The 72089-nt window shown below is 41.1% G+C and overlaps 2 protein-coding genes across 2 annotated transcripts; both read right to left on the bottom strand.

Moving 5' to 3' along the window:
* Nucleotides 1-7836: 7836 nt before the first annotated feature.
* rasa2 (RAS p21 protein activator 2) lies at nt 7837-47724 on the bottom strand. The gene is made up of 24 exons (XM_080732310.1): nt 47610-47724; nt 36661-36784; nt 31700-31800; nt 31511-31605; nt 25112-25188; nt 22596-22679; nt 21055-21127; nt 20858-20934; nt 20201-20302; nt 18457-18610; nt 17923-18071; nt 16518-16632; nt 16137-16211; nt 15392-15515; nt 14213-14319; nt 13623-13709; nt 13045-13122; nt 12843-12916; nt 12501-12607; nt 11613-11695; nt 10524-10732; nt 9641-9744; nt 8331-8511; nt 7837-7920 (listed from the first exon to the last, which is right to left on the bottom strand). Exons 1-24 carry the CDS (start codon nt 47665-47667, stop codon nt 7890-7892), a joined length of 2469 nt encoding a protein of 822 aa, XP_080588436.1. The 5' UTR covers nt 47668-47724; the 3' UTR covers nt 7837-7889.
* A 3569-nt stretch (nt 47725-51293) lies between these two features.
* Nucleotides 51294-63111, bottom strand: zbtb38 (zinc finger and BTB domain containing 38). The gene is made up of 3 exons (XM_080731323.1): nt 63095-63111; nt 62236-62515; nt 51294-55728 (listed from the first exon to the last, which is right to left on the bottom strand). Exon 3 carries the CDS (start codon nt 55726-55728, stop codon nt 52054-52056), a length of 3675 nt encoding a protein of 1224 aa, XP_080587449.1. The 5' UTR covers nt 62236-62515; nt 63095-63111; the 3' UTR covers nt 51294-52053.
* Nucleotides 63112-72089: the final 8978 nt, after the last annotated feature.

Below are 72089 nucleotides of genomic sequence, written 5' to 3' on the forward strand. Positions count from 1 at the left end.
GGTCCAAAGGCGAGAGATCTACCGACTGAGTTACCCAGACACATACAGTATTATATTCTTATTGTAATATACAATGTCAGTATAGTGGTTCTCAATGATGTCTTTCCTCAACAGAGAGGATCTTCTTTTCTCTGTATTGCCCTTGCAATGTTAAAGCAGGGGTCAGCAAATACCGAGACTAATTTAATTTGATTGTGGCAATGCTTTATTAAGCACTTGAGTCTCTTAAACAAAGTTAACAAGTCTGGTCTGACCAATGTTCCAAACTGACCACTGGGCAGTTTGGAACATTGCTCAGACAAAACTTGACAACACAGCACAGCACAACAATAGTATATATCATATCATATATCAAATCCAATATTACTGAATATGACATGGAAAGATGGGGGGGGGGGGGGTATATATGTGCAATGCATTTATTGAATATGCAATAAGGCATACTGTAACCATGTATACAGATACATTTGTATTGTGCAGTAACAATTTGTGCTATTATTTTGATCGCTCTGGATAACAAGGGGATGAAGGATATAATTGGTAGTGCATCTGCCTTCATAAGAAAAGCTCATATTCTGTTGCTTTTGGAAAATGAAATAAGTTGTGTAGCATTTGTATATTGTATAATTTGATTGTATTCGTGGGTTTCACTTGTAGTCCTACACCGTCCATGTTGAGGACCAACACAGGTGTTTCAATTGTCTGATTGGCCATAGGGTTTGGGCCAGCACTATCAATTTATTTATATTTTAAAAGGTCAAAGGACAAGGTATTAGTGCAAGATCAAAGTCTAGTCCTAAGTGCTGTGATGTTTTCTTACAAATTTCTCCTGGTACAGTAAATACATGCTGACAGCTGGTTGGAGACAAATCCTGAGCAGCATCTCTGACACTCGAGTCATTGTAGTTTTCTTTTGCACAATACAGAAATCATTGACCCGAACATTTTACCCTTACATTTTCCTGTCAAGGGCCTCCAAATGAATATGCCAGGGACCCCCATTCAAGGTTTTAATAGCAGATCTACAAGGTCACAAGCTTTATGATGTACAGTACAGTACTATATTTTGCTGTGAACCCCCTGGAACCCCCTTCAAGGACGCCTGGCCCTGGAGGTCCAAAGACCCCACTTTGAGAACCACCACTGCCATAAATGAATGATTTTGCTTTTGAAAATAATTTCACCTATAATGGCACAGCCAAAATAGGGACACCAGGGTTAAAGTGGTTAATCCTCTCAACATGTATTGCATTGCACACGTGAAAACAACTACTATAGCTCCAAGTCATGGCATCAGTCTACCCCACATAATTGGCATTTAGAGTTAATTCAGTAAGTGTATTTAATGTTGTTGCTGTCGGGAGGAAACCTTGTAAATCCATTGTTTTAAATGTTTGTTTTTTCATAAAGTAATGCCCTACTACTTCATACATTAGAGTATCACACAAAAGTAGGGAAAATAGCTTGTAGACGGTCTATTTTCATCATTTTAAAAGGTTTTTGAAATATTAAAGGAAGGGTTTTGGACATAAAGGGTTTCTACCTAACAGCAACCAGGTCAAATCCTAATGTTATTTGGATAAGGATCTTTCAGGACAAGAATAAGACCAGGTTTCTGTGTTCCTGTTCTAGTCTGGGTCTGCTACCTGTGGCACGTGAGTTCAGTTAGTGTCATAATTTATATTAGAAATAAATTGCAAATATTAAAGTGATTGGCATTTTATTTTTGTGACATGATGGTCATGTATTCAGGGCTAGTAAACAAGAGGGGAGTAGAAAAGGTATCAACGGTCAACTCAACTGATATTGGCTGGCTTTACAATAATGTATGTATAGGTCATGACTCATGTATGAAGTCTTTTTGTTTGTAATTAATAGTGATAATTAGAAGTAGAACAGGGACTAGTTGTAGGGTATCAACAATAGAATCCCTACATAAGTAATCAACTCATATTAGAATCTAACTATGAGCACACTGTACATGTGTCATTACTCATGAAACGTCTATGGATAACACTAATAGACAAGATCACATGGTGTGTGTGTGTGTGTGTGTGTGTGTGTATATATATATATATATATACACACACACACACACGTTTAACAAAACAAACAATATCTGATACATTTACCCGCACCACCATATCCTACACTGCTGCACCAGGGGGGATGGAAATCCTGTCACCACCAGCACCCTACGGCAGACCACAAGAGAACGGAGAAAGTAAGCCACTCAAAACACATACACATTATTATAGGGCCTACTAGGCTTTTAATAATATTAAAAGCAATAAGGGCCCCATTTACCCTGATTAAAAACAGAGGAGGGGAACCCAATGTACAGATTATTTTTATACTGATGGCACAGTTTGGTTTAGCTATGATCCTAGATTGCCATTTCTATGTATATGATGCATTAACTTGTGTTGTCCTTGCTTATTGTAAATGGCTCCGGATTAAGAGTCTGCTAAATGCTTAAATTAGGCCTAAAATATTGTTTACAAAAATGGCCTGATGTCAAAGGATTCATTTACTGTATATAATCCAATAAGCTTCCCTCTTGAGCGGTAAAGCAATGTCTCCTTATACTAAGTGTAAATATATGTATATCTATTTGGATTCTGGGATGGGTGCACACTGTTTATATTTTTGGAGTGGTGAAAGCACTACCAATTATTTGTTTACTAACATTGAGACTGACTGCACAGGTGACTGTATCATGTAATCAATTCCCAACAGATCCCCAAACCTGTTGTTTTGGGGAGCACTGGTTATTCAACCTCCTCTTGTGTGCTAGTGAGGTGCTCCCATGGGTGCGCCCTTATCGAGACATATACTTCATTGCGCAACGGTGTTCCACGTCAAGAGTAGCTGATATACAAACTCACATCGCGTCACCAATGCAACCCTTCTGAGCTTGGAGGTCTGCGGCTCTGCGCGCGACACCGTCGCAGGACGGAGCATAATTAGGCTTCATGGACTGCAGCTTGGCGAGCAGTAGACGCTCTGGTGATCCAGTGGATCGGGTGGGTGATCATGAGGAGCGCTCCCTCTGTTCTGATGACGGTGAATAGAGGTGGGGTTTGAAGGACAACTGTTTTTAATCGCTATTATTGTTTACAATCAACAGAAACTAAGGATTATATATTTCAAGAGTGAGAATTTACAGTAAAAATCCCAAGCATTCTTCCTCCACACTGGGAGAAAAACGGCATCTGAAAGTTTTATGGAATGCATTTTTAAACGCAAGTGCCATCCATTGCATCCTATGAGCAGTGGGGTTCATTCGGTGCCTACCTGCGTGCGCATGCTGGGTTTTAACAGTGTGACGTGGACCATTAAGGCATCTATTGACAGGTATGTCCGTGGGTGGGTGGGTGGCTGGCTGGCCGTGTCCGTAGCCTGGCAATACCTTGAGTGGCCACACACAACACACTAGTTAAAGGAGGGGCGCTGTTTTGTGCAGGCCAGGCACACTCAACACACACACACACATACACGCACGCACGCACGTACGCACGCTGCTCAGATTCACCACTCCACTTCGAACCGAGGTTTGATTTTTTATTTTAAGATTTTGCAAAGCCAGCCAATAACGAGTTGACTTGCCCTATATTGGGGTTAGCCTATCAGTGTGTATGTGACATGAACGATGCCCTACTCCCAAGTAGGCCTGCATGTCCTGATGAAGATCTGAATAGATCCAAGGGTTAACGACGCAAGAAAGAGCAGAGCTTTTTCAGCATCAGTGTGTAGATTCTATTATTTTGGATTACCTTTGCTCGTCTTGCACCTGGTTTAGCCTCTAGCCTGACAGCACGTCGGTGGGTTCGAGGCCCGTTACCGGCAACCTCTGCAGCATGTCACTGTTGTTCCTTGTTTATGTTTCTAATAATGTCAAACTCTTACCTCATAGTCTGAATGAATCCTTCATCCATGTCAGTTCTACCAAAATGACTATATGCACAGTACAGAGACAATTATAATACTTTCCACCACATACCGGTATTCAGAAAATCCCCAAAAGCTGAAGAGCACTGGCAGAGTTTATTGTAAATTATTCCAATGGACAAATAAAAAAAGTTTTGTTTTAAATGTAGAGAAAATAATTATAAAATATTTAATGTTTAAATAACAAAAACAAATGAGAAACAAACATACCTTGTACTCAAGCTTGTTAGAGACAGAAATAAGTGTTTTAAAACTGACAAAATAATCAAAGTTGGACCTTGGTTTGGGACAGGAAATATATTATTTGGCCACATTTGACAACAATTTGATGTTCCTTAAAACATGATTAATTAATCTGGGGTAAAGAAAAATAAAATACAAAAAAGTATTTCTGAGGGTAGTGCCTTGAAGGAAACGTCTCAGAATATTAAATCTGGCCAGCCACAATTTAAGCTCAAGAACAATTGATTTTTGTACAAATATAGTCTCCCTCATAACATTAACCATCCTATGGACTTGATGACTTAAAAACATTTGCACTTGCAGACTTTTAGACAGGCTGCACGATGCATGGCATGCCGAGAAAAATATCAATTCAAGGAAGCTTTTATCAACAAGAATAACACACTCAGAGATGTACAGTATAAAAGGCCACTGCATATTTCGCCCAATCCACATCTTGATGTTTTGTTTTAAGTCATGTGATATAAAATCTAACAGATAAAAAAATAATGAGGTGTCTGGAAAAAAAAATCCCTTATGATCGAAAAATAGATACAAACTATAACTAATGCCTTAAAGGACTGAAGGAATTGATCCAACATTTACCTTCATACACAAATTAATATATTACCAAAACACATGAACCACTAGGCTAATAGCCCTTAGCAAAACTAGTGATGACCTTTTCATGCAAGCCATAAACAGGATTCAAGCCGATTTTTACTCATCACGTCTCACACCAGAAATAAACGATCAATGCGCTGCACAGCTATTTGTTGTGAGCTTGTATGTAGACCGGCTATTTGTGGTGTGAGACAATGGCGTGCAACCAAGTATAATGTAAATTAATAAAATTGAATACATTTCTCTCAAATGCAGCAACCAGTTTAGAGCAAATTTCTAAAGTGTATAGTGATTTACACTTGCATATACTGCATTTTTTTAAACGAAAAAACCAATTGAGGTATGAATTTAGTTTTTTGATTAGGCAGTCCACTTAGCCAGTTAGTTGCAACCTGCATGTAAATGTAATCACTGCCAGCCAGAGCCAAGTGGGACAGAGACAGGATTCACATCAGTAACACTGCATCAACTATCAAGAGATTGTGCAGTACACATTACCAACATATGTAAGGTAACTCCCTTGGATAATGAGAAAAGCAGCCAGCTTCAAAGTAGCACTGAAGACAAGAACATGGTACCGTTAATAAATTGACACAGTTTAGAAAGTCATTAAATTACAGTGTTAAAAAAAAAAGACATAAAAAGGTATTCCTGAAAAATATACTGTTAAATATGTAGGACATGCTTGTTAGAAATATATGATGGACCAAAGACAAAACTTGACTGACAACAAATATTTCCACACTTAAAAAACCCAAAACATAACATGCTTAACCCTGTACTATCAGCATTACACGTTCCACTCGTTATTCTAAATTCAAGTGTCTAGGTATTGTTCAAATGGGCAGTTTTGATAACAATGATAGGAGTATGACTTGTTTACAGTGTTAAGTCCTATAGAGACAGAACCATGATTAAATCAATGTGATTGTTCATCTGTTGGGTCATACAATTTGACTCCTAGAGTGGATTGCCGTACAAAAACAATGTATGGGGGCGTGGTTGTACTGTATGGCTTCTATGCAGCACTGGCTAGATGTTTGTGGTCGTGTTTATGATAGCGAAGACAAACTTGTGACTGACAGCACAGCGCATTGTAATAGGCTACAAAGTATGCCAGCCACAGAAAGTTAAAAACTTTTAACTTCAGCAAAAGAGCATGTTAAACAGGAGTAACTACTGTAGGAGTTTTACTTTTAACAAGTAGCTTTGGAGTGCTGTTGGACAAAGGTTCAAGGTACAATGGTCTGTGCCAATTCAGGGGCAATGATTGTTGGGAATGGGTTTAGAGACCTGGATATGACACGCCAATATGTGGTAGCCTGACCAACAAAGCTTCCTGTGTCAATTCATTATTAGGGATGGGACGATAAGCGACATTATCGTTTATCGTGATAAAAAACACTCATGATAATCGTATCGTGGAGATTTAATTTATTGTGATATCGTCCTCCGCCATGCACTGAGATCAATTCACCTTTTATTTGACGAGCTGCATATCCGGTACCACTTAAACCCTCTATAATTGGTAAAAGGTACTTACAATATACGTACTTGATGCAGTCCTTTTTTCACTCTCTATCAAACGTTTTTCCGAAAAATAGCAGATCTACAAGCTCACAACGCGTCGCAACTGTTCCGGCCCACGATAATGGATTTTAATTATCGTGATGATATCGTAAATTGCGATTTCTTGTGTCACAATAATCGTGATATGAAATGTTCATCGTCCCATCCCTGTTCATTATTCACATCAACGATAGCTGAGGAATAGACAGTGACGGTATGCAGACCCTTACAATGTCAATAGGATACAATGTGATGGAAACTGTGCCGATACCACAATAATTTTCACATTAACATCCAATTACAGACCACAATTACATGCAAACAGTGTCCACAACTGAGAGAAGAACCGGGTCCAATTAAACGGTCTACAACAATATAAAGGATGTTACCAAAAATGTACACAAGAACCAAATATATAATTTCTTTCCATTTTTAAAACCTCTGTATTCAAAATACATTAATATTCTTTTACCAAGGTAAACCTACAAAATTGTCTTTGGCATAGGAAAAATAGCTATTAAAATCAACAAGCTATGTTATCGTACAGGAAAGAAACAAGAACGTACACAAGATCATGCAACTGATCAATTATGGCCAATGCCGATACCATGTATCTAAATGTTTCTATCTGGATTGATCCAGATATTTAAAGTGCTTCTGCATTATTCCCTTACCACTTGATGTGGAGAAAAAAAAAGTTAAAAACACCCATCAACAAAGTAAGGCAGATTGTTTTTGTCAATTCAACTGTGAGAAAAACTACACTTTTGTTCAGGAATTACAGACAAAATAAAAATAACATTCCCTTTAAAAGAACGAATAATGATTATCAAGGACTACTGTAAGGAAGTGATGTACCTTAAAATAGCAACATCTTAAGATTGTGAAAGCATCATGGTGGCTGATGATAAAGATGAGTGAATAGAAGTATTTTTTAGCAGCCTATTCACGCACTGACATATTCTTCTTCAACTGGAGAAAAACAACAAAAAGGAAGAAGACATGATCGAAACTGTGCAAATCAAAAAGGACATAAAAGAAATGTCCTGCATCTCTAACATGGGATCTGCAGTGTGTCTTTGCAAGGGTTGAGCAGAGAGGGTGACAAGACCGCAAAAAGAAAGAACCACAGGCTCCTTCTCAAGCCCCATTCATACTTCGTCATGCAACACCACAAAGAATATCCGACCTAGGAGCTCACAACGCGGCGCGGATGCGACACGTACGTTTATAGGTTGCCTATTCTCAGCCGTTCTCGGTGCGCGATGGCACATGAATTAGGCTTCGGTGAAGACGGATTATGGGGAGGATCAGGTGATTATTTTGCCTCCCCACATGTAGGTGGTGGGGAAGGACTGAAGGGTATCACGCTTGGTTCTCCTGGTTCTCCTGGATGCACCATGTGAGCGCTCTCTCTGGGGTGACAGCGCAGGCATACCGATGTAGGATGGCGGTGCTGTGCACAGCGTACGGCCCCCCCTGCTGGTGTGGCTGTCTCAGGCCAAACCTGCCTGCACTGCTTATTAGGACGTTTTCCCCACTATTGGATTGTGCCTGCAACACAGGACAACAAAGATGTCTCTATTATCTTGTGTGGAGGAATGATGACGATTGTATTGTGATCCAATAGCATATTGTTGGTGTCGGGCAGAAAACGCTTTTCAAAAACATTACTATACTAGTAAATATTTAAAAAAGAAAAAACGATTCCAATGGATCCAATGTAATTATTATTTAGTCCCAAGCTCTTGTTGTATTTATACCCAGACAGCATGTTGTGATGTTGTAGATGGGCTATTTTTGCCACTTTTGTACAATAAAGTAGTGCGTTAAGAAAAAACAAATAGTTCAAATAAGGTATATAAGGTTTCTGCCCGATAGCAAAGATATACATAAAGTATGAAAAATATAATAAAGAGGGTACGGTAGAGCACTACGTCAGAGCACAATGCATCTCAACTCACAAGCTGCCATACTGTGCAGTGGGGTCACTTCTGATGTCGTGCTGAGCCTGCAGCTCCTCCATGGCGTTGCGGAGCTGCTTCAGGGTGCGGAAAGTCTCCTTTGGGTCCTGGATAGTGAACTTGGAATAGTCCTCCTGCTCCCCCTGGGGGCCTTGGTACACAGCTATGCTGGCACAGGCATCTAAGGGACAGGGAAAACACGGGCATGGAACGCACCATTTACATCATCACATCAGACCATCACACTGGTATCCACGTCATGAGCTAGACTTAACATCACACACACAGACACAGGCAAGAGCATGCATTATTATTATAATCACAACACATTGTGTTGCGACAAAATATATTCAGAGCCTGAAGATCGACTCTTTTCACCGAATGGGGTTCATATGCTTAATAGCCAAGACAGTCTGATTATAATGTAAATGCAACAACAAGGTACTGTACACATACTGTATATGCCTTTATGTGAAGAATATCAGAAAACAGAACCAAATAGCAGAACCTGAATGGGCTTTATTGGCATAGCAGTGGGGGTGGTTTTCTGGTGCCATTCATTTTCCCATAGAGATTTACACTATTTATATCCTAGCCTAGAATCAAGCCATTCAGGATCCTGGTGAAACATAACCATAGAACTTTTGATTCTGTGAAGAATCAAAGGTTTTATGGTCATGAATCATGATTCACCAGGATGCTGTATGTATGGCTTGATTATAGGCTTAAATAATTGATATAAATATTTTTGTAAATCTCTATGGTAAATATTAACACATTCCCCGCCATTTTAACATACCTTCGTACTCTACGGTGCCTCTGGTCTCCATAGACTTCCATGTAATTCATAGTGCACGGATCATGCACACCCATGCCTAGATATTGCACCACGTGTGTCCACATTGCTCACAGCTTTCAAACAAAAAAATCCGAATGGAAATCCGTTCAGGCATTCATGAGATAGAAGCCATTATGTTTTCCTAAAATGTAAACAAAGATGGCTGCCATGTTTGATAGATGGGGTTGCTATGGGGGTTAAACATGCAATTTCGCGATTTCTATCATGCCTACTACATTTTTTGGGGTCAGAATTTTTTTTTGAAAAAAAATCTTTTTTTTTTTTTTTTTTTTTTTCAAAATGGCGGAAATTCTCTGGACTATCGGGCCTGGCAGGGAAAGACATTGAAATAATCTCGGGACTATCGGGCCTGGCATGCAATGAGTTAATGGGCGATATATTTAGTGGCACCAGAAAACCACACCCACAACAATGCCCTATTGTTGTTATGTATTGAGATCCCTTAACTGACCTTCCATCTTCTGGAGCTTGGTATCATTTGAGGTGAGCAGGGAGAAGATTCTCTCTGTTTCCCGGTCACAGTCTATATCCAGCTGCAGGTTGGCCAGTAAGTTACTGCAGTAGAAGACACGAGACAGGGTTAACAAGATGGGAAGAACAGATCTTGATACCGTGCTCATTTGTTTAGAAGGAGAAAATCCCACTGTAACATATTGACTGATTGGTTGTACTACCTGCACTGTTAACACACGTGTTAATAAAGAATTCAGTTAAAGTTACACTAAAAGGATAACACAAAAAGCCCCAGGGGGCTTGTTTCCATTGTGGTCCATTGTACTCAATTCAAATGAGAAGTACATTTGGCCAACTATAAAAACCTGTACATGGTTTTGTATAAAATGTACAGTAGTACATTTAAGCAGAAGATGCAAAACTTTGAATCACTACTACTGAGTGGACTAGATCTAGATTTTGTGTGAATTCCAAATCGTATCCAGGGATTAAAAGTTTCGAAATCTTTGGCCCAGGGGAAAGTCAGAGGGAAGATTGAGACAATTGTAATGAATAAATTCAATGTAACTCTTTTCAAGTATTTTGTGGGAGCTATGTTGGCTTTGAGGTCTCAGTTCGAAATGGTTTTAGTACACCGCAAAAGAACAGTGGCTGCTCAAACTTCAAGTTTACTTTGTTTTAGCAAAAAACTAAATTGTCCAATGAGAGACTACAGAGTGCTCTTTTGGCACCATCCATCGGAGGATTTATGTCCATTAATCTTATGACGGCTTTAACCACATTGTCAATTGGATGTTGATGGAGATTACCGTTTATAATGTTTGCGCTCTATTTGACAACATGGATTTTTGTGCATTTTGTGTCAGGGGCCAAAGACTCACGTTGTGCATTCCTTGCATCCTGGAGCGCTGTCACTCAGGCTCTTGCAGCAGTGCCAAGCTCCAGCAGAGTAGATGGAGGGGTGGAAGGATGTGAGCCGTGCCTCATTACAGCGGCTGACCTGGCTCAGGACATCCATCCACTCGTTGGCTTCCACACAGTTTCCTGCTTGCACATACAGTGGCTTCTCGGTATGGACCACTTGGAACATCTGACCCAATTCAGAAATAGGGAAATCTTAATGACCACACATACAGTATATTTGTTTCACTTGGAAAGATCTATGGCAGGGGTCGGCAACCCAAAATGTTGAAAGAGCCATATTGGACCAAAAAAAAACAAAACAAATCTGTCTGGAGCCGCCAAAAATTATAAAAGCCTTATATCAAAACTTCGTTTTGTATTTATCATTAAAAAAAATGAACAAAACTAGTGAAAACAGCCGATCTACAAGCACACAACGCCTCGCACCGCGAGGCGTTGTGCCCGAAAGTGACGATAAAAAATCATTAAAACAAAAACAAAACATTTTCCCCCATATCTTTTTCCATTTTCAAACATTTTTGAAAAAGCTCCAGGAAGCCACTAGGGCGGCGCTAAAGAGCCGCTTGCGGCTCTAGAGCCGCGGGTTGCTGACCCCCGGTCTATGGCAACGTTACTCAAACACATGTAGCTTCTGTCCTACTCCTCCAGCCCAACAGTCCCTGCTGACAGGTGGCGCCAGGCCCGTAGGAGTACATGCTGTGATATCACCCTCCCCACCAGGCTTCCCTCCTCCAGAAGGAGGAGGGAAGCCTGGTGGTCCAGAAGATTTAATTCTAAAAGACAATTTGGCAATGCCATCGAGTTATTTTGCCCCATATTTTAGGACGATTATTCATTGTCAAGGAATGACATTGGTATGTATACCAACTATCAATGGTTGATTACATCGCTGAATCTAGTTATACATGAACTTTAGGTTGCCCCGGCTTTTTTCCGACTGTTTGCACAATGCATTGCGGTTATGGTACTACCAATCCAGGAGCCACAACCCATTTTATTACTTGTAGGTGAAGAAATGCCCATTATCTGTAAATTACAATACTTACATTTTTGCGGTTAAAGGCACTTTCATCCAGCTTCTCCACTGCACGAATATTCTTCACATTAATAGTGCAGAGGGCCTCTTTTCCTACAGATAACAAAAAATAAGAAATGTTGAGACTCTTATACTGTAGACCAGGGGTTCCCAAACTTTTTTGGCTCAGGGCACCCCTATAAATATTTTTTTCATCCGAGGCACCCCTACATTATAATTTTCAATCCCAGCACTTTATATTTATAGCATATCGTCGTTGTCGGGTGGAAACCTTGTATGTCCAAAACCGTTCATTTTGTATTTATCATCTATAACATGTACTAAACTAGTGAAAACAGCCGATCTACAAGCACACAACGCCTCGCGATGTGTGCTTGTAGATCGGCTGTTTTCACTAGTTTTGTGCAACAGTCTTGTATGATGAAGCAGGGCTTTGCTTTACCAAAAGACGTACACATTTGAAACTTGGAGATACGAGGTTTCATGTGTCCAAATAAATTCCAAATATTATCAAATGATCTCGCGGCACCCCTGGACTGCCGTCACGGCACCCCAGGGTGCCCCGTCACCCACTTTGAAAACCCCTGCTGTAGACCGAGTCCTAGCAGTAGCAATGTTTGTTTGGCAACATGTCTTGATCAGGAATTGTAAACATGCTAAGCATGTGGTAGCAGACATTTACTTAGTATATGAACTAATATCTTAGTATATGAATTAATATCTATCCCTGTGAATCCACAGCAAGGAGAAGAACATTTCCCCACGTGGCAACATCGTTTTTTACATTGTGAATTGCAAACCCTCCTTTATAAATTCAACTTCTGTACTTTGAAGTTTGGCTCAGCAGGGAAGGGGATGTGCTTAAAATTGATAACAAACTGAGAAGAGGTTGTCTCACCTCTATTTTTGTGGTAGGAAAGCTCCCGGTTGGTTAACTTGAGCCACCTCTTCTTGAAGTTCTTCTTGCCAATGCGTTTTCTCCCCTGGGCTCGTTTATGCACCTCCCTATGGACAGACATAGTGTGGGGTGAGGAAAGCAATGTAGAGTAATACGTTGCACACATTCACAGCTGGAAACTGTCTATTGTTGATAAAGTTTACAATACAAGTGGCAATGAGTCTTCAATTAGAGCATATTGACCATATTCACTCAACAGCCGGGGATGCCACCATTTGAATATGGTCAATGGACTTCTCTTCACTTTGCACCCTAGTCTTTCCTCAGATCTTAGCCACTCACCCTTCCTTCAGAACAACAGAGTCCTCCACCCCATGGGACTCTTTGCTGACATTGGAGGTAATCTCGTCAAGAAACTGAAATAAAGAAGAGAGAAAAAGACGAGAGAAAAAAAAAGAAAATTTGACACTAAGAAAATGTAGATGGCAAAAAAAATGAGTACGCACTATCCAACGATTAAAAAGTTAATTGTTAAATAAAATACCTTTTTAACTTGTTCGATACACTTTTCTTCTTGGAATGATTTAAAGAAGTCATACATGTAGGTTTCTTTGAAACTAGACTGCAGAGAGAGAACACAATAAATTAATTCCATGGGGACAAATCTGTGGACAAACTGCATTATTGCGACCGTCAGGTAGCAGTTACTATCAAAACCTACACCGGCTGTCAGTCTGTCATATCACGTCACTTTTCCCCTACTCGTATCTCCGCCACCGTTGCCCCGATCCATGCCAAACTTTGCACACACACTCCTTGGCTGCGAAACCACAACCCCTCATTTCTCACATGGCCCTGTTCTAGCGCCATCATGAGGCCGATTCTTGCAAGACACATTTTTGGACACTGCTCCTACAGATTTTGCCTTAAAATCATGCAAAGTAGTACACAGTATCTCTAAAGTCATGTCATCAACATGGATCTGTCCCATTTCCCATATTCCTTCCTGATTGGCTACCATTGCCTTCTAAAGTTTGTGTATGCGACCTGACGGTCGCTTATCTCCCGATTTAGGGAGTCTTACTGTTTTTTTTTAGCAGCTGCATTCTCTTAAGCTCTTACCAGTTTATTTTTGGACAAACTGCCCCAGCTGCCCAGAGTCTGGATGGTCTTAGAGATGAGGGTGAGTGTGCGTGAAATCTCAGGATCCTAGAAAGAAGTTAAGGGAGCAATGTCAACCAAGAGCAGGTCGATGTTATGTGACTGAAACAAATGTAATGCTCATTTAGAAGTATACATTGGTTTGGTTTGTTATTATGATGTATGCATTCCATATTTTAGTTCAGTGTCAGTTGTTTAAGCTTGATTGATGACTTGTTGCATGCTATATGAATACACTTAATTTACTGCATATTCCTTTTTTTTCATGGTGGATTTGAGACTGGGAGCATTCACACTGAGATTTCTGATGTGAACAATAGATGTTTTCCACTGGATTTCAAAGCACCATGCCTGTTTGCCAGATCAGTAATATTGCTGCATAATGGTTTGACTAGTTAGACGTTTGCTTGTTTGCGTTGCAATGTCAGATTGAGATAAGCCAATAATTTACTTCATTAGAATTAAATAGCACCATAACAAACTGCTGCTCTACAACAGAACCTCTAAAACATTGATGCAGAGAAATATTTCATATGATTTCCTGCACTCACAGGATGATGAGGACGGAGCTGGAAGGAGTGCGGAGAGAGAACAGCCACAGCGAAGAACCGCAGGAATACAAAGCTGCTAACAGCCGAGTACTGCACGTGTGGATCAGCTTAGGAGAGGAGGAGAGTGAAAGATGAACATTGTGTATTGGATTCAAAAACATCATTTAGCGGACCAATTTTCCTCAGCAAAAGACCTCTTTTCATCAAATCAAAAACAGATATATCTCAATATTTTATTTAAAAATAGAACTATGGTAAATGTGTTCTACACAGTAATTTAGTTTTTTGTCCTCTTTCGTCTTTAAAAGGGGAGGACCACCCATGTTTAACATTGAACTTAAAGCACCTGCTGTTGATAATGGGTGGAGCTCCCCCTGGTGGATGTATGGTACTACAACATACAATACATACTGTAGGTTTAGGAGCTCGAATCTTCATTAACAATTTGTATTTATTAATTAATATGTTTATTTGATATGGACAGCGCATTAATAAACACACACATGCAATGTTGAGTAAATACACTGGATTTAGCAAGAATGCTTCCATCCATAGTACAAATGACTAGTAGGAAGTAATCATTCACATTTTAAAAGAAGCATTCGAGTTGATTTGATTATATTTAGAGTTTTACAATGCAGGTCATTCAGAGCATGACATGTTACAGTTAGATGGAATCCCTGCAATATCAGAAAAAAGGACACATGAACCAAGGACAGTCTAGCATTATGACAGCAGTATGTAAACAATGTTATGACACTATATATGTACTTTTAAGTAAATTAATCCAAGTCTGTATGTATTTACATACTTGAGGCAAAAAGTACTGTGCAGAGAGTGATAAATAGAGGTAAATAAATGACTCAAGCCCTTTGCACACAGGACAATTGCGTTTTTTTCTTTTTTTTTCGTTTGCTGCATGAATAAAACGCATTGGATTTGGTGTGCAATGCTGTGCGGAATCGGCGCTGTGGATCCCAAAAGGAGTCATAAAAGGAGTGATGAGTTTTTTACCGCATGCGTCAAGACGCACGTATCGAACTGGGTTCGATAGAGAGAAAAAAACGCACGGCCGCAGCCACTCGTCACACGGCCGTTTTATCTGTGCGGATAAACGCGCCTGTGTGCAAAGACCTTAAGTCAGATAGGAAGGTAAATATTACTGTTTGTAAAACTCACCTGGGAAACGTTTAGATGCCATGTGTCTCAGCGACCTGAAGATGTCACACATAAGAGGAGGACAGGATGCACTGGACTGGGTGATGGAGGAGAAGATCTTTTGGACATAACCCTGGAGGTTTTCCTGAAGTGAAGACCACACACATTTAGTATAACTCCTTTAGTGAAAACATTCTAGTGACCACCTCTTTATTCCCCATGGTACTGTTAAATGCCTTAGGATGAAAACTGTAACAGCTTCACACAAACACGGTGTAGCACCAGACACAGACGTTCAGCCCAACCGTCAAAGTAAGTCAATATGTTTAGTTCTAAACTGTTACAGACAGCCATATTATTATCATTATTTTATATTTTGTTAAAGTGTATATTTATGATGATGGGTTGGAATGTGCTTTTATTGTTTGAGACTTGTATTATATTATTATTATTTATTATAATACATGCACTGTAGTCACATGCTACACAAGTGCTACTATAATAGATACCAATAGTAACTAACACTTATCCAAATGTGTGTGTATTTTGTCTGTAGCTGGTAATATGTCAACTCATGAAGTCAGTATCGGGTAACCAGCGATTATTCAGATGTCCAATTAGTTCTAAAGATCATATTTGGCTTATAAAACACACAAACTGGCAAGTGGATTTTGGAACGGGCCACTGTGGGCTGTGGATGAGCAGACTCCTGCTCAGATTGTGCAAGATATCCAACATCCTACTGATACAATGCAAGATGATTTACCTTGTTGACTTCCACGTTATCTCCTTCCTTCAGTTTGATAGGGTCAATCTCACATGTTCTATTGTATTCACAGATCTACAAAAATATGAAATGGGAAAGAGTGAAAGCACATAATTTATTGGTAGGCCAAATCAGATGGCAGATTTATTTTTACACTTGAAATTAGAATGGATGAAAGGTTAAAAGAGTAAACAAGCCAGTGTTTTATTGGCTTGACATTTTTCTAGGGCAATAACAGGGTAATTTAATCAAAAGGATTACCATAGAAGTTGCACCATATGATGCGACATGCAGTCGTTCAAAATGCATGCCCTTTCTTAATACCTGGGTTGGAATTTTCAGTGCCAATACCTAATTTATTACAAGATTCAGTGCTTATACCTCATCTATTACAGGCTTCAGTGTAACAGTCAGGTAACTCTTCCCCACGATTTTCATCATGTCATCAATGCAGCGGGCTGCCAGTGAGTTGCCGCGAAATATGGTGTTGGCCTCCCTGAACAGACAAGGATATACAGATATGTGTCACAGGAACATACGTAGAGCGGAACATTGAAACAATTTTCCAAATGACTGTCATTTCTTTTATGCGCTTTTTAGTTACTTGGGCTATGGATTCAGTTAGGATTGACAAATTACTTTAGGTAAAAATAATATGACACATATTGCAATCAGGGCTTTAGGAAGGACCTCCCGCCCCTCCAGTGCCAATAAAAGTAGGACTGGGGAGCTGTAATTACATTTTAGGACAAATTGTGGATGCTAGTTAAAAATAAAAATAAAGGCACCGGTGGACTCCTGATGGACAGTCTAAAGGGGGTTCCACACTAGGCGCGGTTGCCGTCGGGGCTGCCGCTAGGATCAGCGGTGGCCGCACCGCGGTGAGACACAAACACACTCGCTCAGTGAGTAAACACCGCACGGTATTTCACAAAGATGAACACAATCCATTTCTCACCGCCCGCGTACGCATGCACAAACGAGCACGCTCGCGGTGGATTTCACGGGGGCCGCGCCCGCTCGCCTCGCCGCCACAAAACTTTGCTGCGTGGCCGAAAAAAGAAAAAAAGCCGCCCGCCTCTCATTGAAAATGAATTGCTAGGAGGCGGTGACCGCCCGTAGTGTGTAACCCCCTTAAAATGAATTGCTAGGAGGCGGTGACCGCCCGTAGTGTGTAACCCCCTTAAGAAGGTGCATAGCTTGTGTGTGATAGAGAGAGCCTGAGTGCTTCAGATTTATATGGTTGTGTGGTCAAAAGAGAGAGTCCGAGAAGGTGCGTAGGTTGCGTGTGGTCGAGACAGACTTGAGGCAAAGACACTGTATGTACAGGCCATTTGTCAGTGAATACATACTACTGTGGTTTGAGCAGTGTGGTTTCAGCCCAAGGTTTCACCTTATCACCTGCAGTTCATAGCCTAAATCCCCCCCCCCCCCCCCCTAGCTACGGAATGTAGAACTGTACACATTATCAGACAATCAGATAGCAAGATTGTGTGATTATACCAACTTATTTTATAATGATCTTCTAATTGCTTTTATGAGGTTTTATTTATGTTAAAGGTTACGCTATGTTTTTAAACTAATGATCATGTAGAAAGACTGCTTGTACTTCGGGATGTTTCAGGAGGACGGTGAAGAAAGGTTAGAGGGCTGATTGAAAGACAAATATACTTGCATGTTTTGTGTATATACAGGTATGTGCATGTGAACGTGCCACTGGAGACTTGGTGTGTATGTGTGCCCATAACACCATGTACACTACATGCACATGCGTGTTTTAACTCACTGCGTGTTCTCCAGCTCCAGGGCGGCAACAGCAGAGACAAAGGGCACAAGACGGTTGTGGTGGAGCAGCAATCTGACCACAGGCAGCACAGCCTCGTACCGCTCCCTACAGATGTCCCCCAAGATGTGTGCTGCTGACGCCGAAATGGGCTTATGACACAGCGAGAGAGTGAGAGTGAGTGAGAGAGGACCAAAAGGAAAGAAAGTTGTTAGATTGTGAACAAATGTGAAATGTAGAGAAGAATGAGTAACTGCCCAAGGGAAATACCAAAACTAATTCTCACCATAATATGAATATTCCAAAACAGCTTCATTATACCATTTTATTTTTCTACAGGTTTCTGGGCCTATAATTGTTATTAATTGCCGTTTTATGTTGCGGTCTTGTTACTCTTACTCACACTGATTGTAATGCTTCTGTTTTAAACATTTTAAAGTACTTTGTGTCATTGTTAAGAAAGGTGTTATTAGTATAATTATTATATTAATAATACTAATATAATGATGGTGTAGCTACCTGTTGCAAGCTTGTTACCTTGACATCTGGAGACTTGAGCAGCAGGTTGCAAAGTGGAGTGTAGCAGGCAGATGGCAGCACTGTGTCCTCCGTATAGGTCACATTGAGACGCAGGGACCCCAGATCATCTGATTTGGACTTGTTCCCATTCCCTTTGGGCTGGAGGAGATACCTATGGTTTACAAGAAGACAAAACAATGAGTCGGTGCACTGTAGTGAGAAATGACATATAGGACCTTAGTCTGAAACCACCAAGGCACACGGATGAAGGTTGTCCTCTGATGTAACTAAATCAAACTGAAGCGCTATCTAAACCAAACTGAAGTGATCTGATATACTTTAACAAATCCAAAGTGAACGATCAATCGTGATACTGTCCCAATATGAAGGATTGTACTTCAAGTATTTGCATTGGTTATATGCAATGCAGTTATTTAAAAAATCTCCAAATTGTTTCCTACACTATATTGTCACCGGCAGTCACCAGACATATCAGTAGATCTCCAATTGTCTGACTAAGCAAGACTTATGATGGCTATTGTTCTAGTGAGAGAATGGGTGGCAATGAACAAAAACAAATGTGGGCCAGAGTAAAAGGAGCATGAACCCAGTGTTTGTTCGTCTTGCAACCAGGACGTTTAGATGTGATCTGTGGAGCACAAAAATTATTAAATGAGAAAATGCAAAGGGAGCGGAATTTCCACAGGGAATGTAGAGTACATTAGTTTACAACATTGTTTGATGGGGAGTTGGAACTCAACTCTGCAGTGCTTCAAGAGCTCCAAAGAGGCTGTTCCATCTGCAATCGTGGTGCACATTGTGTGTCAATAGATAGCAAGAACTGATCTAATGAAGCTGTGTGTCCCGTGCAGTCCATGTTCCTGTGATGCTCTCCAACCTCAACAGACAGGACATGAGGTGCTGTCGCTATGCAAACTGCTGCCCACACAGATACCTCACAGACCTCATTTTGCAATATCTCATATCATCTCAACTGCCTGGATGGACTGACAGATGGAATAGGACGAACGCATATGCACACAGGCGTGCATGCGCACATGCAGTTTACATAACACCAGCAGGACACAGTGATCAAAGCAGTCAGGACACAAAATGAAGCAACAGGCAAGAAAATATTTAGAGTTAACAGTAACACATTCCTACCACTATAAATATACTGGGTAAATAAGATCAAATATGATGGCAGTGAACTTTTGCTGCCAATGAGGGCATGTGAAAACACCCAAAAAACAAAACTCACGGAAAGTTATGCTAATTATAATTATTTCTTTTGCAGGAAAAAATCCGGAACTGCAATGAAAACATGCCTTAACTTTAGCCTATTTTGTGCAGATCTTGGCATGTTTTATGAACAACTGAACACGTGAAGTTGCCATTTCGCCAACTATTATATAGGCCTATGTCCGTTCTCTCACTCTGCTGTAATTTGAGACACTGGTGCAGCCTACTGGCGATCTTTATTTATTTTTTTCTCTCTCTGGCTTTTCGGGCTTTCGGGTCCTAAATTATGATTATTGATAGGGTCGGGCTGGGCTTCGGGCCGGCCCACTAGGGCCCAGTTAGGGCCGGGCCTTAATTTTCAGGCCCGTTGAGAACTCTAATGCTTTGATCATGAGATAAATTATAAATATAAACCAATGCTATAATTCAATATGATAATTTAACAGAAAACACACAAGCCAACACAAAAGGGGAGACAGAGAGTAACAGACTAGAGAGGTTCTTTTAAAATGGTCCTTACCAGGCCTTGTGGATGTGGTCATTTCGCAAGATCTTCACAGATACCCGTGTCTCTCCGAGAAACACGTCCTGAGCCAGATTACCATTGTTCCATAAATCAACTCTGCAGAATGTGTGGAAAAGGTGAATTTAGTACATCAAATTGCAGTAACATTGTTTCAGACCATATCTGCTGGAATGTAATTTTGTAGCTCTGTACAGCATGACCAAACCGTTTATCAATGCACACACATAAAATCAAAAACTAAAACACAAATAAAAAAGTCAAGACTCCTGAGTTAATCGCCCTTACCTGCTTTAGATATAAAAGCAAATACACTGCAAACCTCGTGCAATGAAACCAACTCAAATCAAACCTCAAAACCATGCATGGGAGTTTACCTTTAACCCTGTCTAGCCTTACCCAGTAAGCTATGAGTCCACCTTGAGGGGAGATCTAAGAGACAAGCCTCACAAATCCTTAACCAAAACAAAACAAAACAACGCTCTCTATGAGTTAAGGCAGAACATGTGACATTCACCATTTGAACTTTAAACTCTTTGACAAACTGTCAAGCGTCAACTGTCAAGCCAGCCAGGGAAAGAGATGGTTGAAGAAGGACAAATAATAAAGGTATGGGTGTGAAAATTAGGAGTTTTATATTGGTGGATAACATACTTGATCTCTAGTTTCTCAATGTCCTCCTCTTCAACTTGAAAATGGGACTTTTTTGAGTAGCTGCTGGACCGTGTCACCTTCGGATGGAGAACATGTTGAACATAAGTTTAATTTTAATCGATTCTATCAACCGAGTCCATTTCAGTTAAATATGTACTACTATTCAGACACCACACAAAGAAACAGGTAAAATGTACCTCAAAGAAGAAGGTTTCCTCAAAAAGCGGGTTGCTGGTTTTCTTCTTTACTTTTGTTTTCTTCTGGTCTGACCTGGGAAACGAGATGGAAGACTGATTTATTTACCGTTGAGCAAAAAAACAATTGTGTGTGTACCGTCCCTTTCCCATATCGAATACATAACTGTCAAAGGACATTGGCCTCCTTCATGGAGAAGTTCTGTATGGTGTCTGTTCCAACATTAGATGAGTGGTTAGGGTAATGCTACAGTAATGCTCACGCTTGGGCATTTGGGGATGATAAAAAAAAATCCTCCTTGGGACACAGATGTTTATTTTATTTTATGTTTTACACTTGGAAAATGTCACCTGGGTTGAATTCATATCACTGGTGATGTGCAATGACCCACCATAAAAGAAGCGATCTGACAATAATAGTCGTGAACAATTCCAATGTCTCAGAGTGCGCATCCTAGGACTTGCAGTTCTATACCTTAAAGGAGCTATAGTCAACTTTTTCATTGTAGGGCCGACACTTTGTTTACATCCTAGTCTATAGACTAGAATGTAAACAAAGTGTCGGTCTGACAATGGCCAAAATTATTATTTTATCATTATTTTACGCTTTTTGTGGTCATTTTTGAGTAGAAACACATATGAAGCTTATTTTTTTATAAAATATTTTCAAAACATTATTTTTATTTTAGCATCTGTTTTTCAAGAAAAAGTTGACTATAGCTCCTTTAACATAAACGTATATACCATTGTGTTGTTCGTCAAAATGAACAGATCTACAAGCTATTAACACACCGCGATGCAACGCGTTGTCAGCTTGTAGATCTGTTATTTTTGCATGCAGGTCCCTCCCCCTTTTAGCTGGCTCCTGTAGGCAACACAGCGGCAGTAGCAATCAATGGACTGATTTATTCCCTATAGAATTCTCTGGAACGGTTTTGGATATATCAAAACCGACAGGATGCAAACAAAGTTTATTTGCAAAGTTTGCAACAACAATGTTGGTACATCACTCGACGTTACATTAAACGAAACGGGGTCTCTCTCAACAGTATATGTATGTATTTATGCATGTATGTGTACGTATGACGTATCCATCTACATGTGTACCTGTCTGTAACAGTATCTGTCTGTCAGTGAATTTGGGTGCTCAAATCAAATCTAAAAGCGCTCAAATTTCTCTACATATCCACCTTCATATACTGTAGATGTCTTTTCCTTCTTTACATAACTGACAGAAGGATGCAAGATTTAATTTAAGGACTGGAGATCAAGTTTTCACACTCTTGTTTGGTCAATAACCGAAACAAGTTTTACTTATCCCCATTTATCTCTTCATTTTTATGAAATTGTCCTGCAGTCTCCTTTTAGTATTGTTAACAATTTAGGCCACCTGCCCCTTGCAGGTAGCAAGGGACACTACCAAACTGAAATTCAAAATCAGATCAATTAAATCTTAATTCTGGTTTCATAATCAGAATGGGTCTCTTGACGTCCTGGTCCCATAAACAAGTAGAATCAGTTCACTTTGTTTTCAAGAAGGTTACCTGGCAGGTCCAACGAGTGATACGGTGGCGTAGGGGTCACAGTTCTGCCCACTTATCAAAGGCAAACCCTGACATTCAATTATCCTGTGAGGTGGGGGAGACAGGGAAAGGATGAAATATTTATATAATTAATAGATAAAACACTCACTTTTTCTCACTTATGTTCTTTACTGCCGTCTTAAATGGATTGTAATGGGACCTTCTAATACAAAAATATCCCAACCAAAAGTTGGGTTTGGGAACAACTAGGGAAGAACAGACTCTTGCAACCGTTGCTTTCAGTTTGTGTCTTCCAACCGGCTGTTCCTTCTCCAACAGGGAGCTCGCTCAGTGTTTCAGGTAACAACAAACAACCATTGTAGGCACCTTGAACAGGATATGGCTGATTAAAGTGAAACCACCAGAGAATCATAACAAGCCCATCCTCTCACTTAGTGAGGTCAGAGACAAGGAATAGCGAAATGGCAGGATGTTTGTGTATCATTTGCCTGGGTGTCATGACGATATCATTCTCTGTAGAGCACTCTCTCTCTCTCACACACTCTCCTGTCCTCCTCATACAGTGAACTGGGCATTAAGAAGCACATTTTGTGCATTTCACAAAGTAGAAGCCTTAGAATTAGTCAGCACTGCCATGTGTGGCTATGCCGATGTAAAAGACTGTTGAGTGTATCACTCAATAAAAAATAAATAAAAACAATACTCATCATCAAACTGGTTTAATTAACACTTTCCCAGCCTGGCCAGAATGGCTTGTCTGTGGACTAGCCGGACATTTCTATTATTGTATTATGATCTGAGACATAATATTATGATTATAAGCATCAGCGCGCCCCCCGTCCTTCTAGAATGGCACCGTTCTTTTTTTTCTTTCGGTCCCCCGTCGTAAACTCACCACAATTGTCTTCATCTGCATTGGCATATAGTGGGGATTTTGGCCGAGTCGTCTTCCCCCCCGTGCGCTTCGCGTGCACATCGAGGTAAGCGAATGTAATCCACTCCGTATGAAGTGCCCATGTCAACTTTTATCTGATCAAAAACATCACGGACAGATGCTATGCTAACGCCTCCTCCTACAATGAAAGTGAACGGGATTTTGGCTATAGAGAACGAAAAGCTACCAGAAGCACTTCCGGTTCAAAGTGTTTAGAAAATGATCCTTTTAGATCAGTCGAAGAAGAGACGGAGGACAGCTGCCGATCGTTTTTTCTTTTTTTTGATAATTATCATTTATTCCGGTTTTAATGACCTAATACGGAAAATTCCGGTCGGCTAATTTGAGTACAGAAGAAGTACGGTTTAATCCGGTTTTAATATTAAGTGGCTCCACGTGGCTGAGAAAGAGTTAAGTTAAGGAGTCTCACAAATCAGATCAAAGAAACACTGTCATGTCTGTGCATTAATACTGTACGCACAAATGGAAAAAGCGGAGGACGTGCAGGTGACAGTTGAAGTGAGAGATACAGTGACAGTGAATGCAGCAGTAAACCACAGTGGTGGCTAAGTGAAGAGCACTAGCTTCCTGTTGAGATGCCATCACTTCCTCCTCATTACCCTGCTCTCCAAGTATGAATGGAGATGCAAAATAACTGAATAAAATGTAACTGACATTATCTCAATGACACACACTTCCTAATCTTGCAGTACAATGAATTGTACACCTGCGTTGCAATCCACATGCATGCACATAGCCTAAAAGAAGCAGTACCAGTGGGACAGTATACAGTAGTCTTCAAAAGGTTTGAGAACCCCTGAATGATCTTCTCTCTCCCTTTGTGACTGCTGACAATCTCCTAGTATAGGACAGGCACTATTGTTCACTCTATATCTGTCATAGAGTTTGGCTTTGTTTTTAGTATGCTGCAGGCATTAGGGTCTTGCACTTAAAATGTTGTAGACATAAACAGCAATTTTGTGTTTCCCCATCTATGGGGGTCACACCGTTTACAATACAACCACACCTCTGCCATTTGTCATATCAAAGCCCGTTTCTGTTTGGGTCTCCGGTACTTCCTCTGTATTATGTTTTTATTCGGACCATAAAAAAGAGGGAGAGGGAAAAACCTGTTGTCAAGCACAACCAAATGGTCACGCTCTTGACCAAGCATGCAGACCCAGTGCTATGCAACCCACACACAGGGTAGACAGGATATTGAGAGTGTATGCAACAGAGGTAGTAATCCTGTGTGGCAAAGTAAAACATCCTGGCTAATTCCAGTGGGAGATGGAGAAGGATCTAACCATGATAACGTCTCTGTGTGCAAATCCTGTGAGGCCTACCAGTTGTCTCCTTTTTGACAGTATGAGATCTAAATCGACTTGAAGACGCATCAAGCTGTCACTGCGACCCTCCCAGAGGGGCTCGGATCAAAGGTTGGGAAATAATGTTTATATCATGTCACTGCAATATCAAGGCTTAAAATAAAACTAATATTGCAAGCCTTTTAATACAATAACCCTTATAAGTAATTAGCAAAGGAACCACAAAATATGCAACCACAAAACTACATACTCACCGGACTACTAGCTGTTGACACACTGAGCCACTCTCTGTGATGACTTCATTCAGCTTCATCTCCAGATGTACCTTACCCTGTCAGACACGGGGAGAACGACAGCTCAGGTGAGTTCAATTCACCCCATAGGTAGTCAGAATGTAGACTATTTAATGGTCAAAGGGGCATTTAAATTAGTCACATATCCATCCTAGATCCACACACAGTCCTGTAAATATGCATTTCAAAATTGTGTAAATTGTCTAATTGTCTTATGTCTAATCATAACGGCACAGATTACCACAGATCTTACAGGAAGATAATTTCCAGTAGGGATACACTCTTTTTATGTCAATGCAATGCAGCTGTAATGTTAACCATTCACATTTGTAATTTTCCATAGTCAACTTGCACAGTAAGTGGTTGAGGAATTGGGGTGCTAAGAATGATATCCTACGTTGTATCTAGGATAAGAAGTAGACAACAAACTTGGCATCCATCCATCCATCCATCCATGGTCCGGCCACAATAATCCATTGCAGAACTACAATTTGATAATATGTAGATAGACCAGCTTGCTTTCACAAGCTAGGAAAAGAAATGCTAGCCACCTTCACCAGTACAGTTGCCCTGTGCATTAGGCTTTATTCAGTTTCACACCCGTTTACACATAATGTAGCAACAGAAAGGTCAAGGACCTCCAACGTAAACAAGACCGTAAAGGGCTTATTTGGGGTGTTCCTTTTAGGCAGGGTGTTTAACTGTACTTGTACTGTACTACATTTTGGTCTAATAAAATATTCAAACAATCAAACAAAGCATTTGTGTATATATTCTATCATAACTATTCTACAACTACAGGTAATGTATCAAAATGTATTTTCTTTTTTTATAATTTGAATCCCAGAGTGTTTTTTTGCCAATTATTTTTTACCCCTTTTTCGCCCCAATTTAGTCGTTATACCAATTCCTCCCCACACACATTTCTGTTGTCACTGCTGTTGTATCCTACTGACTCACCTGCCAACCAATTGTGTTCACACAGACGCCCGACATAGCCGGTTGCACCACAGGGGATTCGAATCCACAACCTTCCGTGGTGGTGGGCAGGTACTTTACCACTGCGCCACCCGAGTGCCCATCAAAACGTAGTTTTACAGAACTATTCAATGGCCTGAAATCATTAGCCCATTGACTATGACTCGCGTTATACCTTTTCCAAAGCATACCACAGGTTTGTTTTTGAGAAAGCGACTGGATTCCATTCATTTCAGTACAAGATGAAAATCTACTTGCAGAGACTTGAAACTTGCACTAAATACAATAAAACGCTAAACACAAAATATCATTGCACATGTTGTGTCAAAGTATTGATGCATTTTAAATGCATTTTAAAGCATGGGTCAATTTCAAAGGTTTTGCCAAAAATAGTCCCTGGAGAAAGGGACTATTTTTTTTTTTCCATGACTGAACCATAATAATGTTTAGCCAACACAGACTCAATTACTCAGGTAAGTGTTGTAATGTTTTTATAACTTTGGAGAATACAAACACAAAAATGGCCAGGGAGTCATTAAGACCCTGAGATTCTTCTTGGCGTGGCTCTACCTCAGAATGCTCTTGGCGGTTCAGGTTAAGGGAGGTAACATTGTGCAATATGAGCCAAAGCAGCTGTCATGTTTGTGAACACCAAGTCTTTATCAGGTCGGATGTGGTGAAGCCTGCCTGCCTCATCTTCGGAAGTGAGACAGAAGAGTGTGGGAGAGAGCGAGAGGGAGAGATACACTAAACAAAAACACCCCCACACACTCTGCCTCAGCAATTCAGCAACATTAAGTTAGGCAGAGACAGAAGGCAGTTGTTCCATATGAAATACAGGCCCTTCGTCAACGATTACCATGGCCGGATCACAGCACACATAGGATTAAATCCTGAGTAAACCAGGGAAGATGTAATTTAAAATTGTATACATTATGTTTTTGCACATCTACAGGGTTATTTCAAATGTGCACATTTTACAGTATTACTGTATTATAACATTCACCTACTAGTATTACAGTATACTGTGTTTTATTTATGTCAGACATTGTAAGCAGAGTCTGGCATTTCTTGTATGAGCAAATATAACATCTTGTATCTAGAATCTATTGTCCTTCTCCACTAGCTCAAAATGATGGAGTAACATCCATAACCAACTTGACTTTTCATTGACTAATCGTGTACCCCACATCACTGCATCCTCTCGCTTCCTCACACATCAGCTCTTACACTACCGTATTTAGTTAAGCTGTGTATTTTTCATTCAAAACATGTATTTTTCATTCATCACAATCACATCGCTGATGTAATTCTTTATATTAAAGTATCTACTTTTGAGTGAATCAGCCTAGCAACAAGCCCAGCATAGTCTGGTGTGGGCCAATGACAGCGAGGCAGCATGTTGGCTACAATAGCTCAGCAGTCAGTGGCAATGTGTTGCAACTTCATTCACCTTGTTGGACCACAAGAGTCCATCCATCTACATACTAAAGACTTGCACATTGGGCGTCACCAAGTCCCCACTGAGCATGTCCTGGGTAGTTGGCCTGTTCGTGTTCCCCACAGGTTATTTGTGGTCCACAGCCCAAAACAAATAGCCACCTTTTCCTCACACGCCTAAAAGACACAACTTCCAGCAGCATGTAACCAAGTGTCATCTATAATTGTTGCGACCGAAGGTTGCAGTATACTATGATAAATGTCGCAGCTTGTCCGTCTGTCCGTCAGTCAGTACACATTTTTACAGTCTACGGTTCTATGGGTTTGTGTATGGTTCTATGGGTTTGTGTATGGTTCTATGGGTTTGTCGCTCTGACTTCATGCTCTGTCACTGACAGAATGGGTTTTGTGCTCTGACATCACGCTCTGGCTTGATGCCCCTTTTATGCCCATATAGTCGACAATGTGATGTCAGAACATGCCCATATATGGCATTCCCAGATCACACTTGCAAATTAATTACGTCCTTTTCCGTTTTATGCCCATATATGGAGATCCCTGTCCAGATGTCATCAATATCAAGGGCATATCTGGGAATGCCCATATTTGGTAATGCCCATATATGGGCATGTTCTGACATCACATTGTTGACTATCATGCAGGGATCTCCATATATGGGTAACTGGTCCGATATACGTATATCACTAGCCAGATGGCCAAGAATTGGATTACTCGTATTTCATACTCTACTCATGTTAAACAAACATGTAACGACACACAAAGATTTCACTAGCCCTGCATCTATAGGGACATCTTGTGAACATGTAGATCAGCCATTTGCTGTATTTTTGGGAAAATAAATAAATTTGTTTAAACCGATTTTATTAACTGTTGCAGTCGCACCCCTACTCTCTTACATGACATTTTCCACCTCACCTCCCCCATTCTCCATAACACACACCTGAAACCTGTATGAACCCACTGTCAAAGACCATGCCCCAAATTGTATTGTGTTTGATGTCATTTTCATCATTGATTAGTCCCCTTTACAACAACGCACAGCTTGTAAGCATTGGCCATTCGTGGAATGAGCAACACAGCCAAACGTGTGGATAGTGCCAAAATGGCCTACAATACTGTTCTGTTGGTATTCACCTTTGTTCCTTGGTGCATTGAATGATTGCACTCTCCCACGGTATTAACTCATTTGCTGCCAAAAACGAGGAACCCGAGAATTTCGCGATGTACCTCCCTGCCATGCCCGAGGAACCCGAGAATTTTGAAAAAAAAAAAAAAAAAAAAATTCAAAAAAAATTTTTTTCAAAAAAATTTTTTTGACCCCAAAAACGATAGTAGGCATGATAGCGATCGCGAAATCGCATGTTTAACCCCCATAGCAACCCCATCTTTCAAGCATGGCAGCCATTTTTGTTTACATTATAGGAAAACATAGTGGCTGTTAACTCATGAATGCCTGAACGGATTTCCATTCTGATTTTTTTGTTTGAAAGCTGTGAGCAATGTGGACACACGTGGTGCATGATCTAGGCATGGGTGTGCATTATCCGTGCACTACTGATTACATGGAAGTCTATGGAGACTCATGGCAGGATTGGAGTACGAAGGTATTGTTAAATGGCAGCAAGTGAGTTAAGGGAAAGAAAAAACAACACATATTGGCCATGTTTACACTTTGTTCATTTCAAACTTTGTCAGGGAAGCCCAAAACAAGAGTGAATGCCAGCAGAACAGTATTGCAGGCCATTTTGGCACATTTCTGGGGGGTGCGATGCTAAGCACACGTTTTAGCTGTGCTGCTCATTCCACGAATGCCCGATGCTTACAAGCTGTACCTCGTAGTACAGGTGTTCAACGATAAAAATGATAGAAAACGATACCAATTGGTATTATTAAAGGGGAGAGATACAGTAATGGACCCAAGTTAAGTGTTCTAACTTTTTGTGTGTAGTTTATATTCAGACGGCTAACAATCCTATAATCCTATAATATCCGTTTCCATTCCAACCCGTAGTGTATTTGTTACAGCTTATATTTCATATAATGATAGGGTTTGAATTCTGCCGAGAAGAAAGTGCTCTCATTTTATGTTTAGTCTATTACAGTGTTCAAATAAGTAACTTGACCAAAATTGACCATTGACTTTTGAATACTGAAATTACATTCAGCCATGGCAGACAAAGAATACATATTAGCACTAGCAGATAAGAATCTCCCCTCACAGTGATTTTGAACATATCCCTTATAAGGCCATGGATGAGGATCGCTGCTGGCGGGTGGGCTGCATGCTGCTCCCATCTTTTTTGGTAGCAATGACGTGCTGACCAAGCTGCTGGCAACGATAAGAGCTTGTGCACTATTTTCTTTTCAAGAAAAGGAAAACAACATTTTCTTGCTTAGAATGCTAATGCCATGAGTACATCATGTAGTAGGCAATGCACAGAGGAAATGTATTGGACAAAAAAGTAACACATTTCCTTATAAATATAGTGGAATAAGCATGAAGGAAGAAACTAATAAAACTTACAAGGAAAGTTTAGATCCTCTAAAAACAAAATAGTACAAGATCTGAGGGGTACACACACACACACACACACACACACACACACACACACACACACACACACACACACACACACACACACACACACACACACACACACACACACACACACACACACACACACACACACACACACACACACACACACACACACACACAGAGTCTGAGAAGAACTGATTAATATTGATGATCAATATAAGGCTTTTACGGCAGCAACTATCGGTTATTTTCTTACTAGTGATTCCATCTGTCTTTTTGATCAATCGAATAATTTAGACACAATTATTTAAGATTTGATATATCAACAAACGGGCTGGGAACGGGCTGATGAATGTTTGGATGACAGTGGCAGCAAAACTCAATGAAGTACTATGGTGCATCTGCAACAAAGTGCTGAACGTATTGTATATAAGCATCATTTTGAAGCAATGGGAGAATTCAGCAGGGATGGCATATTAGACATGAATCACCTTTTGTTAAAAGTATTTTCCCCATATCAAAATGTCACTTGATGTAGACATTAATGGTGACCTAACCACAACATGTGTGTGCAAAAAGTATGATGATGTTGATCGCCAAAGGAAAAGATCGACAAGTTTATGAATCAAATTATGCTCCTGGAAAGAGTTGCACGAGCGTTCTAGTATCAAATCTGATCAAAATGTGAAGCCTATTACATCCTCAAACATTGTGACAGTTCTATGTCAAAGGAACTTAAAGCCACACGTTTATGGTATCAATATAAAATGGAAGGAGTCACCACTAGCTCTCAATTCTTCCTGTATAACACCATTAGGTCAAATCCATACTCACAATTTGCGTCACCCATAACTAATGTCTGTGAATCAGTTAATGTCTTAGCCAGTGAGGAAGAGAAAGGTCAGTGAGGAAGAGAACGCTTCTTTCCATATTTATGGCTGGACTACAACAGCGGGGCCAGCCCTATAAACGGGAAGGTCCCTGACTGACTGAGTCACTGACTGATGAAGTTACACCATTGGTTGGATCACTGAGTGTTTGAGTTTCCCCACAGGTCGTTTTCAAAATGAATCCCCAAGAATAGTTTCCTATTAAGTCATCAGGAACCATTTACATCGGTTCCACTGTCTTCAATTACATGCGCAAGGGCATATGGGTGACCAAATACTCTCTGATTCCGGGGTACGTCGCCCCATGACCATGACCTGGCTGCCATGTTTGAAAGATGGGGTTGTATGGGGGGTCAAACATTTTTTTTTTCTTTTTTGCAAAAATGGCCCAAAATCGGGAAACTCGGGCATGGTGGCGTTAGAGTACGAGAATAACTCGGGAACGGGCAGCAAATGATTTAAGAAGAAAGCTCCTTTCTTTGCATTCAATACCTGAACTTCTGAGTTGGGATCCACTGGTTGTAGGCTAAACCAATGTTCCTTCCCACTGTATTTGCACAGGTCCTCCTTCCGGATGGACACTTTTCCTGAAAAAACAAACAAAAACATGAGCACACCCTAAGCCTCAACAGAACAGAATGTGTGTGAGTGAGTGTGTGTGTGTGTGTGTAACTGACTTACCAACAGGCAAGCGTTGGAAAACGCTCTTGGCATAAATGTTGAATGATAAACACTGAAATGGTCGTGGGATCTCAAAGTAGAAGTCCTCGCCATAGAATGGGCTGCAAGACAAGAAATAAATTACAGTAATGCATTTGGTAGAATTTTGCCATGTCAAAAGGCATACAGACATACACAAAGTCAAATTCCAATATAGCTGCAAGCAGCGATAAAGTGGCCAAGCTAGGAAAAAGTAGGAAAGCAAAAACAGCAAGGGAAAAAAGCAGGAAAAGCAAGAAAAGTGGGAAAAGAAATCAAAGAAAAACTAGAAGCAGTGTTCTTCTGAGAACAGGTCAGGTAGTTTTTTTTTTTTGCCTCCTGGTGGCGCTATAATAGGCCAATGTGAAAAGGGCACCATGTGTGTTCTTGGGACTTTCACAGCAATCGGACTCTGCATATGTGATTTGAGGCATTTTGTTCCAAAAATTTGTTTTGCAAAAGTTGACCCACATGTGGCGCTAGTGGGTTGACCTAGTGGGAATGGCAATGGCAGTGTTCATGATTTGAGACGTTTTTGGCCACTTTATCGCTGCTTGCAGCTATATTTATTATTATTATTTATTTTGTGTGCACTTCATAGGCATGTTAGATAAAGGTCCTTAGCTTGCGTGTAGAACATTTCATGCACATTCCTCAAAAATCCCAGGATAAAACGGGTTTAAGCGTTTTAAAAACTCCTCAAAATGGCGGACAATCTAAGGGCGGAGCTTACTTGAAAAATACACAGATGTCTTCCTATTGAGTCAAGGCACGCATGTAAGCAAGTTGCATGTCTTCAAGCCAAACGAGGCATGACTTATGCCCATTTAAAGTTTACATTTTTAAACACTTTGTAATGCGCCGCCCTTTGGCAAATTGGAATAAGATTGGTTTCAGTAATATTTGAACAAACCCTCTTCATCTTTGCCAAATGTCATGAACATGTGATTTTGCATGTATGTTTTAGAGGCAGAAGAATAATTTGCATAAAACTATAATATTCATTGAATTATTAAAAACTAATATTTCAATTTAATAAAATCTAAAGTTCAAGTAAAATAAGTTTTGTGTATGTGACGTGAAAATCCCAGGAGGAGATAGATTTTAACCGTTTTTCATATTCAAAATGGTGGGAGATCTAAAGGTCAGAGGACAAAGGTCAGAGTGGCAAAGTTGTTCGGCATGAGGAGACGTATATGTGTATACGGGTTTCATGGCTGTATGTCAAATATAGCTATACCTGTTCAAAGTTTACACTTTCAAAGGCTTCCTACAGCGCCACCCGTTGCGAGCTTCATGTTTTTTCGCCTTTTGGCATAGTCCTCTACCATATTGCCGAGTTTCGTAAAAAGCGACTGCACGGTCAAGCCAGGACAGAAAAAGTGGCGGAAGAATAAGAAAAACACCAATATCAATAGTGGCGTACAAGCCCCTTACAGGGCTTGGCCACTAATTAGTCAAACACAAATGTTTTGAAAAATGTTCTGAAAAAAGCAAGCCTTTCATCAGATAGTAATAGAAATAAAGCCATGTAAATAAATGTTTGAAAAGATGAACAATACAGGCTCTCATCAACCAACTACCATTACGTAGGTTCAAATCGGCCCCAGGTCCTTTTAATCCCATTTCTCTTTCATCATTGATTCTCCTACGTAAAGTGCAACTGTCAATTGGACAGAAATAGAAGTTTAAAATGTATTAAATTGGCCAACTCATGGCTTCTTAGCACATCTTAAAATAGGACTTGTTGTTAAATAAGCCTTCATTCTATCATAAAACAGGCCGATAAATATTGCATAGACTTGTAAGCATATCGCTGGTCCGCATATGTCTGGCTGCCCTGTAGGAGCTGGCAATGAGACAGAGGGCCAAAGCATCTGTGCCATTCAGTCATGCCAAGATAACTACCTCACTCGTGACCAAGATAAAACTAAGATTTGGACAGCCGGATCCAACATAACTAATAGTAGGTTAAGCATGGGCTACAGATGGATCCTTTTCCCTATTAGATTTTCAAGAACGCTAAAGTGGATTAACTATTTATACGTATATAGTAGTGATGTGTCGTTCATGAGTGATTCGTTCATAAGAATCGAATCTTTAGCAAGACTCGTTAACGATTCATTCAAATCCTTGAAATGTGGAAGCCTTTGAAAGTGTAAACTTTGAACAGGTATAGCTCGGCATGGCGACTCGCTCGCTGCCGCTCGCTTGGCGGCGTTTCCACCACGCTCCATAACTAGGAAACGCAGAGGCTTATGCAAGGCCAAGGCAGCCGCGTCTGTTACCGGAAGCCTCCGACGGGTCCCGTAGCAAAAATGTTCCCGCACACAAATGAATTAAATATAACATTATTTATTATATGTGAAATGACGTATGAATCCATTTCAGGCCACTTTGAACTGAAGGGAGGCAGCTTTCCTCCTAGCTAGCCAGTGTAGCTGCTAATGTTGTTGTTAGCTAGCTTGTGAACATAAGCTTAGTGGCCGGTTTTCCCAGGGGACCTCGACCCCGTCAAATGTTTTTCCCCACACACAAATTAAATAATCATACTCAACATATAAGATTAATTATTTTATTCTGAATGACGTTTCAATCCCTTTTCGGACATGGAAGCAGGCTAGCAGCATTCCTGCTAGCGTTGCTCCCTCTGGCTGCTTTGTTTGTTGTTGTCACTCAGGTGGTCACGTCAAAGCCAGGTGTGGATCAAAGCCAAAAACGAGCACACCTTTTTCAGTCTTACAACCATTGCAATCGTACTGTGATATATACACACATACACACACACACTGTATGCAGTAAACTTTCTATTCGCAAACCATAGTTGGTGCTGAGAAACAATCTTTTGCAAGATCAAATTAATGATTCATACGCATCTTATTCTATATAATTAAAAATAAACTTGTCCAGAGAACAGACATTGGCCCGAACAATAGAACAAACTTTACCTTGACATGAAACAAACTATTCAGTCAACTCATAATATATATTCTAAGTAAGACAAAGTAACAGAGTTTAATCAAATAAATGTTTGGGAATGTAAGGTTCTGTCTTCTTAAGCTTCTATAATCTTAAAACACTTTATAAATAAAGCACTTTTAAACTGAAGATTTTGGCCAATGTTGATGATAATTGGATTTATTTTTCATATAAGCAATTATACGGTAATTAGACTATACCAGTAGTCCTTAATCTACCCTTTTTCTTAGAATGTATGCCATTAACTTTGGCCTATGTTAAATGCAGTAGTGCTTGTAAAAACATGGTGCTAGCATTATAATAAATTAGTCCAAAGGCCTATGAATCCCTACAATGACACTTCCCTATGTACAGCTTATGTGTCTTGGTTGGTGAAATAGCTTGCCTGACACTTCCGCAGGGAGGGTTTGGCAACACATGCAGACTTGTGCATACACCCACGCATCCTCCTGTTAATGCATAACATTACATGGAACTACTTGTAGCCCCCACACTGTCTGTACGCACACAAACCTAGTCACAACTGCACTCCCTCTATGCCTGTCTTCACCCTAGATTTACCCAAAATGGGAAGGGGCAAGGTAAAACTACTTCTACAACTCGAAAAGAAAAAAACTAAAACATTATCCAGTGGATCAGCTGCAAAAGGTTTGTGATTCAGGGTATGTCTCAAAAAAACTAAAACTAATTGGGAATACAAGACAATACAGTAAAGGTGTAACCAGAGAGAAAATGAGGGAGAGGAAGCAAGAAAGAGAAATACTGTAGAGTTTGTAACATAAAAGAGCAGGCCAAAACGGAGCGATTAGAGAAGTGTGTAAATTGGCATTGAGTTGAGTGAAGTTGACAGTGACAGACAAAGACGGGGTAGAGCGTAGGAGGACATACTTCCTCTGACACTGTAAAAGGAACTCTTTGAAAGGGTTTGAAATAAGGAGAGAGAGGAAAAAGTTGTTGTGAAATACTTAGAGGGCAAGCCCATGTTTACGGTGAGATGTGAGAGACTGGAGGTAGAAACATTAAGTTCCCTGATCGCCTGTCTGCCATGCACACAGTATCTGAACAGGTTATGTGTGTGTCTCCATGTTGGTCAGAAATTGCCTTTTCTTTTTACACATCATTGGCATTCATTTGCTTTTGATCGCCCTGCCTATACCCCACGCACACCATGACAGCTGTGTTCATACCTAACCAGTTCTCTAGGGGAAATAAATCTTCCAGAAAACCATTGCTTCATAATTAAGCATGACAATGAATATCACATTTTGCGTATTCTTTTTTTACGCTTCTCAACGTAATTTATGCCCAGAAATGATGGTTATAAAAAGATGCCCACACCGGTGTATGGTCATGAAAATAAAAAGTATCTATATATATTGCCTCTGCTAATGACATGTTCCATATCATGATATAATGTCAATGTTCATGTCAGTAATCACAGCTGTTGCACAACCGATGCACTCAAAGATACAAGCTATACTTTAGCCTATACTGTGCGTGTTGGTTTAGCAGGTCTTGCAGTACTTCATAGGCAATATTAATGCCTGAGCCCTATGATACGGGAGGTACCCGTAATTGCCGGACTATAAGCCGCGGCTTTTTTCCCCATGTTTTGAACCCTGCGGCTTATACAACGGTGCGGCTTATAGAGATTTTTACAGCTAATGGCCAGTTAGTTAGTTTTACAACAATCTTTAACGAGGATTTATACAGTATAGCTTATTACAGCTAACAGCCACCAGTGGCGCTCTAGCGGGAAGCAGGATGGACACCTGCGGCTTATAGTCAGGTGCGGCTTATACATCTAAACATTAGTTTTTTGTTCCAAATTTAGCTGGTGCGGCTTATATTCAGGTGCGGGTGCGGCTTATAGTCCAGCAATTACGGTACTTTTTGCAATATTATATTTCTTAATGGTTCAAAATGGAAAACAGTTCACAAAACCTAGGGGTGCCAATGCTTACCTGTGGCTTTTGTCAATCACCTTGGTGCGGTGGACTTCCTCCTGATCCAAATTGATGGTGCAAAACGTACAAAGGTCCCGCTGGCGATTCGGCCCCGAGACTGGACCCAGGTTTTTAGCTTCACCTACAGGACCAAGACAAAAGCATGAGTGTTTGAGTTCGACAATGGATAATTTCTTGGGGGGAGGGGAGGGAGGGGGAGAGAGAGAGAGAGAGAGAGAGAGAGAGAGAGAGAGAGAGAGAGAGAGAGCAGGGGAAGAGACTAAACTGTATAGCATGATCAGTTAATTAATATTAATGAATGTAGATATTATGATGAGTACAGTAGCATGTCTGCACATTTCAGTGACTACAGCACATCCATTCACAGATATAAAGTTGGGAGACAACTAAAGAACCAGGCAGACAAACGCATTGGAGAAGGGGAAGGACAAATAGAGATGGTACCGAGCGAGATGGAGATGGGGGAGACAAGTTTGTGCAAGACAGTACTTTTGGTCTCCGGTGTTCTTTACTGAGCAGGTCTCCTTCGATTGATATAGATTCACGGTTTACGCCTGACATATTCATTGTATGACAGCGTGTGTGCCTAAAATAGTCAATCTACAAGCTCACAACATGTTTCAAGCTTATGGGTGTGCGACATCGTTATATGACAAAGTATAAATAAGCATAGACAGTTGAGTGGCATGGGGTCTCGTACTTTCTTTCCTGGCACTCATACATGTATATAGTCACTAAACCGAATGAAAAAGCAAACAATTGTTCTTATGGGAGAGACAGAGTTAAGCATTTTATTTAATGCTGCTGACCAACCAAAACAGGTCCAACTGAATAAATCAGTGCATTATGATTGGTCTCTCACCTTTTTTTAAGATGGCCTATTTGTTTTCTTACATCTGTGCAGTGCTTTCTTTTTTACAGTTGCCTGGGCAGGTACAGAGACCAGGGCGGATGTGGTAAACTCGAGGATCAATCATATGTGGTTTAAGACACAAAACATTAACTTCCGCAGCCTACCCAATAGTGACACAGGAGTGCTGATTCACAAAATGACAAACACCTCTGTAGCATGCCTCAAAGCTTGTGAATGCAAGCAGGCGTAGACTACTGCTAACTAATTAAGCCATGTTGTGTTCCATTAAATTAAATAAAGAAATGTTTGAAAACATACTAAGCACTATTCTTATGCAGTCACTCAGACACCAGCCAGTCAGTGTCAAAGCTATTGGGTGCCTAACGTTGCAATATTAAACTCTAGCTAAAAGGTTGATAGAACACACATCATTGTTAGCCTCTAAATCATCCCTATGCACTAATGTACATAAAGCCTACTTTGAATAAGCAATGATTGGTATTAATTGGCAAAATAAGTTCTTCTGTTATATAATCTTAGAAAAAAATAAGACTAAAATGATATCAAATGAAAAAAGAAAAAACAAAACAGCATTATATTTGTACTTTTAAGTAAGATTTATTTTTAGGCTGTTATAATGCCTTTAAAAGGACAGTAGACTGACAGGAAAAGGGGAGAGAGATGGGGAGTGACATGCAGCAAAGATCGTCAGGAACAGGATTCAAACCCGGCCCCGACACGCGGTCAGGCTGGCATTGCAGCCTAGTGTGCCCACCGGCAGCCTGGGACGGTTTCTACTTTTTATTACGTCATTTGGTGCTTGATCTTGTGTTACTAGTTTTTAGTGCTGCAAACCCAACTGCGCCTCTGAAGACAAATTCAGTTATCGCAGCCTTGTGTACGAACGTAAATGGCCAAGCCAACCATCTCTGTATGACAGAGCCTACAAGGTGAATGTTCAAATACATTTATCAGCATACTGTAGAAACAAAAAGTTGGAAAAATGTAAATGTTATCTATCCATCTTCATGGAAATGTTTTCCACTGCCTCCTTGTAGTTTCCTTGATGCGAAATAATAAAAGTATTAGAGCTGTAATTTGTAACTTTCTTTTAAATAAATAGAACATGTTATTTACCAATCTGCATGGTAGTATGTTAAGGCCTAGCAAAATAAATCCTTGGTTTCCGGTTGGCTGTAATTTTAGGGCTGAGTAGGTACGGAATTTATTTTATTTTATTTTTTATTTTAATTTTTTTGTGGGCATGATGGGTAGCAAGGAATTGTATTTTATTTCCTCATGGGAAGGATGGGTTTTTTTTTTTTTTTATGGCAATGATTCTTCTTTTTTAATATATTCTGTTTTCCTGAGTTACCAATTTCTAAATCATTAAATGGTTCATGTTAGGGATGGCCAAATGGAGATTTTTTCAACCGATAACCGTCAGGCCTTATCAGTTAATTAACCGTTAACCGTTAAGGAAATGTGCTCAAAAATTCGCTATTTTAGCGATTTAAAAAAGGAAAATAGGCCTACACCAGTGTTGTTTTTGGCGGGCATTTTAGATTTAGTCTTAGTCATAGTCTTTTTGACAAAATGCTTCTTAGTTTTAGTCAGATTTTAGTCATTTATATCCCTGATAGTTTTAGTCTAGTTTTAGTCGACTAAAACTCGAAAGGTTTTAGTCAAGTTTTAGTCGACGAACCCAAACAAAGGTTTTAGTCCAGTTTTAGTCAATAGTTTTAGTCAAAAAGAAAAATGTGTCTTTAAATAAATAAATGAAACACAAATAAGGCAGTGGTTCTAAACCTTTTCTGGCTGCGACCCCCAAAATAATAATATTTTAACTGGGGACCCCCCACCCTGACGAGCACTAAGAGTTGAGGCATAACATTTTGTATAACATTCTATTGTGAAAATAGCAGATCTACATGCTCACAACCCCTCACGTTGCGAGGCATTGTGAGCATGTAGATCAGCTATTTTCACAATTTCAGCCTCTAATATTTGACAATTTGACCCTTTGTCAATTTAATTTGTCATTTCAGAGGTTAAAAAAAGTCCTTACGTTGTCACTTTAGACATGTACATAAACCCTCAATACACTGTATGTTGTTTTGTTTACAGTTGAGTGAGAAAACAATGTTGCACATTAAGTTTTGGACCCCCCCAAAATCATTTTGTGACCTCTCTGGGGTCTCGACCCACAGCTTGACAAACGCTATGAGGCGTTTGCCTGGCTGCAGTGTGTACTAGGACCCCTTTTCCACTGGCCCAACACCACACCACACCACACCGCCCACTTGTGACATGTCTTCCACTACAAGGACCTGGGTAGAGTGGTGTGAAAGTAATACTAATTGTGGTACTAAAAAGTATCCAATCTAGAGTAGGTCTGAGCTAGGCCAAACAGGGCCAAACTTATATAGATATTTTTATGTGGTGTGGTGTAGTGTGGTGTGGTGCTAAAGCTGCAGTCGAAAAGGGGCTTAGGTGCTGTGTTGTGTCGAGCGCACACACTGCATAGTAAACAGTGATGTAGTAGTAGAGGACTTCTTAAAAAGTTTTAGATTAAGACAATTTGCTTGCATAGCGATGCAGCCGCGTACCGTTCTGCATCGTTACATACTTGTTACTTTTAGCCTGCGTTTGTTGTTGTTTTTCCTCCTGAAAGAACGTGGCTAAATCATTAGCATGCTAGCGCTTTAGCCCCGTTCCTTTAGCCGTGGAGGAGAGGAATAAAATCATTACAATCAGGCAGTTTTCAAAGCAGAGAGTCCACCAATCATGCGGTTTACAACAGCTTGTATCGGGCGCTATTTTCTATCAACTGCTGTGTTGCATCTCCACTCCAGTCACTGCTGTTATGCCTGCTTGCTTTCTATGCATGGGAATTGGGAACAGAGGCTAGTAGAACGCTGCGGTCTGAGCACAGCTGGAGTTAGAGCAGACGGAATGACGCATGAATAGTAAAACAAAACATTTGCGCACTTGATATTTTAGACGAAAGAAAACTTTGATTAAACTTCGCGAATGTGGTCGCACCAAATATATTTTTTGTAAGACGTTTTTGATCGACTCGGTCGGATTTTGACTTAATTTTTTATTTATTTTTACTCCAAATGCCAATAAAATCATCTGGGTCGCACGTATTTAATAGGGTCGGTCGCCTACCGGAAGCCAACATATAATTTTGGTAGGCCTAATACAATATAACTAGCATCTATAGTGGTTGGAAGTTGGAACGTGAAGTAGTTTCCCTAATCTTCTATTAAGAAATCTAGAACCTGAAGTATGTATTTAAGGTTAATGTATGTTTTGTAATAATAATCAAACTCTTAAAGTTAATAATAAAAAAAATAAGTTTTTAAATAAATGTAGTGGAGTAAAAGTACAATATTTGGATCCGAGATGTAGAGTAGAAGTATTGGAAATTGGAATCACCCAAATAAAGTACAAATAACTCAAGAGTACAGTACTTAAAGGACAACTTTGTTTTTTTACAACAAGGATTCATATTTTAGATTGTAATTAGAGAAAAGAAAAAGTTGAGTGTTAAAATGTTTTCATTTGCTTCGTTCTATTGTTTTATCGTGTTTACCGTGCTAAAATGTGGGGCATGCGTACGCATGGGGGCATGCGTACAAGTGGCTAAATATGTCTTTTTAGACACAATAAGCCAGCAGTTTCTTTATTGCTATTTACAGTAACACTTCTAGCCCCCATAAGTCACATCCAACCATGAAAGGTTGTGTTGTATCTTGGGAATGGGCTTATTCTGTGTAAAATGACATATTTAGCCACTTGTACGCATGCCCCCAACCACTGAAATAAGAATCTCTAAAACAATAGAAAGAAGTAAATGAAATCATTTTAACACTCATCTTTTATATTCTTTAATTACAATCTAAAATATGAATCCTTGTTGTAAAAAACTAAAGTTGTCCTTTAAGTAATTGTACTTAGTTACTTTACACCACTGGTCTTAATTTTATTTTACTTTACTTATTGTGTGTGATTTCATTTTGCATACACTTTGCACTGTTCTATGTCTCATATACTTTGCAAATATTAAAGTAGACAGATTTGGAATTGTGTTCATTTCTTTCAGACACATTTTCTACATGAACATAACCATATTTAACCAGAACCATGAAACACAAGTAAAATTCTGCACTGTCAAAAATGACATGACTCGTTGGATTTTTGTGGGACTCAAATATCTCTGGGACCCATCTGAAAGACCATCCTTTATGGCACCCCGTCTTAAAGCATGGTGATGCTAGAAAATAGATGCCATGCAACGGTTCAGACACTCTTGCCATATTCTTGAGGCATGGGACAGTTAAAAATCCAAATCCATCCACTTGGTGTGATTATTAAAACAGGAGCCATCTCAAAAGAATGCCACATCCATTGATGTTTTAACATGTAGGCTAAAGGGAACAAAATGATCAAGCACGAACAAGGAAGAATGAAGTTTCGTAAGACAGCAAACAGAGCTACAAGCCAATGTGGTTCCTCTATTTTGTTCTGCTTATGGTTTTTATCAAAAAACATAATATCTAATGTATAGATGCCTTTTCTTTCCCCTTATTTAGTTTCCTATCACTATTTATGTTTATCATGTTACTTTACATTTTATTAGAAAAATAAAATAATACGTGATTAATCAGACTACATTCTCACTTGTTAAATGCAATAACATGGCTTAAGACTACTAAAATATATACTTTGTGTATAATCTAAAAAAAAATCTTCTTTTTTATTTATTTATCTAAGACTCTTTTCAATGTAAGCATATTCCATGGTGCACATTTGAACTAGAATCAGTGCTCTCTCCTGAGGGAAAGTGACCATAGGCTCACTCCTCTTAACAGAATCAATGGGACTTGCTGTTTAAAGTGATTACAAATGTACAGGTTTCACACATTGGTAGCGCTAAAAGCTTTTGTTGGTCACAAGCGATACTTCCTTTCAATCAGTTTCATTCCGTTTCCAATGAATATGCTTGTTCTATTGAAACAGCAGCAAGAGAAACAACTTTCTCATGTGAACACAGCAAGAAATTAATAGTAGTCATACATGCAAATACAATATTTGCCTCCCATTCTACATGAGTTATAGGCAGGGCTTCCGGTGGCAAAGCAAATTCGCAATTTCTTATCTTGTGTGAAGTTCAACTTTGGTCATATTTGACATGGATTTCACTTTGGCAGGCATTGGCCACTCTCTTGCTTCAAGCTGCTTGTACCCTAAAACAGTGGTTCCCAAACTTTTTTGACTCAGGGCACCCCTGTAAATAACGTTTTCATCCACGTCACCCCTGAATTACACTGTTATTTTTTAAAATCTTATATTAAATTACGTTAAGTATATACCGGTATGCACATATTTCCAGTTTCCACCTGACATACGGGATGTAACGGTGAAAAAGAAATCCATCAGAACTGACTGAAAATAACTTTATACTTGACGTTTAACCACTCTAACCCCAGCATCCCTATTCTGGAGGGAGGGTTCACTAAAAATAGCCTAACTACAAGCTAGATATTAATGAATTCCCAAAAAAAATTATTCAATTCTGCAGCACCCCTGGACTGGCATCACGGGCACGGCACCCTGGGGTGCCACGGCACTTTAGGAAACCCTGCCCTAAAACTGCCATTGAATTTTTGAGAATACTGCAGAGTAGTGTTTTTTTGCCCACAGAAATTGAGAAAGAAACAACTAGAAGCAGTGCTCTTCCAAGCACTGGTCTCCACCAGGTCAGGTAAGTTATTGTGGCCTCCTGGTGGCCCTATAATAGGCCAATGTGAAAAGCGTGCCATGTCTTCTTTGACCTTTTTTGGCAATCGGACGCTGCATTCATGATTTGAGGCATTTTGTTCCAAGAATGTGTTTTAAAAAAGGCAACCTGCTGGTGGCGCTATAAGATGCCAATGTGAAAAGGTGGCATTTGTTCTTCAACCTAGTGGGAATTAGTCTTACGTTTTTTTTTTGAGAGACATGGGTAAACTACGGCACCATCTTTTCCTCCACTTATCCATACTTCTACTTGTGCAGCTCAGATTCAGAGTTGGGCTGACTTCTGGTCCAAAGATATAATGGGTTTCAGCCCAGAGGTTCTTCTCGTGAAAGTGTCAGGAAAAATAATCTGGGAACTCAGTTATGACTTTAGAGATACGGTGTACCGATTTGCATGATTTTGGGATACATTTCCTCAGCCTAGTGGGAATGTGCATGCACAATTTAACCAAATTTGCATGCTGCATTGATGCTTTGAGGTATTTTGTTCAAAACTGACCAATCTTGCAAACTTTGGAAGCCAATCTTAGCCAATCATGAAATGTGTTTTGCCATCGTTATCAAAAGGAATCTAGGGGGGGGGGGGGGGGGGGGGAAGATGTTGATTGTACGACAACGGTTCAAAAGCCAAATGCCAAAATGTGAAGTCGGCTGTTGTAGCAACACCATGAGGAGATTTGCCCTTAACGTCGACAAGACCAAGGAGCTGATGGTGGACTTCAGGCGTCCGCAGTAGAAAGGGCACCACACATGAGAAAAAAGGCTCAGCAGCAACTGCACTGGCTATGCCGACTGAAGAAGTTTGAAGTAGGACACCGCATCATCAGTCTGTAATACAACAGCTCTGTTGAAGGCGTTCTAACAGGATGGTATGGGAACGGCTTGGTATGGGAACTGTACTGCCCGAGAAAAGATCAGCCTACAAAGAGTAGATAGGCAGAGCACATCATGGGAGGCGAGCTCCCTGCACTCCAGAAACTGTACAAAAAGTGGTGTGCAGTAGTACTCGTCAAAGGCCAGCACATCAAGGACAAGCACCACCCAAATCACAAGTTGTTCAACCGCCTACAACAACCGCCAGTCAAGGGGCCCTACCACAGTAACAAGAGTAGCACCACCAGATTCTGGAGCAGTTCACCCGGCTGCCGTCAGACTGCTGAACGAGCCATAGGCCTTGTTCAGCAGCCTGATGAAGGCGGTGTGACTTGGGCGCCATTCACACTGCGTTTTGGCAACGAGAATTCTGCAAAAGGAAAAGTCAGATAGGCCTTCCGTTCAGACGACAAGGGCATTTTCGGGGGTTAAAAACGGAACGATCTTGAAACGCAGAGTAGGGTGGAAAAGCTGACTCCTCTCTCCCCTCACGTCACCGTGTGTGCAACAGAAACGCAAGAAGCAACAACGCATGCTAGGCTTTTTCTCTCCTACTAATACATACTGAATGCCCTCTTTAGTACTGTGGCTTGGTGACCGAGTGGTTCACTTCTTTCCGCCACCGCGGACAACCTTTTTTTTCGGCAATAAAGTTATTATTATCATTACATTATTATCCATGACGGAGGCGATGAGCCGACTCAGCGCCGTTACCGAGTTATGTGAATAATGTAATAATAATAATAACTTTATCGCAGAAAAAAATAAAGGTTGTCTGCGGTCGGTGGCAGAAAGAAGTGACCGAGCGGGACGCGAACCTGGGGCACATGGATCATAAAACCAAATCGTTAAACACTCGGCCACCAAGCCACAGTACTAAGGAGGGCATTCAGTATGTATTAGTAGGAGAGAAAAAGCCTAGCATGCGTTGTTGCTACTTGCGTTTGGTGACATGGACACTACCTCATTTCGGCTGCATATGAACGCTCGATAAAAGGCAAAACGCAACGGCGATATCCCGGGACCTCGCCGTTTTCTCTACAGAGTGTTGCCGTATGTACGGGGCCTTGGATTTTAGCTCTTCCTTGGACATCTGTGGATTACACCAATATGTGACTTGCCTTTTTTTCTTTGCACTTCCTCACAGACCTACTTGCGGATTACACCAGTGTCGGTCTACTTTGTGGATTATGCGGTCGTCACGCATTGACATTTTGCACCTAATCCCATTCCCTTGTACAACGCACTGACTTTTTTTTCCTAGCACCTTAACTAATGTTCATAAAGTCTGACAGATACATCTTGATGACATGATGACTACAGGGATAGTGTACCAATTTGGTTGAGGTTTGGACAAAATCGAGTTGTAGAACAACAATATTTCAGAATGCTTGTCATGGGGAAATGGATTTGAGAAGTTCTGTAATGATCCAAGGGGAAAGAAATGATTGTACGACCTACGGTTCAAAAGTTATAGGCCAAAACTGCATCGGCCTGTTATAGTGCCACCACAAGGCCGATTTGAAAAATGTAGGGTGGCATTTCTTCCTTGGCCTAGTGGGGATGTTTGTGCAACGTTTCGGATTTGGATTCAGGATGGCATATGAAAAATTTGACAGCCGTCTTATTCACATAACTATGTAGACAGACATGTGTAGTGATTTGCGTGATGTTTGGACAAAATATATAGGAGTAATATCAATAAATTTGCTTTAATATAAAAAAAAGAGATTAGCTGTTCAGACGGACGGACACATGCACGCCACACACAGAAGGACAGGGGCATGCATGCTTTCAAATGCCACCGCAAAAAGGTCAGAGGTCGTTCCCATTGGCTTGTTGTAGTCCAGTGAGTGGCAGAATGTTTGACAGGGATGTTGTTTGCAATGAGAACATGCGCTAACCGCTCCAACGTCTAGCTTTGTGAATAAATATGTGAATAAATATGTCCGTATGAGCACAATAATGTCTGTATGAGCCTGAGACTAACGTCACATGCGGCTAATGTCATAGAAAGTATGCAGAGACCGACATCACCACAGTTGATGTCACAGACAGAATGGCCCATACAAGGAGATATGCACGTGTGTCATGTTTGATACCATGGTGCGATCACACAGGTGCTATTTCTCTTTCTCTTTATGTGCTAATAAATAAGACACAAAACTCAAACTCAAGATGATGACCTTAATTACCACCTAAGCATGTTAATTCATTAGAAAGATGAGGTGTTATAGTGACTCACCTTTAACATGTATACAGGGCAGGCTATTATTTTATAAGTTAAGTGGCATATAGTCACCTACCTACTTATTATCCTACGTACAATTTATGTATGTTTGGATTCCAGGGGCACAGGCTCTGACCCTTTTGCGGTGGCATTTGAAAGCACGCCTCGGCCACGCATTCGGCCAGGCGGCTGGCAGCAACTGAATATGGCACAGTGAGGCACAAACTTACTAAAATAACGTCACCCACCCGGCTTTATGATACAGAGGTTATTTGAATTACAACAAGGTGATGAAATCACAAAACTTCACACACAACTTCCATGAACTTACTAACACTTTATTTGAACTTGGTCTACTTGTGAAGAGCAAGAGGCTTTCCAGCTAATTAGGGTGAAAGCCAGCAGCTTTCTAACAGCTTTGAGAAGCTTACAGTTTTGTAACTAGCTACTTGGCGTCATTTAAAAGCTACTTTAGAAGCTGGTCAAAATAAGGTTAAACCTGAGCATGTTGACTTCTGATGTGAGTGGCGCAAAACACACTCAACGCAACGATAACGTTACAGTGATTTTTATTGCGAATTTCAAGTAACGTTTGACCACCGACAACATTAACACAGCGTTAAACGTTAGCAAATCTCGCTTTTTGGCCAACTAGCGCGAGCAGAACGTTGCCTATTCACATTTTAAGTATTTAACGTTTACATTGAAACGCAGACAAAATAACGTTGACTGGCTGCACACTGACGAAGCCAACTTTTTTTTCGGGGCCGCCGTGCAGTCACAGTCTCCCAGACTCTGTTCCCCTGAATGAATCATTCACAACAAGCTAGTACTAGTAGCTGTTGTTAGCTTCCTGCGCTGCTGCTGCTGGCTAGCCGGCTCTACTTCGTCGCGCGTCCGTCCGTCCGTGTCGCCAGACAATACATAAATAAAAACACGTCTTTTCAACAGAAAAGAAGTGTCGACGCAGACTTTTCAGTTAGGAAATATGTCATGTTTTTTTGTCTAGTGACATAGACGGTCTCGTGCAACCGAGTCTATTATATTAAAGCTTTAATAACGAAAGCACCGCGCCCCTCTCCTCTCTCCTTCATCGACCGTTCGTTCATCCCTCATAACAACATATCTCCATGTTGGGAGAGAATACGGATAAAACGTTGACAGTATAACGTTCAAACTTACATATTTTACCCCGCACGCTCTGTAAAATCCTTATTCCCATGTCGTCTTCTTCCGCCATGGTCCGTGTTTGACTATGTTACTGCTGCTACTACGCTGCGCTCAACGCTGGTTTTATCATATCGGTTTATGAATGCAAGCAACGAGCGTCGGCCTACTAGCAGCTCTACGGCGTGACGCTGACACCATGTACACCACTGTTTCCCAAGCAGTGGGTCGCGGTCCCTGTCCGGACACATTTTTATGGGACCCTTTATTTTTTGTTTCCTACAGTTTATTTTTTATTATTTATATTAAAAATAAAAATCACAAAAAAGCAAAAGGTTTCATGAATAAAAAAAATCAATGATTTTTCCCCCACAGCAATTTCACGAAGAAATTAAAGAAAAATCTAAGAAATTCCATAATAAATTAGAAAACAAATGTTTATGAAGTAGTGAAAATAGCCAATCTACAGAGCAACAGAGCGTGTAGATCTGCTGTTTTCACTAGTTTGGGTCCTGGGCAAACATATTAATTTCTTGCTAAAAAGTTTGGGAACCATGCTGACTGATGTAGTACACTCCGTCTCACGACGGTGTCGCGCGCCGGTAATAGCCATCTACAAGCCAATGTGAAGTTGTCAAATTGCAGATCGGCTATTTCCGGACGGAAAGGCTTTACACCTGTGTGTACAAAATTTGCGGGCCTCGATCCTCGATCTCCGTACGCCAAGCGTTTCGCTTTTTTAAAAGCCATAGCAGTGTTTGGACCCATGCTGTTATTTTGAGGAGGGCGTTGAGAGAAACTGGCTTTGCCAGTCAAAGCTATATCATAATTTCATCACATTCATCTGGCTGCACGGAAGGGAAGAATCTTCGCGATGGCGAATTAAAAAGTGAGAGCTTGACTTCAATAATATAATTTATGGATAATTTAACCGTTTGATTGACTGTTCAGTGTTGTTGGGTGGTGTGTAGAAGTCTTGATTTTAGTTTCGTTTTATTTGACATTTTTAAAAACGATCATAACTTTGCCATGATGAGGCATGTGTAATAAAGGTGTATTGTAATGTTTACCAGTAAGACGCCCTAAGGGCGAGAAGGGACCACACTGCTCCCTGCTAGAAAAACCAGCACAAGACCAGCAGTAAGACCCGCACCAGCACAAACCAGCACATGGTGTGTTTTACTGCTGGTCTGTGCTGGTGCTGACCAGCAATAAGACCAGCACCAGCACAAACCAGCACATGTTGTGTTTTACTGCTGGTCTGTGCATGGTGCTGGTCTAGGTTTAGCTGGTCTAGGGTTAGCTGGTCTAATTTGCTCTGGTGCTTGAGTCCTGTTCTGATGCTCTGCTCCATGGGTATTTGACCATATTAGATTGTGACATTATTTTTGACATTGTGTGTGGGATTCGAACTTACTACCTCTGGCGCTTCAGTCCTGCACTCATCCTCGGCGCCACTGGAACCTGTTAGTTAAAATGGGTGTTTGTCCCTATTTGTATATGACCAACTTAGACCAGCACAGACCAGCACAGACCAGCACCAGCACAGACCAGCACCAGCACAGACCAGCAGTAAAACACAACATGTGCTGGTGCTGGTCTGTGCTGGTTTAGCTGGTCTAATTTGCTCTGGTGCTTGAGTCCTGTTCTGATGCTCTGCTCCATGGGTATTTGACCATATTAGATTGTGACATTATTTTTGACATTGTGTGTGGGATTCAAACGCTTCAGTCCTGCACTCATCCTCGGCGCCACTGGAACCTGTTAGTTAAAATGGGTGTTTGTCCCTATTTGTATATGACCAGCTTAGACCAGCACAGACCAGCACAGACCAGCACCAGCACAGACCAGCACCAGCACAGACCAGCAGTAAAACACAACATGTGCTGGTGCTGGTCTGTGCTGGTGCTGGTCTGTGCTGGTCTATGCTGGTTTATGCTGGTTCATGCTGGTCTGTGCTGGTGCTGGTCTATGCTGGAACAGCACCAGCACAGACCAGCAGTAAAACACAACATGTGCTGGTTTGTGCTGGTGCTGGTCTGTACTGGTCTATGCTGGTTCATGCTGGTCTGTGCTGGTGCTGGTGCTGGTCTATGCTGGTTCATGCTGGTCTGTGCTGGTGGACCAGCATGGGACCAGCACAGACCAGCATGAAAATTGTGCTGGTCTGTGCTGGTTTTTCTAGCAGGGTGGTTATCATGAGACTGACTGTTATAACGTCCATATGGGCATTCCCAGATATGGGCTTAATTTGATAACATCAGGGATCTCCATATATGGGCATAAAAGGGACAAGGTCAAAATTAATTTTCAAGTGTGGTTGCCGTGACGCGAGTGCAAATGAATTCTGTCTTGGCCATATGGAGCGTGACATGAGGCTGACTGACTGAAGCACATGCATGAGCTGCAGGTTTTCATAGTAAATGCGACCTATGGTCGCAACTAATAATAATTTCCCTCTATGCCAGTTTGGTGAAGTTTACCTGCAGAAATAAATTACCCTCTCTCTGTATTTTGGTGTTTTCACCGTTTGTTCTGGTTGCCCAAAATGCAAACAAACGCGAACAAACAGTGAAAACACCAAAATACAGAGAGGGGCAGTGTGTGAGAGTGTGTGAGTTACACAACCACACTACTCCAAGTGATAGATAAGTGATAACTGCTGGGGGGGCTATTAAATTAAATGGAACAGGGCTCGGGTTTCCCTTGTTTTACTAAGTCATATACTAAAGCAAATTGCAGTGATCTTTCACTACAATTTTGGTATTACAACCCTGTTTTCTCTCTTATTCTTTCAAGATCATGTTGCTTTTTGTTGGTTGAAAAACGTCCTCCCCACACCACTGAAGGAAGCAGTGAGCACAGCAGGACCCAGGTATGATTGTGCACATATTACAAAACTTGTTTAATCCATTCATTGCCGTGACAGTAAGGTCTTATAAAGTCAGGCACTCTTCATCCAAATACTGGTTATGGATCAACCCTAATCCTGGTGCTTTAATTGGTTATTCTTTGCATACTTTCAGTAGTGTGATAATAACTCCTTGTATGTGGTCTTAAATGATATCCACCTGTTTCCGTGACAATTTACTGCAGAATTATTTGTGTGACACTTCCGGAGAACAGTAGACATACAAGCTCATGTCGGCAAGTCACTTTCCATAGAAACGCAAGAAAGTAGGGAACATCTATGGATTGTGTCATTAAGCCTAGACCATGAATGCAGATTTGCAGTGTGGAATGTTACGTGGGAAATCTCACACTAGCTTCTGATCTCTCAGTGAAACATAATAGAGGAACAGTGACTGGAAATTTTGGTTAATTGATACATTTTTCCTTTCTACCCTCAAACATACATTGGATATCCAACAAGTTCCATACCAGATTTGAGTTTCAAATCATTTGCAGCTCAAGAGAAATCCAGACGGATGGGCTATAATAATTCACAAAGCTGAACGTTTGTTTTAAGCCCTATGTAGTAAGTCATGAAAGAATAAGCATACTGTAATGTAATTTATTTTATTAGCTTTAGTGTTTTATACATTGTAATTGCACAAAGGTAATAACATTGGTGTCTGTGGTAGAAATTATAACAATGGTGCTCATATATTGTGTTAATTATGAAAGTATTAAATCAAAACACAAACATAATCTTACTGTAAAGTGCAACTAGCCATGCCTAGTTATTTGAAAGGGTCAGTCAAAGGAATGTGGAAACACTTAGAATTCATGGTATTTTTCCACAGACGTTTATAAAAGGAGCATCTGAACACTAGGCAGTCAGAAGTATCCCAACTCGAAGGGGTCAAATGTCACCCGTCACTCCAGTAAAGTATCCCAAACCTCTCACCCCTTCACTCCAGTCAACATATGCCTTCAATGCTAATCTCCTTTTGAAAAGATGGAGATTTCCCTGCTTAATATAGTTTTAAATAATAATACTTTATAAGACATTTTATCAGGATATGGTCCTATTACTGAGTCTGCCTTGAATGCATAGAAAAGGGAAAACATAGGGTTTTCTTTTGAACGCCATAAAATATACAAAAACTGCAAAATCTGCAAAGATGGAAAAAAGCCCACTGGCTGCTTTAACTTCAGTTTCAGAGTCTGTTGTCCATGAATGACATTCTATTGAGCTCAGTTGTCAAGACACAGCGATGCCTTGAGACCAAAAGTTCATAACTTTCAAGCCATATCTGAGTGCATCAGATTTTGATTTTGGGTGTTAAAGACATTATTTGATTAAATAAACTAAAAGTAGCGGTGCTACTGTATTTATGAGTTAATTTCATTAAGGGTTAGGGTTTTTAACTACCCAAAACCCAAATATGATCCACTTGGATAGGGTTTAAAGGTTTTTAACTCTTGGGCCCAGGTTATATTATTATTTAATTTCCAAACTCAAGTAATAGCTTCTAATCACCAACAGGTTCATTATGTTTTCTCTTGACTATAATCAGTTCTGGCCATCAAAAAAAGGTTCCTGTTTACATAACCATTTCTCAGGCTTGTTCATGGACATGGGGGTTGGTTTTGTTTCAGCGTCATTTTTACAAAAGATATGAGAGGGCTTCTCGTGGTTTATTGGTCTGACCAACAGTCCTTTGTAGTTGTCTCTGTCATGGGCCTGCTTCTTTGATGTGAGATGCGGAGGATGTTGCATATTGATTCTTTTTTTTGCCATTTTATGTTTCATTTTTGGTGATGTCAGGGAAATAATTGTGTCAGTGCAAGAGGATGTACTTTTAATAGTGGAATATGAAATTTCCTGAAATGGCTTAGGAGCCAATGGCATGTAGTCGTCTGTGTCCTCAGTCTTAGGCTTCAGTTTATCGATGGAGAGATGTCCTCTTCTTAGCTCACTACTTTTCACATTGCCACTGTCCTGATAATCACACTCCTCTGTTTTGATGCCATGTTGTATATCGTCTTCATCTGGGTTGGTTGAGCGTTTGGAGCGTGGTGTGTAGCTGTCATATTTATACCCTTTACCACTTGTCTCCTGGTGTTTTTTCTCATGGCTTCTCTTGGTAGCAAGGTAGAGAAAACGTTGGGGACAGTAGGAGCAGTGATACTTCTTCTCTGTGCTTGGGCTGCGGGGTGTGACATCGAAGCAAGAGCCATTTTCCATACAGCTATTGCAGATGTAGTCTCCACTGGCAGGGGCCTCACCAGGGGGGCCCTGCTTACCACAGGTTCGACAGAAACATGGATGAGAGCCAATTATATGTGCTTTAAGGCCAGACTCTGTGATGAAGGAGCTGTCACAGATGTCACATGTATAGTTGGCCCTAGGGCTGCAGTTCCTTGGACCGTGTTTCATCTCCCGGTTACCAGCTGAGATCCCCTCGTCTGTATCCCTGCATCTTCTGCCTAGGTAGGCATCACTGGCTGCAGTCCGAGATGCTGCAAAACTGTATTGCTTCTCCTTTCTATGCTTAAATCGTAGCTTCTTGCTTTTCTTTTTCGGTTTGTAAGAATAGTAGGGACGCCAGAGGTTGTCCCCCGCGTCGTGGTCGTTGGGGTCTTCGTACGTTTCTGGAGTGACTTCAGTTTGGAGCCGGAGGCTGGGGCTTTCTGTGCTGCATCTAGTTGGATGGCACTGTCCTGGACTCTCTGCTTGTCCCAGATGCCTGCTTCTCTTTCTCTTCCTGGGGAACAGCTTAGAACCCTTGATTCTCCGGCGGATGATGGCTTCATTGCCTATTTTCACCGTTATCTGGCAGAGGGGTAGTGTGCTATTGTGCACAGATGGACCTGAGCATGCAGGCTTGGCAATGTATGTTTCAGTCTTTGCCCCAACCATTTTGTCAGGAGTTAGACTTTCTGACCCAGACAGTAACACCTCCTTGCTCATAGCTTCAACTCTTTTTGCTGCTTCCGATAGCTCACCTAGCCTGTTAACAGTGCTCAAAGATTGTGCTAAGAGTGGTAGTTCATGACTGGTGTGATCGGAGTTGGTTAATGCTTGAATGTTGTCCCCGTAATCCAGTGCAGGGGACTCCACATCGCTGATTAAGGGAGAACCCCTGCGTTCTGTGTCTTTTCTGGTGATTTTCTGGTGACACTTTTCCCCTGCAGTGCTTTGGTCAATGTCCTGGTCACAGGGCTGGTCAAAACTGATTCGAGGCATCACTGATGCTACTGTTTTAGTTGTAGCCATGAATGTCACAGGCATTGGGAACGCAGCTGCATCAGGGCTGCTGATAACACCTTTATCCTCAAAAGATGAGATGAGCGAGTTATATTCTTGCGGGGCTTGACCATCTTGATCATCTTCCACACCATCTGAATATGTGTGACTGTATGTCTTGTATCGTCTCTTTCGAAACTTCATTGGCAGAAGCCTATACAGTTTGATTGGATAAACGCTGGCTTTAAATCCACCATTGGCTGCCTTTTTTTTCACAGCTAGTCTGGGATCAATACCGTGAAAGGTCTTCTGATGGTTTTTTAATATATAGTAGGTCATGAAGGTCTCTAGGCAGAAAATGCACTGGTAACGCCGTTCACCTGTGTGCCAAATTTCATGTTTGGTTCGGTATTCTGCCAGAGCAAACACTTTATTGCAATAATGACAGGGGTAGGCCCTCTGCCAGGAATGCACATTCTCATGGCGTTTTAGACTGGATAAGGTGACATACACCCTCTTGCATACACTACAGTTGTACACCCTCTGTCCACCACCTGGCTTCACCACCTTCTCCACAGTCTGCTGGAGCACTGTTTGGTCCATTTGGATGGGGTCTGAGTTGAAAGAGATGGAGAGCTCAGCAGGTTCTAGCTGCGATGCCTGGCTTTCCATGCTCTGCTCGTTGTCTGAATGTTGATCCACTGCACTGGTCTCTTGGTCTGTGGGATCTAGTTCAGATGAGTCCCTTGAGGCTTTGGGGCAGACCTGTTCATGGTTACGCAGACGTTTGAGATGCATGAACTTCCTGTGGCAGAATTTGCAGTAAAGATGACTGACAAAACGTTTTTTGTGTACTTCTGTGTGAATGGCAAGAATAGCTTTATTGGTGAATATCTCTGGACAGTATTCACATCCATAGATTGATATGCCATCTGCTGTGTGAGGGGAAAGGTGAGGTGGGTCCAGCTCTATGTGAGCATCTGCGTGGGCCAAAGGTGGCGCTGTGTCTCTACTTTTTTCTGCCTCTGAATAAAGCGAGGGTGGAGTCATGACTAGAGTAGGTGTCGTCATGACAGGATCAGCTAATTTGGGGCTATTGGTAGTTGCCACATCCGTGTGTGGTACTACAGTTTGTGTTTGGGGAATACCTCTAGCCAAAGCGCCTTGCAATCTGTGACGTTTTTTAAGTGGGCCTATATTGCAGCTGTGGGATAGTGGCTTGGACTGTATCTGTGGGAGCTTAGAGACCTTGTTGTCGTCTCCTGAACAGCTATCCTTTTGCTCAACAGCCTGACTTACTGCATATGAGTGCTCTGACAGGGCGTGTGTGGGTTCATTATTTCCAGTAAGGCCAGAGGGAGCAGGGCAACTGCCAGGGGCCTGTCCCGCATTTGGTGACTGCCTATCTCCATTGGTTAGAATCAGCGGGGTGAAGGGGTTATTCCCAGGACCCACTTCAGTGATGGAAAAAGCATTGGTGATCCGCGGGCCTTCAGTAATTTCAATCTCCTCAGACGTTGGAGCCTCATTCTTTGTTTTCTTTAGTATGAAGACCTTGCTAGAGTCTGTAGTTTTAGCATTTCCTGGCACAGTTTTTGAAACGTCTGATCCCCACCTCTCCTGTTCTGCTAGTCCCTCTAAAAAAGGAATCCCTAGTCTTTTCCCAGCTGCCATAAGGCCTCCTGTGTCCTCCGTACCAATTGAAGTCACCTTGGAGCAATAGATGAAGTTGAGGATGCTGGCGAACACATCAGACTTCAGGTCCATCAACTCCAGCACCTGGCCAGAGCTCCAGGCCCCTGGGGCAGTCAAAGCGTTCCTGAAGTAGCCACTGCAGGCCACTAAGATATTCCGATGGGCACGGAACTTGACATCCTCCACCACAATTGTGACGTCGCAGAAGAGCCCCTGTGAGCGTTGCTCATTGAGCTTGCTGAGCACAATGTGGGCATGAGTGCCGTCCATCAGGTCCTGAGTGCCGGAAGACACCACAGTCATCTAAAGTTGGGAAACAAACAGATGAAAAAGGTTTTCAATTTGAATGAAATAAAGTTGAAAGAGTTTTAAAATGTAACAATTTGATTGGTGGTGTCAGACGTTTCACAAAATGGCTAAGACAAAGTTATGTACAGTAAACAGGTGTGTATCAGTTTTGTAGTGGAAAGGAAAATTAGCTGCTTTAACTTTTTAACACTAGATGGCAGTATGTACTGCTAGATGGAAACTCTCACAGCCTTGTTGGTCTCTGTCTCCTCTGTGTGCAGTGTACTAAAGTGATACAATGCAACAACTTGCCAAAAGTACAACACCATTGTGGTATTGGTCATCGCGGTCAAAGGTGTGTGTGTGTGTGTGTGTGGGTGTGGGTGTGTGTGTGTGTGTGTGTGTGTGTGTGTGCTGGAGGGGATTTGTTTTTGTCAAAGTCACTGATTAGTTAAGGCTACAATCTGTTGATGCCAGTTGTCTCTCTCTTTCCCAACGTTTTATTCATTGCAAACAAGGTAGGATGTGGAAGTTACTGAATGCAGCTTACATTCCTAGATTTAGCTTTAACCACAATATTGAATGTGGTTAAAGCTACATACTAAAGTTATATAGTATGTAGGTAATGCGACAATTTCATTGACATCCCAGATGCAGTGTTCCCCACTTGTGCTGATCAGTCTACTTCTAGTTTTGTTCAACAACTGTTTCCATTTCTAAGAAATGTCCTGTTGGTGCTAATTAGATGTTTCTTACATGAAGGTTTACCATCACCCAAACTGGCTTAGTACATGTAATCACAGAATGCAGTTACAAGAAGGTAACAGTGTAATGAAAAAAGAAACTGGTGGAGTGGGCCATGAACACGTTCATTGTGTGACACACACACACACACACACACACACACACACACACACACACACACACACACACACACACACACACACACACACACACACACACACACACACACACACACACACACACACACACACACACACACACACACACACACACACACACACACACACACACACACACACACACCCCACTTGTGGGGACATTACATAGACTTCCATTCATTTTTATGCAATTCCTGTGGCCTTACCCTAACCTCTATCCCTAAACCTAACCCCTAAACCTAACCGTTGTGGGGACCTACTATTTTGTCCCCACACTGTCAGAGGTCCCCTGCAGGTGACTGCGTGAACATGCGTTTAGTTAGCCTGGCGGGGCCCGACGCTATATCTGTGTTCATTCCTTCCACAGTATTATACTGTGGAAGGAATGAACACAGATAACGTCGGGCCCCGCCAGGCTAGCGTTTAGTCCCCATAAGTATAGCTAGACAAACTCTCACGCACGCACACACGCACGCACGCACGCACGCACGCACGCACGCACGCACGCACGCACGCACGCACGCACGCACGCACACACACACACACACACACACGACTACAGATTTGTCGTGAGATCACTGTTGATGTTATTTGTTTATGTGGGATGAAAAAATAATTTCTGGACTAGATTGATTTGTGGATTAGATTGACCTCTATGGTCAAATGTTTTCTGATTTCTAGTAGAGGAAATTGCAACCTGTTAATAATCTTCACGTAGGCCTTGCTATAATCGTATGCATGTAAGACTTGATGGGTTATGAGTCATCAGATCACTTGAGTCATCTAGTCTTCATCCCAAATAGGAGGCGTGCTGTATCTGCCATTCTGCCATACTGATGTTAGATGTGGTGAACTTGCTGACCTATATAGATAGACCTTTATTCTGGACGGAAATTCAGTCATCATAGCATCTCTGCAGTAAGGATTAAACCGAGGTTTAGGTATGTGTAGAGATCAAGATAGTACATACAGATTATTCAAATGTACAACTGTAGCACAGAGGCCAGTCACAGTTACTTTATTTAATTTTATTCAATTTCATTAGATTAAATTTCCTCATTTTAAGTCAGATACGGTTTGCCCATGTCATTAATATAATCCTTCAATGCCATATTTCTTGAATGATTAATGTGGGAGAAATAGTAAGAGTAAGCCCTTTTGGTGAAAGGTCATCTTTGATTTTCATGTTCAGAATCATACGGCCATTTTCTCCTTCTCTTCAATATGGGGGCGATTTCAGGGACGGTAAAATGGTTGCACGTTTAAGGGCTTTCATTTGTTCCTGCTCTAAATAAGCATGAGATCATATTTATTTTCAGATGTCCCTTTGGTTAATTGCTGGCCCGGAGGGACCCCTGTTATGCAAAACAGGGTTCATTTAAATACTCTCGTGAAGTTGTCCTTTGTACTGTCAGCTTGGTCATTGAAAAATGAGAGAACACAGATTTCTGAACTCATGACTACAAATTTATAGATGTATGTACGATTCAAATAACACAGAACGCAACCTTGAGCCACATTAAATTATTTGACAATTAAATATAATCTTAAAATGTATTTTGTACACCCATTTGTTTGTGATATTGTTCACGCATCGTGTACAATTTTAAAGTATAATATAATTTTAATATAAGGATAAAAGGTAATAATATAATTTACAATAATGTTTTATTAAAACATATTGTGTGCAATTTTTGCAATCAGTGTCAAATGTTTTTAAATTGATATAATGTTTAGTTATGTGAAGGTACCATAATTACAATATGGCTGCCAGTGCTCTCGTATCACTGAAAACACAGCCAGCCTCCTGCCTCCCTCTTAGACAGGCCTCCGTTGTCACGGCAACATGCTGTGGCGCAGCACTTATTGGGATTCATCCGGATGGAGAACGACTGCATTAGCCATCCGGGAATTCAGTCCTTTCTCCCTCACACATACACAGATATACTGTAGTACATCCTGCGCTTGATGAGAATATGCAACACAGAGCGTTTACGTGCAATGGAGGTGTCCTTTTGTCTTCACTTGGGTATACGGTGAACTGAATATGTGTCTACGAGTCTGAATCTTTGTCTTTTCCTGCAGCAGAAATGCAATCGATGGACTTTCTCATTCAATATCAAGGAGCACCAAGCGGCAGCCGTGGTGCTGATTTTTCTGATTCGTGCTATTTAATCAAGCAATTTAATTTTCACGCGTCCTTGCAGGGTACCATTTTAGTTGATCGTTCTCGGTTTCTAAATTCTTTCCGCACTGATGTGGTTAAGCGGAAATCCTAAGTGAAGACTTTGCAATTTTTGATAACGGATACGTTTTTGCCACACCCAGGCTTACTTCACCTTCAAAGCCTGTATAAAATGTATTCTTTACAACCTACGCCATAAAATCCCCTCATCGCTAACCACGAACCAAGCATAGGCACTATAGCATACAGTCATGTCAAACAAAGAGCGAAAACGTCAAAGCAAAAGCCATACTCAACGCACCACTGCAAAGCATAGTTCCGCACAAAAAAGGTTGTAAATCTGGGGAAAACATGCAAAACATACCTTTAGTAAATCAGAGAAAATGATGCAGAGGGCAAACAGGAAACAATGTCATGCTGTGTCCCCTTTTTACAGCTTTACATACATTTTACTGTACATCAAGTTTCACCAGAGCAAGGCGAAATTTGATTTCGTTCTAAGCTGGTCGCTGAATAGCGATGCTGTCAAGAGCAGAGCTTTTTGTGTCCTCTTCCTTCCTCTCCTTCTCTTAGTGCAGATGACTTCGGCTCCAACGTCCTTCGCTTCTAACCATGCAACCCAGGTCCTGTGCTACTTCTGTCCTGCCCTCTTATTCCCAGTCACTCTTCTCAGACCCACTACAGCTACAGTACAGGAAAGATCAGCAGTTATGGCATATAGCTGAACTGGACTAAGGCTTTTGCCTCTGTGCTACCCGGTCTACTGGAGCACTCTGAATCTGCCAAGCAGGAAACAGCAACTTTTATTAAGCATGGCAGAGGGCTGCAGAAGGAGCGGAGAGCCGCTGGGTGCTACATCACACAGCAGCAGCACAGCACGCGAGCAGGGAGAGAAAATGTTCGGCCAAATGGCTGGTGATGGCGTACAACTATCGCCGTTTTAAATCTACCTCAGCACAATAGCATCCCAAATCTGTACACATCTCCACTCTGACCAAGAAAGAAATGCTCACATGCAGCTGCAGTGTCACTCTTACTCTGCCTTTGCACACCTGCATAGTCTCTTTTGTCTTTGCTGCTGTACAGCAATTACTGTGACACCTTTTCGCTTGTGTTTACACAGTGACTGTGGTTGCGTACTGCAATAAGAGAACAACCTAATTTATCACTGCCGTTTTTTGTTTCTTACCAATCAAAAGGGAAAATGAACAAAAAAAAGAAAGAACAAGGCTCCCTCTCATTATTGCAAAAAATGATTAAATGGGAGCAAGATTGCTACTGGCAGCTTTGCTGGAGCCACGCAGACTGTGGGTTTACCTACATAGAGGGTGCTGATTGATGCGAAAGCAGCAGATGCGTCAGCACTGCAGACGGGGTGAGAAGGGGCGGGGGCTTGTAGAGGCTGAACCAGACATGGCACTGTTAGCCTCATCACACTGTACACGCCAGAGTGCTGATATAACTCAGAGAATGTACAAATGGAACCAGTTTGGTTTCATTCGTACACTCAGAGTTAAATTATCACTATGGATTTAACAGTGCCCAAGTCTGCAAGGGAGCCAATGGCTCCTTTACCTGACATTCTATTGAGTGACGTTTTTTCTTGTTTTTGTTTGGATGTGCCGGCTTTGAAATTTGCTTCGTTGAGCCAGCCAATAAAATGTACATACACATGCTTGATTTCACACAACATAACAGCAGGTGCTGAATTTCACAGAGGAAACCGTATTTTTCTCTTTTTGTGCTCTGCAAGGTATGCTTGATGATATTTTGAACAGAACAAATCTGTTATGGTCCAACTTGTCAACCCCACTTTCTCTCTGCTTGTCACATGGTTATGTCTGTGACCATTTTTTACACCATTACCATAAGCTTGGTCTACTGCTATCTCTGGTCATGTCTGCCGGGCCAGACATTCCTTGTTACCTGATTGCTCTCTAGGGCCCTGCATGTGCCCTGGGAGCAGCTAGTGCACTGGCTTGGCAGCAGTCCAGCCATCACACCTCCATAAGCTTCTGAACGTTGCTATGTTATGTGACAACAACAAAATCAGGGCCACCACACACTGAAACACCATGCCACGATTTTGTAACCTATTTTTACAGAGTGCCAATTGCCTAAACTGTAATGGGTGCTACTCTCCCTCTGCCAGACTGCTTCTCATCATCTGACAGGGCAGAGTTTCCCTGGTAGGACGTGGAAGGAACATGTTATTCCAACCAGTTCCTTTACCCTCCATCAGACCAGGGGGAGGCGGTATAGAGACCAGGACTACTGCATGATTTTGTGAGGGTACCTACCTACCCTAGGGGACACTGGGAGAACATGCAAACTCTACAAAGAAAGGCCCTTTCGCCAACCCCGCCTACCGACTGCACCACCGTGCCCCCGTGCCTGTTTCCTTTTTTGTCTATAGGCATGAAGTGCTGCATTTTACTATGCAATCCTTAAGCTAACAGTATAGGCTACTTCAAAATAAGTCAAACTGTCTTTGGCTTGCTGAAACAGAAAATGTCCTATTGACCAAATTGTTTAATAATGAATGCAGTTCTGCTTTGAACGTTGTACTTTCCATTAGTAAAAAAAAAAAAAAAAAACACCCATTTAGTATGGAATATGAGTTTCTGATAAATCACACAACTTCTCATTCCCGTCATCTGCTGTGATTTTAGCTCGCCGAACTTAGTTCTTGCAAGAAATATGATGCCTGCTTTAGGGTTCTATTAACACACATCTTGTCTCCACCCCATGGCCCGGCTGTGTTCCTTTATTCATTTTGTAACAGCTATGCCCAGTGGTGTGTTCTAGATTGGAGGGATATGATAATCTAACTGCTTGTGGTCATGGAGATACACTACCGCGTTTTCAATGGATGGAATGGTTTGTAGAGGGCTACACTGTCTTGGCTGCGAAGGATTTCTGCAGGTCACACTACATATAGCCTATACTGAATAGCGTAACACGGTAGAACACACCACTGGCTATGCCTACATAATAATAATGCTTGACGAACAAATTTAGCCCCTTTTGTAGTGTTTTGAAATCTGCAAAGTAACCATCCATGTATGTATAATATTTACATTCTAGCTGTGAGATGGTTGATAAGCAATAATTAAAGTTAAGCTAAACACAACTACTGTGTGAATAGATGTATTTCTTCCATAGAAAAGAGGAGTCAAACCTGGAGAAATCATAATACGGTAATACATACACATAAGATATAATCTGGGATGTTTCCCAAACCCACAGGACAAAGCACTACGCCTTAACTTCTCAGTAGGCCCAGATGGAGCCTGTGGGGGACATCAGCCAGCGGGGAGGCAAAGCTCATAGCACAAGGCTAAGTTAGGCCTCGTCCTCATGCTCAAAACATTCACAGTCTCACAGCATACAAATCATTCCCAAGATCTCTTTCTTTTGCACTTAGCAGCCTACCAAGAATGTTTCTTCGTGGATGATCACAGTAGCCCTAGCTCACTCCTCTGCAGTGGAAGTGAGCAGTCTCTCTGGCGGTCATACAGGATGGTAAGTTAGGAGAATGACTAGCTCCTGTGCTCCCTCTGGTCTGCCACCTTCTTGTCCTCCCCGTCGTCGTCGTCTGGTGGTCCACTGTGGATCTGGCTGGTCCTCTCCCGGCTGTTTTGGTGCCTGTCTGGACTGAGGCCGCTGACACTACTCCGTCACTCCTGTTGCGTCACTGACCCACAAAGAGGAGCTGAAAAGAGGGGGTGTGATGAGTGTGTGGAGGCAGAAGGATATTCAGAAAGGAGGCAGGTTTTGCTCAAAAAACAAACGGATGAGGCTTCAGCTTGAGCTTAGCCTCACGTTCGGACCCTGTCACAGTGGCATTCAGGAAGTGGTTCCGGGAGACAAGCCTTTTATTGTTACGTAATGAATATTTTTTCCTCCCAAACAAGGCTCAGCTGAGAAGGCGCTGTTCAGTGTTCAGGCAGCTCAGGCTAATAATAGGCCTCTGTGCCAGTCAGGGCACAGCCATGACAGATCCGTTTCAACATCCATCTTTTCATTTAGACAGAAAAGCTATATTTTGGATTGACAGGATTCACTTTTGGAAAGGGAGTATAGGCCTATAATGATATACTATATACTGTATTGTTACTTTTTAAAATGTCAGAAGAAAATACAAAGACCTTATTTGTTTTGTTATGTCTTTTAAGATGTGTGGCTTACATTGTTTTAAGCTGGTTGTTTACATGTATTAGTCATATGTAACAGTCTCAGTCTCAGATCTTTTAAAGATGTACCTATTAGAAACAGAGAAAACAGCTCATACCTTTCATAGTATGTTAATGTTGCTCCCATTCATTGTATTCGGGTGAGGAAGGGCCTGCTTGTACGTCTTTAAAGTATGTTGAAGCCTTTAGGCCTGGAGATGGTGACGAGAATTACGGCACTTGTTTTGCACACGATACCCTGGGTTTTATTTGCTGGAGCCTCCTCCTACAATATCTCACTGTTTTTCCACTGCCTTGTTGCTCCCTCTGCTGGCTACATTGTGACTTCAGCATAGCTTCCAGATCTACAGTATGATCCAGATTCTTTCTTATCAACAGCCAGGAGTGTCACACCAAATTCTGGGCCCTGGGTACAAGGATTCACTGCGGCCCCCCATGGATGTTCTTCATAGGGGGAGGGGGTTGAACCCATTTAGACTGGGAACGCGTTATTTTGAGCTTCAACTATTGAAAATAGTTCTACAAATCTACAAGCTCGCAGCACGGCACTCGGTTCCGCGCTGTGAGCTTGTATATCTGCTATTTTTGAAAATTTTTGAAAATGTGTGCAAGAAACCTATGTTTCTATGTCAGTGGTGCTCAAACCCTCATGTGAAGGACCCCCAAAATGAAATGTATTTGGCCACGGACCCCCCCCCCCCCCCCATCTCAAAATATTTAGTTCCAGGGACCCCCCAGAAGCAGAATTTTAGTTACAAAATGTTCGATTAAAAAATACATATATTCAAAGATTCTCACCCATTTTCATGACTTTTCAAAAATAGCAGATCTACAAGCTCGCAGTGCGGCACTCGGTGCTGCGCTATGAGCTTGTAGATCTGCTATTTTTCTATAGCTAAAGTATAAAATAATTAAGGCCCCTGCACAGTCCCACTCCTCCCCCCCCCCCCCCCCCCCCCCCTCCTTGTGACGCCCCTGGCTACATGGTTAGCAGCAGACTTGAGCACTGCAGGTCTTCTTCAGCAGAGGGCGCAACAACAGCTAAAAGTTGTTGTTCATAAACAGGAAGTGTATTTTCAAAATGACCTTTGACCATGTTATGATTGTAGCTTTCTGCCTTGTGACTTGCTCAGATCCCCGGTGCATTATCTCAATAGATCCCTGGTTTAGACCTGTGTAATTTTAGTCATAACTCAGCCACTGCAAAGCATTATTCCAGCCTATACAATGGGTAATAACAAAATCAAGCCTATGATTAAATCAACATATGGGAAATCAGGCACATCCCATTATGGTTTATATAGACCTGTTGTAACCTATAAATTGTTATATCGTTCATGCCGGGAATTACTTTGATTTTTATTAAATGTACTTGTATGTAACAGAATTTGAATGAGGCCACCCAGCAAGCACGTCAGGACCTGGACCAATCAGTGACGTCTCGATTGGGTCCAGATCACAGCCCATATGGGGATGATCTTGACGTCATTACCAGGACGTCATATGGACTTTTTGTTTGCCAGGATTATTGTTATTGTTTGTAACTAGAGGTTCGCGGACCTTCGGGCCGCTCACATCTAGAGATCGTGCCTGCTTCGCAGGCGCTCACAGCTACGTTGCAGCAGTGATCCACCCACATCCATCCATCCACATCCATCCATCCAGCCATCCATCCACACACACACACATCCATCCATCATCCATCCATCCATCCACATCCATCCATCCATCCATCCATCCATCCACATCCATCCATCCACATCCATCCATCCATCCACATCCATCCATCCATCCATCCATCCATCCATCCATCCACATCCATCCATCCATCCATCCATGCATCCATCCATCCACATACATGCATCCATCCACATCCATCCATCCATCCATCCATCCACATCCATCCATCCATCCATCCATCCATGCATCCATCCATGCATCCATCCATCCATCCACATCCATCCATCCATCCACATCCATCCATCCATCCATCCATCCATCCATCCATCCATCCACATCCATCCATCCATCCACATCCATCCATCCATCCATCCATCCACATCCATCCATCCATCCATCCACATCCATCCATCCACATCCATCCACCCATCCACATCCATCCATCCGTCCATCCACATCCATCCATCCATCCACATCCATCCATCCATCCATCCATCCATCCATCCACATCCATCCATCCATCCATCCATCCATCCACATCCATCCATTCACATCCATCCATCCATCCATCCATCCACCCATCCATCCATCCATCCATCCACATCCATCCATCCACATCCATGCATCCATCCATCCACATCCATGCATCCATCCATCCATCCATCCATCCATCCATCCACATCCATCCATCCACATCCATCCATCCATCCATCCATCCATCCATCCACTTACTGTACTGTACTTTACTGTACTCTACTGTACCTTACTGTACTGTACTTTACTGTACTCTACTGTACTGTACTTTAAAGTACTCTACTGTACCTTACTATACTGTACTTTAATGTACTCTACTGTACCTTACTATACCTTACTGTACTGTACTTTAATGTACTCTACTGTACTCTACTTTACCTTACTGTACTGTACTTTAATGTACTCTACTGTACTCTACTTTACCTTACTCTACTGTACCTTACTATACCTTACTGTACTGTACTTTAATGTACTCTACTGTACTCTACTTTACCTTACTGTACTTTAATGTACTCTACTGTACTCTACTTTACCTTACTGTACTGTACTTTAATGTACTCTACTGTACTCTTCTTTACCTTACTGTACTTTGCTGTACTCTACTGTACTCTACTTTACCTTACTGTACTTTGCTGTACTCTACTGTACCTGACTGTACCGTATTGTACTGTACTTTGCTGTACTCTACTGTACCTGACTGTACCGTATTGTACTGTACTCTACTTTACCTTACTGTACTTTGCTTTACTCTACTGTACCTGACTGTACCGTTTTGTACTGTACTTTGCTGTACTCTACTGTACCTTGCTGTACCGTATTGTACTGTACTTTGCTGTACTCTACTGTACCTTGCTGTACCGTATTGTACTGTACTTTGCTGTACTCTACTGTACCTTACTGTACCTGACTGTACCGTATTGTATCTTACTTCTCTCTCTCTCTTCTCTCTCTCTCCTCTCTCTCTCTCTCTCTCTAACCCCCCCCCCCCTTCCCTCTTGAAACCCGATACTTTTGTGATGAGAATGACAAATTCACTCTACAGAGGATTGCGCAATAGGTATTGCGAAATAAGCATACAAACACAAACTGTACGGTAAATATGCATTTTGAAAAGATGACACTAAGTGGATTACGTTCAGCATAGCATGCATGCAGTATATATTTCTGTAATAATGGTGACTTCCAACATGACCGAATGTCGGGAACCGCCGAACAAAATCAGTCTTTGGCCGTCTTGAGTTGGTGTGGCTGAGATGTTATTTGAAATATGAGCATATGGTTATATTCTGGGACATATCTAACTAGTTATGATATTTATCTGGCCTAGAATGTCACCTGATTTCAACCAACATAAATCCTGTCAAACAAAAAAAGTCCACATGACGTCCTGGTAATGACGTCAAGGTCATCCCCATATGGGCTGTGATCTGGCCCCAATCGAGACGTCACTGATTGGTCCAGGTCCTGACCGTGCTTGCTGAGCAGGGGACCTCTGGTATCTGTCAGTGAATTTATTATTGTAATTAAAGGAGTAGTTCACCCCCAAAATGACTTTTTTTCTATTGATTACTCATGCATGGAGAGTTGAGTTCAATAATATTTTTTGGTTTTTGTCACATTCCTAAGACAAAAATGTAATTCGAGTAAATTTACCCCCATTGATTCTGGATGGGGACCCGTTTCGAAACGGGTCCCCATCCGGAACGAATGGGGGTAAATTTATTGTTATCACATTTTTGTCTTAGGAATGCAACAAAAAACTAAAAATATTATTGAACTCTAGTCTCCATGGCGTGACAATCAATAGAAAAAAAGTCATTTTGGGGGTGAACTACTCCTTTAAAGGCGATATAAGTGATATACTGTATAAGTGATTTTTTTTAAACAGACAAACAAACAAAATGTTAAATAGCTCAATAGTCATTGTTATAATACAAGGTACAGGATAAACAAATGAAATTGGAAGTGATGAACGTTGACAAAACACCTCAAGGAGTGGGGACACAATTATTATTATTATTATTATTTGGAACTGGAATAATCTCTTGATAGGAAAGACTATCCAGGATAAAAATCATGACCTATTTTTTTCCTTCTGTTTACCAAAGAGTTGGAGAGATGGGGAAACACCTGTTACTAAAACATCCCTGTAGCATTAGTCTCTGTAGCTGTAGTTCCGAATGCTATATAGTCTGGAACTACGTACAGCTCCCGAACGGCGAGTATCTGAAGTAGCCGCAAATTGCAACACTAGATTTTTTTTATAATCGGATGAATCTAGGGTTGCAATACCTCCCATAGGCAGCCAATGCATCAAAACGTTTTTTTCTTTTTTTTTTTTTTGCTATCTGATTGTATTAAACGATGTCAAACTCACCAATATTGCGGCTCTATGGAAAGCTTGCATAATCCTCTTTCTATCTGCAAAGTGTTTGTTTCAGAAAAATCCACCGTAAACATGTTATGATTTATTTTCTGTCAAGAAATCCGAGCAGACATGGTTTATTTTCTAAGTGTTGAACTCAACGTCCCGCTGCCTCCTGCATTATGTGACACAGGACTGGTCACAGGACTGGTCACAGGAGCGATTTTCCATGAGCGCTTCCAAACTCCAGGACTTAGAAAGAATAATCACCTGAACCAAATTGCTTGATAGAAACTGGCTCATAACATGTCTACGGTGGCTTTTTCTGGAACAAACACTTTGCAGATAGCAAGAGTAAATTCCAAGCTTTCCATAGAGCCGCATTATTGTGGGCTCGCCTAAAGGCGAGCACACGTATGTTATCTTCATTATTGTGGGCTCGCCTGGAAGGCGAGCACACGTATGTTATCTTCATTATTTATTTCTATACTAGTCAGTATCCTCAAAACTTTGGCGCGCTTCATCTCTTAAACGCTTACACCTTTCAACACCATTCAAATTTTTATGTGTTCAGCTTACTGAGGACAAGTGTGCGTGTATTTTTCTTTTTGAAATGTTTTGTAGTATAATTATAAAAAAATAAAAATGTTTAACTTTAAGCACCCAATGCATTTCCAATGGGTTTAGTGAGGAAAGGGACCCATGTTTATATTAAGGCGCTGTGGCTGCAATATTCACACTTCAGATATGCTATTTATATCAATGCGTTCACACAGGTCTGCTCTCTGATTTGATCCAAATATCTAAGCTGTGTGATGTATAAAACTATAGTTATAGTTAAAACTATAAATAAATGTCCCTCTCCACTCTACTGATTACACAGCTGTGATCAAGAATCAAGTCCGGGCGATGGGATGTAAATCCCATAGCCATATATCCTAGAGCCCGCAGGGACAGTCAGCCATATTAGTGGTTGTTGTTGGTTGTCAGGGAGATATCAAAACCAATGCATTTCCAAGTCAGATCCACAAACACAATAAAAGCCATGCTCCACTCCTCAGTCTGGAGTGGCCACATAGAAGAACGCCTTGGTTATAGACATAGTGGAGGACAGATGTGATCTGGGATTGTTAGCCTACAGTATATGCACTCAATATACTCCACTACAGTTGGAGTCCATTTGACAGTTGCTGGTTCCCAAACACAGAATCAAAAATGTAGATCTAGAACACATAGAATATGTACAGTACAGTAAGGTTCAGTAGAGTACAGTAAAAGTACAGTAAGGTTCAGTAGAGTACAGTAAAGTACAGTAAGGTACAGAAAGGTACAGTACAGAAAGGTACAGTAGAGTACAGTACAGTAAGGTACAGTAAAGTACAATACAGTACAGTAAGGTACAGTAGAGTACAGTAAAGTACAGTAGAGTACAGTAAGGTACAGTAGAGTACAGTAAAGTACAGTATAGTAAGGTACAGTAGAGTACAGTACAGTAAGGTACAGTACGGCACAGTAGAGTACAGTATAGTACAGTAAGGTACAGTAGAGTACAGTAAAGTACAGTACAGTAAGGTACAGTACAGTAAGGTACAGTAGAGTACAGTAAAGTACAGTAAGGTACAGTACAGTAGAGTAGAGTAAAGTACAGTACAGTAAGGTACAGTAAGTTACAGTAGAGTACAGTAAAGTACAGTAAGGTACAGCAGAGTACAGTAAAGTACAGTACTGTAAGGTACAGTACAGTACAGTAGTGTACAGTAAAGTACAGTAAAGTACAGTAACGTACAGCACAGTAAGGTACAGCAAGATACAGTAGTGTACAGTAAAGTACAGTACAGTAAAGTACAATACAGTACAGTAAGGTACAGTAGAGTACAGTAAAGTACAGTAGAGTACAGTAAGGTACAGTAGAGTACAGTAAAGTACAGTATAGTAAGGTACAGTAGAGTACAGTACAGTAAGTTACAGTACGGCATAGTAGAGTACAGTACAGTATAGTACAGTAAGGTACAGTAGAGTACAGTTAAGTACAGTACAGTAAGGTACAGTACAGTAAGGTACAGTACAGTACAGTAAGGTACAGTAGAGTACAGTAAAGTACATTACAGTAAGGTACAGTAGAGTACAGTAAAGTACAGTAAGTTACAGTAGAGTACAGTAAAGTACAGTAAGGTAAAGTACAGTAGAGTACAGTAAAGTACAGTAAGTTACAGTACAGTACAGTACAGTACAGTACAGTACAGTAAGGTGCAGTACAGTATAGTAAGGTACAGTACAATACTGTAGGGTACTGTACCTTACAGTACCTTAAAGTATCCTATTTGTTGGGTTGGAATCGAGCCCACACTGTTTCGAAGGAACAGTATTTCTAGTTTATTTCTATACTAGTCAGTATCCTCAAAACTTTGGCGCGCTTCATCTCTTAAACGCTTACACCTTTCAACACCATTCAAATTTTTATGTGTTCAGCTTACTGAGGACAAGTGTGCTTGTATTTTTGGTTTTGAAATGTTTTGTAGTATAAATATAAAAAAATAAAAATGTTTAACTTTAAGCACCCAATGCATTTCCAATGGGTCCCCAGAGTGGAGAGAAGGATAATAGACCCATGTTTATGTTAAGGCGCTGTGGCTGCAGTGTTCACACTTCAGATATGCTATCTATATCATTGCGTTCACACAGGTCTGCTCTCTGATTTGATCCAAATGTCTAAGCTGTGTGATGTATAAAACTATAGTTATAGTTAAAACTATAAATAAATGTCCCTCTCCACTCTACTGATTACACAGCTGTGATCAAGAATCAAGTCCGGGCGATGGGATGTAAATCCCATAGCCATATATCCTAGAGCCCGCAGGGACAGTCAGCCATATTAGTGGTTGTTGTTGGTTGTCAGGGAGATATCAAAACCAATGCATTTCCAAGTCAGATCCACAAACACAATAAAAGCCATGCTCCACTCCTCAGTCTGGAGTGGCCACATAGAAGAACGCCTTGGTTATAGACATAGTGGAGGACATATGTGATCTGGGATTGTTAGCCTACAGTATATGCACTCAATATACTCCACTACAGTTGGAGTCCATTTGACAGTTGCTGGTTCCCAAACACAGAATCAAAAATGTAGATCTAGAACACATATAATATGTACAGTACAGTAAGGTTCAGTAGAGTACAGTAAAAGTACAGTAAGGTTCAGTAGAGTACAGTAAAGTACAGTAAGGTACAGAAAGGTACAGTACAGAAAGGTACAGTAGAGTACAGTACAGTAAGGTACAGTAAAGTACAATACAGTACAGTAAGGTACAGTAGAGTACAGTAAAGTACAATAAAGTACAGTAAAGTAGAATAAAGTACAGTAAGGTACAGTGGAGTACAGTAAAGTACAGTAGAGTACAGTAAAGTACAGTATAGTAAGGTACAGTAGAGTACAGTACAGTAAGGTACAGTACGGTACAGTAGAGTACAGTATAGTATAGTACAGTAAGGTACAGTACAGTACAGTAAGGTACAGTAGAGTACAGTACAGTAGAGTACAGTAAAGTACAGTAAGTTACAGTAGAATACAGTAAAGTACAGTACAGTAGAGTACAGTAAAGTACAGTAAGTTACAGTACAGTACAGTACAGTACAGTACAGTACAGTAAGGTGCAGTACAGTATAGTAAGGTACAGTACAATACTGTAAGGTACTGTACCTTACAGTACCTTAAAGTATCCTATTTGTTGGGTTGGAACCGAGCCCACACTGTTTCGAAGGAACAGTATTTCTAGTTGGTGAGTTTGACGTTGTTTAATACAATCAGATGCATTGGCTCTCTATGGGAGGTATTGCAACCCTAGATTCATCCGATTATAAAGAAATCTAGTATTGCAATTTGCGGCTATATCTGAAGTAGTCACTGCTGCACGGAACTGTAGTCCCATTGGAAACATAACAGAAACACACTAGCACAGACAGAGTCATTCAAGCGTCATTTTCTTGTTATGCGTGTATAGTTTAAGAAAACATTTGAAAACATCAAGGACGTAACACCAACAACACCAGAGAAAGATGAAATAACGCCCCAAAAATATTGAGAGAAGACATAACACTTCCAGTAGAACTTGTTATCGCTACTGCACCAAGGGAGTGGTTGCGTCACGTCCGCTTTATCCCATACTCATCATAAGACTTCCGTTGCCCAGGCCCAGACTGTACAACTGGGGATTAGCAAATGGCGGGAGTCAACAGTCTGGCCATGCAAGACTACTGTAGCATTATCTGAATGGAGTTTTTTAACTAAGAAAAATATCAATTACTATAACAGACTACCAGTCATTAAGTATAAGTCATGCTAGACACAAGTCAGTACAAAAGTATTAAAGTCCAGACACACACACACAACACTACAATAATGGGCATATAATGCCAAAGCAGCAAACCAAATATGAGACTAACTGCAGTGTGTGTGCGATATAGGTGTACTCAGTACTCACGTTTGTTTTTCTTGCACAATAATCAGATATTTACGA

Source organism: Nannobrachium achirus, assembly GCF_963921795.1.
Source record: "Nannobrachium achirus genome assembly, chromosome: 8".
Classification (NCBI taxonomy): domain Eukaryota; kingdom Metazoa; phylum Chordata; class Actinopteri; order Myctophiformes; family Myctophidae; genus Nannobrachium; species Nannobrachium achirus.

Excerpts from the sequence above, each read along its gene's own strand:
- rasa2 (XM_080732310.1), bottom strand. The coding sequence starts at position 47,667 with ATGGCGGAAGAAGACGACATGGGAATAAGGATTTTACAGAGCGTGCGG. Across the intron at positions 25,189-31,510 it reads ATCCCAACTCAGAAGTTCAG|GGTAAGGTACATCTGGAGAT; the intron begins GTATTGAATGCA and ends CGTGTCTGACAG. Across the intron at positions 10,733-11,612 it reads GTGCCTTTAACCGCAAAAAT|ATGTTCCAAGTGGTCCATAC; the intron begins GTAAGTATTGTA and ends GAATTGGGTCAG.
- zbtb38 (XM_080731323.1), bottom strand. The coding sequence starts at position 55,728 with ATGACTGTGGTGTCTTCCGGCACTCAGGACCTGATGGACGGCACTCAT.